At 38.9% G+C, this 72089-nt stretch overlaps 1 protein-coding gene across 1 annotated transcript; it reads left to right on the plus strand.

The window, feature by feature from the left end:
• The first annotated feature begins 5154 nt into the window (after positions 1–5154).
• ACP3 (acid phosphatase 3) lies at positions 5155–55087 on the plus strand. The gene is made up of 11 exons (XM_052000139.1): positions 5155–5300; positions 21492–21587; positions 24009–24095; positions 25509–25661; positions 30989–31087; positions 32875–32967; positions 35058–35190; positions 38207–38289; positions 39650–39753; positions 46145–46314; positions 50152–55087. Exons 1-11 carry the CDS (start codon positions 5190–5192, stop codon positions 50265–50267), a joined length of 1245 nt encoding a protein of 414 aa, XP_051856099.1. The 5' UTR covers positions 5155–5189; the 3' UTR covers positions 50268–55087.
• Positions 55088–72089: the final 17002 nt, after the last annotated feature.

Below are 72089 nucleotides of genomic sequence, written 5' to 3' on the forward strand. Positions count from 1 at the left end.
TAATAAATAAGGGTCGACAAGAGAACATTGTACACAGCAACAAGATTATACATCAGTTCTTATGGATGTGGCTTTTTTCAAAAGCAAGGTGATTCAGACCAGTTCCAATGGTCTTGTGCTGAAGAAAGCCATCTCTCCGGAGAGAGGGCTGTGGGAACTGAGTGTGGATCACAACATCGTGTTTTCATCTTTTTGTTGTTTGCTTGTATTTTGTTTTCTTTCTCATTTTTTTCCTTTTTGGTCTGATTTTTCTTGTGCAGCATGATAATTGTGGAAATAGATATAGAAGAATTGTACATGTTTAACATATATTGGATTATTTGTCATCTAGGGGAAGGTATGGAAGGAAGGGAGGGAAAATTTTGGGAACACAAGATTTTGCAAGGGTGAATGTTGAAAACTATCTATGCACATGGTTTGAAACCAGAAAGCTTTATAAAAATAAATAAATACAGGTTGACTGACTGACAAAATTCCCTACAAAAAGTCATCCATGCTTTGCATGCAGTCTTCTAAATTAGTTCTTTCTAGGGCAGCCCATTCTGCTTGAGAATCATCCTTATAAGAAGGGACAGATAGAATGTAGATCTGGAGACAATAAGTCCCGTCTTCATGAGTTTCAATCTGTCCTTAGACACTTACTAGCTTTGTAACTAACCTTAGGCAAGTCACTTAACCTTGTTTGCTCAGTTTTCTCACCTGTCACCTGATTTATAGAAGAAAATGACAAACCTCTCTAATATTTTTGCCGAAAACCCCAGATGGGTTTTCTTGGATATGACTGAACATTTGAAGAATCTCACTAGGAAATTTTTCATTTTCTTGATCATAAATTTTCTTCCTATCTAGTTACAAAGCAGCAAATAAAACAGTGCTATCCTTTTCTTTTAACTTTTCAATTTTGGAAAATAGTTATTTTTATTTGTAAAAACATGTCAATTGTGTTAATATATAATGTATTTGTGATTATTCTTCTAAATAAAATAGTAAATACATATGTCAAAAATTGACCCATTTCAATTATTGATATGATAACTATTAGTAGATATAGCCCACATAAACAAAACCTCTTTGGGATCTTCAATGGTTTTTAGCCTCGTAAAGGACTCTCAAAACTAAATGTTTGCGAATGACTAATCTAGAGAATTCAGAGTGTTCTGAGCTACTGAGAGGTTAAGTAACTTTCTTAGGATTCCAAAGCCAGTGTGTGTGAGTGGAAGGTTTGAGACCCAGCTTTCTTGTGACAGGAAAGATACCTTTCTCCACCATTAGATAAGATTGGAAAATATGAACCACAGTGAGCTTTTCTCCCCTGATCCTCAGGAATGACATGCTATCAGGTATATTATTAGTAGGCCTGGAGTTCATGAAAAATGTCCAAGCTATCGCAAATATTTCTTAGAATATACATTTTTGGTTTTTACCTTGTTCTCTTTTCATGTCAGGTCAATTAACTAGTAAATGTTGAATCTAAAAGTGGCTTTGGGGTTCTCCATTGCCTTTTAATTGAATTATTCAAGAGCAGAGATGGAATATTTGGAGTTACAGTTATCCAAGAGCCCCCAACTGTGAACAAATCTAATTCACACTCAGGGAACCTTTAGATTCTAACTTATACTTTGAGTAGTAAAGCCTTGTGTTAAACTTTTATTTTTTTTTTTAAGGCTAATGCTTAATTCAAGGTTCACAGGATCTTAGATCCTGCATCTTCTGGTACAGTTTGTACAACAGAGCTGCATATCAGTGCAATCCCCTAAACTAATATTTCGAAACTCCAACAAAGGTCAGTTTGTCTGGGCCTTGAGTTTGTGTGGACATGTACTGTTAACCTGTGGCATTTCTTTTTTCCATGTGGGTAGAATGGCTAATGGGGAGATTTTTCTTGTTATTAGTGTTTAACAGACACAGGAACTTGCCAGGGGGGAACCCTCTCCTACAATTTGTTGTTTAGACAGATCTCTAGAACACTGAATAGGTTAAGTGACTCATACGGGTCACACAGAAGTGGGACTTAAACTTAGCTTTCTTGGTTTTCAGAATCGTTATACTGCCTCTCTTTCTCTTGGACTTGCCACAATCAAACCGCACTACCATTACTTCTGGGAAAGGGTATATGGATGAACTCTTCTATGTTCCCTTGTATCCTTGTGAATTTTCCAGAACAAAACACCCTTCCTTGGCTGCTGCTCTCCTATATATGGTTCCCCAACCCTGCCTCCCATTGGAGTGTAAACTTTTTGAGAGCACTGAGTCCCTTTATATTTGTATTCCCAGCACTTAACACACTGCTAAGCACTTAGTAAGTATATAATAAATGCTTTTCATTCATTCATACCCAAACTGTTCTGAGTATCTTTCTAAATGAGCTTCATATTATATTGGATTTTCATTATTATAAGAATTCCATGATCCTTCTGTCCATGTTCATATTCCCTCTACTAAGAGAGGGAAAGCTGAGATAAGAGAACAGGTTTATGGACCATTCATTGTTCCCAATCCCACACAATTTTCCTTTTTTCTTTGATAATTTCTGATTCTTGATTTCTTTCTCTTTACAAAAATGGGGATGGGGAGAGAGAGACTTATAAAGATGAAGAAGAATGACAGTGAGAAGGGGAGGAGGAAAGTCACAGCTCTATTTAACACCTACTATCACGGGGAATGATTCTTCCTTCCCCTTCTGCACTGTCAGAGAGAGGCAACACCTGTACCAAACATCACATTCCATGGCTTCCAATCATCACACGATGAGCAAGCCAATAGGTGACCCTTCATCTCTAACTGCTTACTCAACCATCAAAGCTTAGGATCAAAGCTTCTGGCTTCATATAGCCTCACCTCCAGGAAGATCTGCATAAAAATCTGCTAACATCCCCACTTTTCCAGCTAAGGAAGTATGTTTTAGCCACTTAAAATAATTATAATAACAATTCAAGGGACAAGATTCATTATTCTGGTTTCTTCCCCTTTCAAAATCTCTCTGGTATGAGATCATGGCTAGGGAAAAGAAAGCTGACACACCCAGAGTGTGAGAACTGATAACTTGATAACTAAACTTTTGGCAGCTTCAGCCTCTCCAAAATACATATTGATGAAGGAAACTGGTTCCTAATTTTGTTTCTTACAGTTGAGAGGATGTCCCCAGCTATCTCCAAAACACAAACCTGGGATCTGAGACCTTGATAATTTCATATTTCAATATATTCGCTTTCCTTTGCAATCCTATGCATTTTATTTTATGCATTTAAAAAGATGATTCTAAAAAGGGGGTTGTAGATTTTGCCAGGCTGCCAAAGGGGTCCATAATTCAAAAATGGTTAAGAACATCTGGACTATATATGTCACAACACTCTTAAAATCCAAGTAACTGAAACTCATTTGGATTTAAAAATAAATCAACAAACAGATCCATAAATAGGAATCCCAACACCTGGAGTAAATTCTTTTTGTAGGAAGTAGGGAGTATTGAAGGAAGTACTGTCCCTCACTGGGCCTTTCCAGGTTGGGCAGATAAGAGTGGTTCCTCCCAGAGCCTGGTGCCCTGCAGGTAGGAAGCAGGAGGAAGGTACTAGCCCAACTAGACTATAGACTTGTTGAGTGCATAATAGCCTAGGGGTTTGCAACACTGGATGTGGCTTTCTCTAGCACTTCACTAGGCAAAAACTGAACATTTAATAGAATAGCCTAAGAGTGGGGCCTAAAGAGCATCACTTTTATTCCCTCCAATGCTGTACTGATCCCACCAACTAATTTCTTCTGTCCTAGGAACAAAAAATAGTTCTGCTACTTGAGGCTGACGATTGTCCAAATTCCCCTTATGTAGATCACTTACTATTTGTCTTTGTTTAATGAAGGACGTCATAGTATCATCAATTGAAACTGTGTCCTTAGCATTCATCTAGTCCAATACTCTCATTTTATAGATGAAAATAAGATCCAGATAGGTTCCATACCCAGCCTGAAGTCACACATGAAGTAAGAGGAGTTAGAATTTGAACTCCGGCCCTCCAGCTGAGGCAGCCAGGTAGCACAGTGAATAAGCGCATTGGAACTGGAGCCAGAAAGACTCATCTTTGTGAACTAAAATCCAGCCACTCCCTAGTTGTGTGATCCTGGGCAAGTCCCTTAACCCGGTTTTACCTCAATTTCCTCATTTGTGAAAATGAACTGGAGAAGGAAACGGCAAACTAGTCCAGCGTCTTTGCTAAGAAAATCTCAAATGGGGTTACAAAGGCCAAAGGTTAGACACGACTGAAATAACAACAATAACCTCCAATTCCAGATAAGGCACTCTTGCCATGGCACCTTCATGCCTCTGTAAACTGGATAACTGCTGGAATCATTCAAGTGTTCATTCGATAATTATCTAGCTGAGTTCCTACTATATTCAATGCATTGTTCTAAGACCTGTGGAGGATAAAACCAATGTAAAGCACGGTGTTTGTCCTTGAAGAATTTATAATCCAGGAGAGGATTTGATTTTGTAAAACAGAGTGATACAGTGGAAGAAGAAAAGGATCGTTTGTAGGTTGAAACACTGGATCTCTCATATAATATTGGGTTTAATTCGCTAAAATAAGAGGGTTCAGCGAGAAGTCCCGTATCTATGATCCTATGAATCCAGACCCGGTTCTGTTTGACCATGGAATAGTATAAAAGTCCCTTGAGGGCAGGGCCTAGCGTTTAATTAAAACTGGTTAACTGCCTATTGGATAGGCCTTTCTTTTTTTTTGACATTAAGCCAATAACAACCGTGTCCCCATTTCCCCTCTGAGTTGAGTAAGCGCCTAATAAATAGACTGCTTGATGCACTATCACGCCCAATTCGGAAATCCCGGGATCTTTGGAAATTGTGCCAATTTTTCCACTCTTACAAATTCCAGAACGCTTAGGAGTCCTCAGCTGCGGGCTAAGGCAAGAGTTTTTTCCTCAGGCGACTATTCTTCCCGGAGGGAGAATGGAGGGATCGGGCGGGAGGGTCCTTCCGACCCCAGGTGGGCCGGCTCCGACCGAATCCCACCGCATGAAGTGGACAGGAGAGCGCCCGAGGCCGAGCGGGCCCAGCTCCTCCCCTCGCGGGCTCTCCGGGCCCCTGGCCCCGCCCCTTGCCATCCTCTGATTAAGCTGCTCCCCCGCGAAGGCGGCTGGGTGCTCGCTGGAAGCCGCCGGGCTCACAGGTGCTTTACAGGATGCGGGCGTCCGGCCCCGGCCCCTCCTCTGCGCTGCTTGCCTTCGCCTCCCTGCTGCTCAGCTGGCCCGGCCAAGCCTCGGCAGCCAAGGAGCTCAAGTTCGCCGTGGTAGTAAGTAGACTTTGCTCTCCGTTGCCTTCCCTTTGTCCCCCGCGGGAGGGAGGGCAGGGGGGGCGCGGTGTCGGGTTTCAGGTCCCCGGCGGACTGGCCCCGGGACGCCCCGACTGCCCCCGCTGCGCTCCCAGTTTGCCGCCGGTGAATAAGCGAGTTTCGCAAGTTTTTCTACCTGAAGGCCAAAACAAGTCCCGACACACCCGCGAACAGCAAGGTTTCTCTCGCTCCCTCCCCCAATTGTGCCCCCTATTTGTTCCCCGTCTCCCCCAGTGCATCAAAGCCCCCTGGGAGCTCACCTTTGACTTCAGTGACTGGATCTGAGAGGCAGCCCCGGAGGGAGGCGGAAAAGCAGTACCCTAACTTCAGAGCGGGCCAAGCCCCGCCGGCTTCTAAACTCTAGCTGGCTGAATTGGGGAGGGGGCGCGGCTCAGGTAGCTGGGGGCGGCTCAGGTAGTTAGGGGGCGGCTCAGGTAGCTGGGGGGCGGCTCAGGTAGCTGGGGGGCGGCTCAGGTAGTTAGGGGGCGGCTCAGGTAGCTGGGGGGCGGCTCAGGTAGTTAGGGGGCGGCTCAGGTAGTTAGGGGGCGGCTCAGGTAGCTGGGGGGCGGCTCAGGTAGTTAGGGGGCGGCTCAGGTAGCTAGGGGGCGGCTCAGGTAGCTAGGGGGCGGCTCAGGTAGCTGGGGGGCGGCTCAGGTAGTTAGGGGGCGGCTCAGGTAGCTGGGGGGCGGCTCAGGTAGCTGGGGGGCGGCTCAGGTAGCTAGGGGGCGGCTCAGGTAGCTGGGGGCCGTCCATAAACCAAAGATCCATTTGGAATTCACCATGGAGCCTTGAAAGTGAAATTCAGTGGTTCAAGAATGTCATTCAAAACTTGGGGATTCCTTTGCCTTTGAATAATGCACTTTTCCTTCCTGACGCCTGTGAAAATATGAGGAAAATGAGTCAGGAAATGAAAAGGGATAGGAAGTATATAACTTAAAGTATAAAATGGAGAGGGGGGCAGTTAGGTGGCGAAGTGGATAGAGCACCAGCCCTGAAGTCAGGAGGACCCGAGTTCAAATGTGGTCTCAGACACTTAACACGTTCTAGCTGTGTGACCCTGGGCAAGTCACTTAAACCCAATTGCCTCAAGGAAAAAAAAGAATACAATAAAATGGAGAAGGGAGAGGCTGAGTGATTGGGTATAGGGGATAGCTTTCTTTATATATGGATCCTAATATAATTTCTTCTTTTCTTCCTCTCTTCCTCTTCCCTACCTGTCTTAACCACTTCCTCTCTTCCCCTTCCCTATTTTAACCACTTTTTTCCTCCTCTTCGCCTCCCTTCTCTCACTTTTTTCTTCTCCAGTCTATCTTTTCTTCTCTTCTCTTATCTCGTTGGGCTCTTCCTCTCCCCACTCCACCTGCCTTTCTCCTCCTCTCTCCTTTCTGTCTCTCTCTCTTTTTCCCTCTTCCCCCTCTCCCCTCCTTTTCCCTCCTCTCCCTACTTTCCACTCTTCCCCTTCTCCTTTTACCTACCCTCTCTCTGTCACCTAGATTCATACATGATTGTCTTTTAATGGCATCTTTCTGTAAATATTCCTTATAAGTGAGATTTCTCATTTAAAGGAGCCCAAAAATTTAATTTGACTTGCAATGAAGCTCCCATTTTCTCACCTCAGTAGATCGAGGTTTAGTTCCTTCTGTATTACAATTTAGTGGCCTATTTTGATACAATGACCTTTTATGTAAATTTTGCTGCCTATTCCAGTGAGTCTCCACTAAGTTATAAGTTAACTATATAGAAGAGGCCAAAGTTCAAGTATTCAAATATGATTTATACTGAAAAGCAACTGAAGGCTTCCATTCTGTAAAACAATGATCCCCACTCCCTTTTTTGGGATGTGATGGAAGCAAGTTGGACTTTTTATTTAAAGCTTTTGAGATTTTTAATTACAGAACTTCCTCAGGGCTGGCATTTGTAGGACACGTTTTCCATATGCTTTGTTCGCAGGAGGGCCATATTTGTTAAGATTTCACGGTACTCACATCATCAAATGCATGGAATCTGCTACTAACAGAGTTACAGGCAGCTCTCAGTTAACTACATCTTAACTAAGTTAATTTCAGTTAGTGAATTATTTGTAGAAATTTTCTTATCCCAGACTAGTTTCCCCCTTATTTTTAATTTAGATTAAGATCCTTTTCCTCCACTGATCCATGTGAATATATGTTCAAGAAATGTAAAATAATGTAAATGTTACACAAATATTCAAATGGTTCACTGATCTCCTCAACATGCATATTCCCTCCATGATAATGATATCCTGCATAATTTTTAGCTATTGCCTCACTTAAGTTTGCCACAGGAAGCCCATCCAATATGCTGGGGGAAGGAAGCAAGTCTTGTGAGTTGCCCTGATCTGGCAAGGATACTGTTGAAGCACAGAGACTATCCATCAGGTTTTTCTCACATTTGCCATATAACCTAGCTCTCTTGTTTTTACAATATTCTAAAATGATATGTTGTATTGTTATTCCTCTTCTAAGAAATTCCTTTTCTTTAATGTATAGCGACATGCTTATGCCCATGCCATGCTACTCTGTTGCCCTAAGGGGAATTTTCAATTGGGATAAATATGCACAGTCACTGGATGAGGAGACAGTTATTTCTCTTGTTAGTTTTTGACTATGTTAACAAAGAGATGTTCCTGTTTGTATGTGACATGTTGCTGATTATAAATCCATTACACTCAGAAACACTCATCCAAGAGTGTTTCACTTGGATGAGATCCATAATTATTCAACAGAGCTTGATCTGAGACAAGAACAACCAAGTAAAAAAATATGCTGTGATACACAACTAGGTGGATGGACAGCCTATGTTACTCATACATGTGGATAGATACTTTTATGCATCTCTTTGTATTTATGTATCTTAGATGCTGAAAAAAGAGAATGACCTGGGTTTAGAATTGAACAGGAAGAGAATGTCCTGGTTTGCTTTTGGGAATTTGCAGAGTTTTCATGATGATGCCACTTTGGTCCCCATACTAAGTGGGGAGCCAAATAGCCAGTCAATCATGCAAATAGCAAGCATTTATTAGTTGCCTACTATATGCCAGTTTCCATGCTAGATGCTGGGATACTAAGACAAAAGTGAAATTGCCCTTCTCCTTAAGGAGTTTACTTTCTTCAGAAATCTTGGGTAGATGCAAAGAATTCCATATTATCCCATTGTGATTCTAAGATAACAAATCAAGCTGATTAATTAAGATGTATATTTCAGGTATAAGTTAGGCCAGATAATTTCTAAGGTTCCTTATAACACTTTAAGATTCTATAATTTATTCAATTCTTCAACCTCGTTAGTACAAAATTTCCATTTAAGGCACTGTGACCGTAATACCCATAGGCTGAAAAAAAACCTATAACACTTCTTGACCAGGTTTAGTCTATAGTACAGTAGTTGAGCAAAGCCCATTGATTCCAGGCCAAGAAGCAATTTCCAGAGGTAATAGATAACCCAGCACTGTTTCCCTGTTTCCAGGAAAACAAAAACCAAAAAGAGCAAAGTTTCTCCTTTAGTGATGGTCCCTAAGAATAGCCCAGTCTTGCTCTGGGCTCTGACGAGAACTCAAGAATGCTTCCAAGATGGCCTGCCATATTAATTGGAACAACTACTGAATTATTAGGAACAAAAATGGAAACTGCTTTCAGAGAAAATCTTAATTGTTACCAATTATTCTTGGTTTCTTTGAGTTTAAAAAAACTGAATTATAACACAGGTGCAATTTAAAGGGATGTAAAAAGAAGAAAGCAAAGGATTATTTGTTAAGAATTGAGGCTCATGTGACTTTAGGCTAATCAAGCAATTCTTGCATACCACCACCAGGCTGATCATGGCTCTTGTATCTAGTCCAGTGGTACCTGAAGTGTCTGCATGAAGTGCTCACATTTGAAATTTTAGGCAAAGTTTAGTGCAAGTATTCACAGGTGGAGACAACTGTCCCTGACTCTTGGAATATCATTCCTGCAGTAGAGAACAATAATTTACATTCTGTGGACTGAGATCTCTCATTCAGGGAGACATTTATGAAAAAAAAAATCCAATATGGACAATATTTTACTTAGTCGGGGACTTCATGTATTATAATCAAACCTTAAAGCACTATATGAATGCTAGTTATAAGACAACACTGTTAATAGCACTGGACTTGAAATCATGAAGACTGAATTCAAATATTGCCTCAGACACTTTCTAGCTCTGTGATTTTGGGCAAATCATTTAGCCTTCTGTGCCTCAGTTTCCTCATCTGGAAAACAGAACAAATAGGAATACGACCCAAGGTTGCTGTGAGGATCAAGGGAGAGGACATCTGAACAATGCTGTACTAACCTTTAAAGCATATATAAATGCTAATTATCATTACATTTGTAAAATAGTGAATCAAAATTTAACTTCATCATTATCCATTTCAGCCACGCTCAGCCCTGTTTGGGGCAGAAGACAAATTATAACTGATTTCTGCCTTCATAGAATGACATCTACTACCCAGATGGAATTTGGCAAGTCCTAGAGCCTTCAGCTCCATCTTTCACATGTGCAGGGTGGACAGTGGTGCCCATGAGGACTTTCAGCTGCCAGTCTATGATCTTCTAATTCCATGTGACAATAATAGCTAATAATCACAGAAACCAACATTTAAATGGCACTATGTGTCGGGTATTGTGGTAAATGCTTTGTTTGGGGTGTGCCTTTTATTATCTTTGCTGAAATATATTTATATATTTATTTATATTTATGTAGATTTTGTATACATATATATAGAGAGACAGAGACAGAGAGAGACAGAGACAGAGACAGAGAGAGAGAGAGAGAGAGAATATATAACCAGTCTAGTTTATACATAGGATATTTAACTTCTTAAGACCTCTTTTTTCCCTTCAATTTTAATGAAATTGTCTACCATACTCTGAGTCTGATTTCTTCTGTATCCAGTCCAATATATTTAGCCTTCGAGCTCCTGAGATGGAATCCCATTTGTGTGGCTATTTTACCTCTAGTCTAGGTATAGGACAGAAGAAGCTATTTTGCTATTCAGATCAATTCAACAAGCCTCTGTCGTATACCTGTATAGATGGCAAATTTGAACTCAGTCTTCCGTCCTTCAGGCCTGATGCTTTATCTACTGCACTACTTTGCTGTCTCAGACACTTAATAGACTTATGTGGATCCAGATAAATCATTTAATGCCCGTTTGATTCAGTTTGCTTATCTGTAAAATGGGATTATAATAGCATCCATCTTTCAGGGTTGCCGTGAGGATCGAATTAGATAATTGTGACATGCTAAGCCCAGTGCCTGGCACATAGGAAGCTCTATATAAATGTTTGCCATTACTGCGATTTCTACTATCAGGCACTATGCCAGAGGCTAGAACATAAAATGAAAAAGAATCATTTCTTTGTCTGGAAACAGAATGTACAATACACAGAAAGTAATTTGGAGGGTGGGGGAGAAAGCAATAGAAGTTTAGATGTTGATGCTCTTCCCTCCAAACAAGACTGACATGCTAGAAGTTCTGTTTCTGAAGGTTTGTATTAGCATTTTATTTTGAGGTGTAGTTTAATGTCAGTGTCCTTTCCAGAAAGTACAGGATATCATAAGTTTTATGGATCTATGCAAACACCAGACAAGGAAGTCAATAATAATAATAATAAGGTAGTTTGACTGGAATGGGAGTACAGAAGCCTACTCACTAGTTCAAGATGAAAAACAAGTTTGAGGGAAGATGAAGAAAGGTAAAAAAAAAATCTGCATATAAATAAGGATAAAAATAGCCATCTGTGAATTGAGAGAATGAGATAGAAAGGAAAGATGTTGGCCCAGAGAAAGTTGGCCCAGTTCAGAATGGTGTTGACTTAGGAACTTCTGAGGCTATGCATAAGAGATGCCTGAAGTGTCATTAATGACAACTGACTCTGAGACTGGGCTTTGAAGAGTGGGGAAAATGCCCAACTAGACTGATAGAACTTGTGACTCCGGTTCTGCCACAAATGGAATCTCATACTTTCATTCAGTTGTATGACTGATGAAAAAATATTGATTTTGGACTTGGGGAGAAATCCTACTTCTTCTTTGAAATGTTGCTTTTTCTACTTATTACCTGGGTGATTGTTGGTAAGCCACTTTACCTCTGGGTCTCAGTTTCCTTATCTGTAAAACAAGAGATTGGACTGCATAGCCTCCGAGTCTTCTTCCAACTCTGTAGCTGTGATCCTATAATCTTTACAAAGCCACTGGTTCCCAGTTCATGACGGTAGCTTAGTTTGTATTCATTAAGTACTTTATAAAAATGGCACAGTATGTTCAAGAGTTGCCCTTAAAAATCCTTCTACCTCATCAAATTATGGGGCAAGTCATTAAATATGGCCACTGTTACATCTATATAAAGCCTTATATTTGTATAGTGCTTTATAATTTATTTCTGGATAATGTCTTATTGTTCACAGAGTTTAACATAGTGCCTGGCATAATTGGAGCTTAAATATTTATTGGGGCAGCTAGGGAGAGCAATGAATAGAACACTGAGCTTGGAATGAGAAGAACTCGTCTACCTAAATGCAAATCTAACCTCAGATACTTATAGACATCTGTGTGATCCTGGACAAACCACTTAATTCTGTTTGCCTCAATTCCTCATCTGTAAAATGAGCTAGAGGAAATGGCAAACCACTCCAACTATTTTTTGCTAAGAAAACCCCCAAAATGGGACCATGGAAAGTTGGATATAACTGAAATAACTGAACAAACATAATATTGACTAAACAAAGCACTCAGCATACATTATGGTGTTGTTGTGTATGTTATGTCCTGTGCAATAACCTGGAAAACAGGTGGGAAAACTATTACAATCCCCACTTTACAGGTAAGGAAATAGAGGCTCCACAAGGTAAGTTAATTTATTAAAATGATCCAGTTAAGTAAGGTTTCTGATTCTCAAGCTAATACTCCTTTTTTTCCCCGGAGGCATTGGGATTAAATGACTTGCCCAGGGTCACACAGCTAGTAAGTTTCTGAGGCTAGATTTGATCTCAGGTCCTCCTGACTTCAGCCATTCTGCCACCTGGCTGCCCCCGCTAATACTCTTTTTTATGCTATCTCATTGTCTTTCTGATGACAGGGAGAAGTGGATTCTCCAGAATTCCATGGCAGAACTTTAGCCCCCCCCCCCCTTAGCTACTGAGCTCTTTTTATCCCAGGGACTTCTGTATATTATAAAACCAGGTCTTTTGCTTATGTACTTGTTTTCATTCATTTTGGGAACTTGTTCCTTATCTAAGGAGTTGAGTTATTTCCTAGGACAGAAAAGAGACAGGTGTCTTCACTGGATCTTGCCCAACTAGACTGATAGAACTCTAAAGTGATAGTTTAGCTTAGAGGAACCACGACTTTCTAAATGACTAAGAAACAATATGAGCTATTTTACTTTTATGTATATCTTAAAAATAAGTTTTAATAATGCTTTTGGTTTTTAGGTCAATAATTTCTGGAAATATCTCTCCTCTCCTGACCCTCCCCTTTAGAATGGTATCATGTCTTTTTGACAAAGAAAAACAATCAAAAATATCCAATAAACATGACAATGTCTAATAATCTATACTCCTTGCTATAGCAGTCTCCCCCCTTCTGCCATGAAGGTAGAGATAAATTTCATTATCCATTCTCTGGAATTATTACTGGATATTTTTTTTGTTTATTTGTTTATTTACTCAATTCATCTTCCTTATGGGAATTTTTTAATATTGTAGCCATTATAATATTATTCTGATTGTACCTGCTTCATTCTGCATCTGTTCATACACATTTTCCCATGTTTCTCTGGATTCCTCATAGTCATAGTTTCTTACTACATAGTAAATTATGTTTTTGCTACTATACTACAGTTAAAGTAGATTATTTTATTAAAGTTTCTTTCTTCCAACCTCTTTTCTCCTACATAGTAACCTCCTTTTTTATTACTAGAATTGTAATAATGTCAGTGAATCAAAGTGTTGGATCCAGAAAAATATGGTAGGAAATACCCTGGGGATTAAAGGAGACATTTGACCAAGTTATTAACTAACTAGTAATATGGCAAAATCTGCCCCATGCCTCAATCACTCATAACAGTAAGTATTTGGGGAAGGACATATGTTCACTCACCCAAGTCAATAGGGGATCATTTAATGCCCTGTGGTATCATTCACTACATCCCCTTGGTAATCTAGAAAGGTTCATTCCAGCTCAATGATTTCTGTCTAATTGCATTATCTACTGAGATGTAAATTTTGCATAACACTTGGAAAATAAACAGACAGAAGTTTTATTTTACAAAGGAGAAACTAGCACAGATATCCTAGGCCTCTTCTGCTACCCTTGTCACTTTCTTGAGCAGCCATGGGAACATAGCCTCCAGTTGACAAATGAAAACTGTAATCCCTTTATTCATGATTATAGTGACTTTTATGAACTAGATCAAGGCACTTTACTTTTCTCAGCCGTTTTTCTCTAATCCCTGAAATAAGGAGGCTGAAGGAGATTTCCTCCCATGTGCTAAATCTAGGATTCTCTGAGGTCAAGGAGAAGCTGCATGGTACAGTGGTTAGAGGGCTGGCCATAAAGTTCATAAATTTTGGGTTCAGGTCCTGTCTCTGATACGTACTAGCTGTGATCCTGGCTAAATTGCTTGAAACTTAGAGCCCCAGGCTACTCTTTCCTTGGTCCACATGAAGGAAGAGCATTTCTACACCAATAATTACTTAAGTTAACAAAAAAATTCTATATCATCTTGTAGTAACTTTTAAGAACTTTCCTCATTACAAGTCTGTGAGATAAATGATATAAAGATCTCCATTTTACTGATGTCCTTTGACCCAGAGAAAGGATGAATCAGTATGAACATAATCAAAGGCTCTAATGGAGGTCCCTAGAAAAATCTGTTCTTGGCCTTATGTCATTCAGCATTGTAATCAAGGATGCTGTTGCCTCCAGAGATGTCCTGTTTATCAAACTGGCAGATTGCACAAAGCTGAGAGGGCTTTTCAGAATGCACTGGGTGACAGAATTATGAAAGATCTGGAAGGATTAGGCTAAATCTAATCAGAAGAAATTTAACAGGAACAAATTTAAAGTTTTACATTTAGGCTTCAAAAATGAAGTATAAAAGTATGAGAGAGAGAGAGAGAAGGAAGAGAAGGAAGAATAGGAAAAAATTGGCAAAACATTGAAAAAGTCTGAAAGTATGTGCAACGGCAGGTGCTATAATAATCATTTTGTAGATGGAGTCACAGATAGACACAGCTAGTAAGTATCTGGGATAGGAGTGGTACTTAAGTCTTTCTGACTCCAAGCCAACTCTACTACTAAAATGCCTGAGAAAGAAAATAGTTCATGAGAAAAGATCTGACTGAGTAAGTAGACAGAAAGTTCTATATAAGCTAATCATGTTAAAAAACCAGTCAAAATAAGGTCATGCGCAATCAGTCTGTATAAATACTAATGCAGTTTACTTAGCACCAGCATGGTACCATGGAGAGCAGAACTGTGGCTTCTTAGCAGGGAGAGCTTCAGGATGGAGCCTCAGTCTACTTACCACTATCCAGAGTACTTTTGAGAAGACTAACCTAGAGGCCACTTTTAAGCAAGCTCCTGAGGAGATGTCATTTTAAGAGGGAGGCAACAAGATTATGGAGCAACTTGGAAATGATCCCAGAAGAGGGTCAGCTGCAGGATACTTAGCCCTAGAGAAGCAAAGTTGTGAAGGAGGAATATAAATATCTGAAGAACTATTAAATGGGAAAAGTATTTGATCTGTTTTATTGACTCTGTAAAAAACAAATACCCATGAGTGGAACAGTACCAAGATAGTTTTATGCTCTCTATAAAAGCAAACTTCCTAGCAATTTGTTGTTGTATTGGAAGTCGTCCAGTCCTTTTGGCCATATCCAACTGTTTGTGACCCGATTTGGGGTTTTCTTGGCAGATACTGAAGTGGTTTGCTATTTCCTTCTCCAGTTTATTTGACAGATGAGGAAACTGAGGTAAATAGGGCTGAGTGACTGACCCAGGTCAGCTAGGAAGGATCTGAGGCTGGATTTGAATTCAGGAAGATGAGTCTTCCTAATTGCAGGCTGGGCACTCTATCCACTGCTCCACATAGCTGCCTGACCTAGGAACTAGAGATGCCCTCAAATCAAGTCAACACTTATTTATTAAGCAGCTACTGTGTGCCAGGAACTCTTCTAAGAACTGAGGATGTAAAAGGCAAAAACTGTCCCTGATCTCAAGGAATTTACTTTCTACTAAGTGTGACAATATGTCAACAAGTATCCAAACAAGGGATAAATTTGGAGCTTAAAGAAGACACTGGCATTCAGGGGCACTGGGAAAGGCTTCTCGCAGAAGGTCAGATTTTAGGAAAAAAGCCAAGCAATAGAGATGAGGATAAAGACAATGCCAGGCATAAAATGAAAAGCAAAACGGATTACGTAAAGAGATTCCGAACTCCCCAACACAGAATAGGAAACTCAAGGAAGATTGACAAGGTTTTGTGTAAGTAATTCCTAACCAGGAATTAGTTGGGCCAGATGACTCCTTATGTCTTCTCCTGCTCTTTTCATTTTATTTTTTTTATTATTTTATTAATTTTAATATTCATTATTAATTTTCTTTAATATTTCTTTCATTTATTTATTAAGTTTATTAATTTTATGAACTGACTTCTATGATTGAACTAAGCACTATAACCTAGTGCTTAATACAGTGCCTGGCACACAACACTCAGATGCTTGTTGACTGACTAATTAATGAACTTTCCCATTGTCATATAGCTAATGAGTGACTAAGCTGGCCTCAGACCCAAATCCCCAGTGTTCTGATTCAGAGTCTGGTGTTTGTTCTTTTATATCACGCTCTCTCCCTCAGCCACCGTCCTGTCATTTTGCATGATTTCATAAGTATAGGTGTTTGACACTTGTCAAATGGGGCTTATTCACACATGTAATTGAAACAGCAGTTGGAGAAAACATCTGCCTTGATAATGTACTAGATATCTGGCTTTCTCTTATCAATTATGTTTCCTTTCACCAGTGTAGACTTCAGCTAATTGTCCCTTACTGTCGTCTACTGCTTAAGCAATATATTCTTCCTCATTTTTGATCATTTTAAGTCTTTATGCCTCATTTGTGGAGTATACTATGGAATCATAAAGGCATGGGACTATACATAAAGACTGAAATATTCCCCACAAACATTAATCTCTTTCCTGACAATGTTAGCCAGGAGCAACAATCCACTCTGACTTTTAGTGTTTGTAGGTTCTTCAATAACAGCTAAATTTATTTTGATAGTCTTGAAAAGATCAGTACAACTTGCCAAAGTATCTGACTTATTTGCAGAATAATAATAATTTTCATTAAGATTATCCATTAAGGTCATCAAAATGTTTTCCTCAAAATAGATACTATAGAATAGATATTATAAGGATTTATTCCCATTTTATAGATGGGAAAACTGAGGCTCAGAGATATTCATCAACTTGCCCCAATCACGGAGTTAGTAATTGTTAGAGTTGGGATTTGATATTTCCAAAACCAACACTGTTACCATTGTGCCAGACTGATTCTCAGTGTAACTAGTACATGGAAGGAATCTGACACAATATATTCTCATGGTTACAAGTGTCTGTCTCTTATAGGATAGCATCAGAGATAGCTGAGGCTAAGTGGGGAACAGGAGAACAAGAGAGATGAACTAACTATATTTGGTGTTCCTTTTCCCCAGGGTTTACAAAAGCCCTAAATAAATTTCTGAGTTAACAAACCTAAAACGTGACCTTTGACATACTGGCAATAAGACCTGGCAAGCTACTTAATTTTTCTGGGTCTCAGTTTCCCCTTCTGCAAACTGAGGGTATTGGGCAGGAAGACATTTAAAGTCCAACTTTGAGTCTCTGATGCTCTGGCTGTAACCTTCATTCCTCATCAGGGTCTATCTTGGTGAGACCACAGACCCATCAAAGTGATGGAGAATTAGGGAGCTGAACGAGCTCCACCTCTCTCTGATGGAGAGACCCCAAAACTCCTGCTTTACTTTATGGGGCCAAATGGCACAAGCCCAATTCTTCTTCTACACAAGGACCTTTTGAAGAGCTGTTGTCACTTCATAATGACCTCAGTCTCCTCCCGTTTAAATGCTTCCAGTCCCTTTGACGTTCCAGGATTCTGGAGCCTCTCAGCACCTTGTTTCCTCCCTCTGAACAAGGTCCAGCTTTTCAGTGTCCTTATAAAAGGCACACTCAGAATTGAACACAATATCCCAGCTCTGACCTGACCAGGGCTCAAGTACTGAATATTGGGTCTTTACTAATATAAGAGTGAATGTGAGAGTGAGGGGTGAAGGAGGGAATCCAAAGCTGGGCTTGAAGTCAGAAAGGTAACAAATCTTATGTTCTGGACCCACTACTTAACCTGTCTATGTCTTTACTACTGTTTATACAATTCTATAAACTGAAGGGATTGTGCTCACTATTGTGTACGATCCCTTCCAGACCCAGATCTATTATCCTGTGATAATGCAGTGGTGGACATCGTGGGCAATGTGGAATGGTACACATAGGGATGGCATAGGGGTCAAGAAGACCTGATTTCATATGCTGTCTCTGCTACATCCTAGCTGAGTGACCACAGACAGTCACTTATCCTGCAAGATGGGTGACCTTGTCCACAGACAATCACTTATCCTGCAGTGTGGGTTGTTAGGGGGCAGGTTAATTCTCCAAGAGCCTCCACAGCTGTGGATCATAGCATCTGAAGGAGTTGCAAGGCAGCTTTTGCTGACACAGGTGCTGCGGACTGGGAATGAGATAAATTGGAGGCAGAGGGAAGAGGAGAGAGATCAGATAATGCAACAGCGTCTCAGTCAGACAGGTCAGAGAACAGCAACGGTCTCTCAGTATCCTCGTATCATCCTCTCACAAGAGGAGATCCATTCTGGGTTGGATCTCCAGCAGCCACTGTCAGGTGGCTCCCATACAGTATTCCAACAGCTCCTGGTAGCACAACAATGGGTGGTCTTGTCCACTTATCTTGAAGGATGGGTGACTTTGTCCACAATCACTTAACCTACAGGATGGGTGACTTTGTCTATATACAATCACTTATTCTGTCCAGGTGACTTTGCACTCTTGTAGATCAGTAGAGCTGGTCTACACTGATGAAGGGAATTTCCACTGTAGAATTTATCTCACCAAATATCAAATGAAATCACAGATCCAGACTCCCTCCTACCACCTAACCACTCCCAATCCACCCCCCAAAAAATGCTTACATCAGCTTTTTCAGTGTATGTCACTCCGGGTGACATACAAAGCTTGTAGTTCACTGGTTTTCAGGCCAACTGAGAACAGATCTGTTGCTCTGGACAGAGTATCAGGGCCAGAGGCAAAAGGATTTGAATTCCGTTCTGGCCTCAGACATTTATTGACTGTATGACCCTGAGCAAATAACTTAACCTGTTTGCTTCAGTTCTTCCTGTATAAAATGGGGACGTGCTGAAGAAGGAAGTGGCAAACTACTACAGTGTCTTTGCCAGGAAAATGCCATGGACAGAAATGCCAGGGACAATGTCCACAGGGTCATGATCGATGACTGAACAGCCACCGAATCTTTTTCTTTCCTTTCAAAGTACTGTGCGCTTAAACAGAGGATGTGGCTTCTTCATTGTTTTTTAATTATAAAGACTTTGGCAGGGAAATGTCACTGAAACAGGGGACATTCCAGTGAAGCCTGGTTTTGGCAGACCAGAACCAGCTTGTTATTGTGACTTCTGCTAACCTTAGCTGATTGGTAGGGACTAATTGGCCCTCTGCAATTTTATGGAGAGGGAGTGGGGAAGACCTTCATTGTTTGGCAGCAAATGGGAAACATTTAGAGGATTCAGATTTCAAGCAGGATCCTCTGAGATATGGATAAAAACTTTTTTTTCTTTGATAATTTCTTTTTTTTTAATTAAAGCTTTTTATTTACAAAACATATGCATGGGTAATTTTTCAACATTGACCCTTGCAAAACTTTTTGTTCCTAATTTTCCCCTCCTTCCCCACCCCATCCCCTCCCCTAGCTGGCAGGTTCTCCAATATATGTTAAATATGTTAAAATATATGTTGAATCCAATATATGTATACATATTTATATAATTATCATGCTGTAAAAGAAAAATAAGATCAAGAAGGAAAAAAAAAACAAGAGAAAACAAAATGCAAGCAAACAACAACAGAAAGAGTGGGAATGCTATGCTGTGATCCACACTCAGTTCCCACAACTCTCTCTCTGGGTGTAGATGGCTCTTTATCATCACAGGATTATTGGAATTAATCTGAATCATCTCATTGTTGGAAAGAGCCACATTGTGGATAAAAACTTACTGGCACATCATCCATTCTCAGCAGGGTATGCAAAGCACTATACAAATGTAAACTACTCTTTTTATTATATAAAGAATTTTCTGACATTATACATTTGTCTAAGGCTTTGTCTCTGGAAGAAACCAACTATTCAGCTACTAAGCCTAATACTACAAGGTATATGGCAACGCATCCTAAAAGGCAGTGAACCTGGAAATATTTTATTAATGATAGCAAGGTCTTTTACCTATGAACAGATAATGCAAGTTTGCAAATATGAAAATATTTCATTCTCAATGATTCTCTGAGATGGATGTTTATATAAAACAAACCCAGAATGTAAATGATATATAAAACTCAATGTTACTCAAATCAGTATTAAATGTATTCTAGATAAATCAATAATTTCTCATAATTTTAGGTTTTCAACAAAGTGATTTAAAAATCTCTTTAATTATTTATTAATGGTGAGTCTTTCTAGGAAAGCCATAGTCCCTCATTAGTGCTACAAGTCTGAAGAAGACCTGACCCCTGAAAGTTCTATACTTTTAGGGATCAGCCTCATAGGACAATTGAACTCCAGTCCTTGTTCATTTCTGAGACCATGAATATTTGTTGAATGAATGACTAAACATAAAAAAGAAGGAATGGATGAACCCAAATCTCCTCCTCAAAGCTAGGAGGTAGCAGAGAGAGGATATGAAACCAAGTTTCTTGACTCCAGCATCATCCTTTTGTATTCCTTTGTTTACACTCAAAAGAGAAGAATGCCCTTTCAGACACCGTGTCTTTAGCCCAGCCAATGGCATGTTTCATGGAGGCTCACAGGAGCAGTGTTGATTGCTTCACAGTGGTAGTTATCCATTTTCTAAGGAGATGGGGCAAGGGGAGATCCAAACCTGTTGTTTCATCAGTGATAAACTCTGGAAAACTGCCACCATTTCTGAACCAGAGCTGACCTGAAGCTTTAGGGTTGCCTGGGGAACTGAGAAATTAAGTGATTTGATGAGGTTTTGATCAGAGGCAAATCTTGACTCCTGGTCTTGCTATCCCTACTCCCAATTTCCTCTCCATCTATGATGCTATGCTGTGTGTGTGTGTATGTGTATGTGTATATGTGTATGTGTATTTTTAATTTCTTATGATAAAATCTTAGGACATTCCAGGAAACCTGGAAAAATCCAAGTTACTCATGCATGACAACTTGTGACAGATTTTGGAGAGCAAGGAAATTGAAACTAAAGTTATTTGCTTTGAAATCAAACCAAGTCACATCTAGCATTGATTAAGTATTTGCTATACTTATATGCAAATACTATGCTTATAAGCACATTCTGTGACTGTGTGTGACTGCACAGTTCCTGAGCTAAGACAAATAAAAGGGAACTGGGATATAAAAGAGTAGGACTTGGATCAGAACCAATGAGCAAAGGTAACAGAGAGGCAGGTAGCTTCTTGAAGTGAAGAAAAATTTGCTAAAAGTTGGAGCTGTCCAAAAGATGAATGGACTGCCCCAAGAGAGAATGCATCTTCCTTACTAGAGACCTCCAAGCAAGGGGATTGTTGAATGTTCCAAGTCTGTGATTAGAAACTTCAGTTCTAGTGATCCATCCTTAAATATTAATTGTGTTATCCAACCATGCTTTCTGATACCTGAAGAACTGCGAAGAGGATGAGAGAGTAGCTGGATTTATAGTGAAACATCAAGACAAGTAAATGAGAAGCACCAAGTGAAATAAACACCATTTATTTCCCATTTGTTTTTCCAGTTATTTCGGCATGGAGACCGGAGTCCCATTGAAACCTTTCCTAATGATCCCTATCAAGAATCTGCTTGGCCTCAGGGATTTGGACAACTGAGTCAGGTTGGTCAGCTTTTCAGATAAGTATGATGGGTGAAGTACAAGAGGAGGTGTTCAGTAATTGTTCTAATCTTTTTTTTCCCTGATGGGCATATTAAAATTGGAAGGTTGTACAATATAAATCAATTATTAAGGTTTAAAAAATAAAAAAGATGTACAAAACAGCAGAATAATCCATACCTAAATATTAGATTCAAAAGAATTTAATAACTATTCTTCTAATTTATGAAATGAGTCAATTGGGCTGGAAATACATGATCTAAGACTCACTGTTAATATTCTAAAGTGCAAAGAACACTGGCTGTGGAATGAACCAAAGGACATGATTTCAGATGCTGATTCTGCTGCTTATTATCTGTGTGGCTTAGGCAAGTCATTTATCTCAGTTTCCTCATCTGTCAAATGGGGAAATTGGGTTCAATGGCCTGAGGTCCTTGTCAGCCTTAGGAGAGAGATCAGACAACGCAACAGCCTCTCAATCAGAGAGGTCAGAGAACAGCAACTGCTTCTCAGTCTCCTTGTATCATCCTCTCACAAGAGGAAGCAACTCCTAAGAGTTGCTTACCTTCTCTAAGCCTCAGTTTCCTTATCTGTAAAATCTCTAAGGTGGTTCTTCTGTCCTGCAGCATCTCTTCCTTTACATTTGAATCAGCTTAGAAAACCTCATCCCTACTTGTTAGTGCCTGTGTCTCCCCAGAGACTCCATGCTTCTGACCCCCCTGGTTAGACCTTCCCCCAGAGGAGTCTTCAGGCTGTTCGAGCTCAGAAGCATCTCCTGTGAATGACTCTGATGTGGTCTAAGGGTGCTCAAGGTCACCTCCCAGCCATGGACCGTGGGTCTTATTTGAAATCTTCAAAAGAGAGCGGGTTGCCTGACCAGTTCCGCAGCGAAGATAAAAAGCCACGACGATCCAAAGCCACAGACTTGGAGGGGGCGTAACAACAACAAACATTTTTCTGTGTTACTTCAAAGATTGCTAGCTCCTTCTTTAAAACAAACGCATGAATGGTTGGTGGGCCAATAGCACGACCTCCGTTTCACAGATGAGAAAGCAGATTCAGAGAGTGTAGGTGACCCGACTGTTACAGTTAAGTAAATAACTCTCACAGCCTGAATGTAAGCCCAGAGCTCCTAATCCCGGATCCAGCGCCCTTTCCATTACTGTCAGAAAGCGGCTGAGAGCCCCAGATTTTCCAAGGCACGGGTTGGTGAAACACTCTTCCCTTTTCACTAACTCCCAGGTAGAGAGCCCTTTACTTTCCAATTTCTCAGGTTAGGCAGGTGGCAGGGGAGGGTGGGCGTGGAATGAGTGACACTATCCAGGACAATGTCCCCTCTGTTTCGGGCCTGTCCTGGATGACTACCAGGATCATCTGATCCTCTGAACAGTCCTTCTCTGCTTTAAAATCCATTTGCAATGCTTTATTTATATATCCTCCAGCTTCCTCTCGCATCATTCTGCACCAAGGAAAGGTGCAGATAAAATAAACAAATTCTGCCTGAGTGCCCATCCTGTCACTCCTTCAGCTACCAGTGAAGGGCCCGGGAGACTTTACGCTTCTGCGCCATCCTGGCTCCTCTCTTAGACAATTCAGTTCTAGTCCTTTCAGTGTCTCCATCCACACTGCCATCCCCGGAGCAGGCCATCATTATCTCAAGTCACGGCTATTGCAGCAGCCTGCAGGTTGATCTCTCTGCCTCCGATCTCCTCATTCCAACCCATCCTTTGTTCAGCCGCCAAAGAGATTTTCCTAAAGCTCGAGTCTGACCGGGTCTCCTTCACCCTACTCCATATCTTTGAGTGGCTCTATCGCCTTCAGAACATCCTCTGTTCTGCATGGAAAGCCCTTCAGTTTCTAGTCTCCTTCTTTCCAGTCTTCTTATACCTTTCTTCCTTCTACTTTAATCCTCCAGGAATGGCCCTTGTGCTATTCCTCGGGCAGAGAACTCTGTCTCATGGCTCCCTGCGTGTTCAATGTCTGCTTTCCTCACCCAAAATGCTTTTTCCCCATCACCCCAACCTCTGGTTTCCCTGGCTGCCTTCAAGACTCAGCTTAATTGCCACCTTCTAAAGGAAGCCTTTCCCAGTACCTCCTGTTCTTAGTATCTTCCCAGTGAGATTCCCTCTCATTTATACCACCTATATGATGAATAACCAATTTTTTCCATGTTGTTTCCCTCATTAAAATGGAAGTTCCTTGAAGACTTTGCTTGAATCCCCAAATGCTTAGCCCAGTATTTAGCACATAGTGGGTACTTACTAAATGCTCATTGAGTCTGACTCAGAGCTCAAGTTTCTTCTTCTTTGCTCATTGTCATTGAAGTCTGTGGTACTGGACTGTGCCAGAACTACCATTATTTATAAAGAGCTGGATGATTTATCCAGATCATTTGTCTTGACCTCTGTCTTTGTGTTCCCACAGCTTGGAATGGAGGAGCACTATGAGCTTGGAACCTATCTAAGGAAAAGATATTCCAAATTCTTGAATTCTACTTACCACCCACATAAGGCAAGTAAGACAAGTGGAGGGAGGGAAGAGGAAAGAATTTCCCTGCCCCAAGGTAAAAACCAAGTTGAACATTACATTCATGGGAGAGCCTGTTTTCTTTTTGTTGTTATTTTAGTCATTTCAATAGTGTCTCATTCTCTGTGACCCAATTTGGGGTTTTCTTGACAGAGATACTTGCCATTTCCTTCTCCACCTCAAATGACAGGTGAGAAAACCAAGACAAACAGGGTTATGTGACTTGTATAGAGTCACACAACTAGTAAGTGAATTTGGAAAAATGAGTCTATCTGATTTTAAGTACAGCTTTCTATTCACTTTGCCATCTGTTTCCCTTTATAGGAGATCAAATACTGCTAAAATGCACTATTTTTAGAGTCATTTCCCTTTCTTCACTGAACCATTCAATAGTAACAGCAATAATGTCAATAATGACAATAGTCATTCTTTACTCAGTAAGATTATTCAAGAAAAAATGTATCTGCAAACTTCATTTTTAAAAAATGAATTGCCTTTGTATCCCCAGTGGCTAGAACAGTACCTCGTCTAGGTAGGTGCTTCATGAATGCTTGTTGATGGATTAACTTCCTCAGTGGAAAGAGTTCCCTGCACTGCTGAAATTAAAATCAGAATCAAAAATTCATTCAATCATCAAACACTGACTATGGATTTACTGAGTATCTGTCTGCCAGGCTCTGTGCTAAACGCTGGGAATGCAAAGAATGGGGAGACAGCATGTAAATAACACCAGGTACATATAAAATAGAGACAGAACAGATGGGAAGTCACGTCAATGAAAAAAAAAAAACACCAGCAGTTGGTTAAGCACCCTGCAAAAGGCCTCCTGCAGAAAATGAGACTTGAACTAAGATTTGAAGGGAACCAGGGAAGCCTGCAAGTGAAGGGAGGGGCAAAACATCCCAAGCACATGGGTCAGCCAGTGCTACAGCAAGAAAACACTGAATAATCTGTTCAGGAACTTAAAGGAATCTGTTTGAATTGCAATGGAGAGAGGAGAATAAAATGTAAGGGGACTAGAAAGGAGGAGGAAAAAACTAATTAAAACTTGTGGAGAGAGTCTTTTGAAATGTACATAGTCACCCCTTAATTTATTGATAAATTCACACTTGTACAGATAATGTATACAATAGCACACATTTGTGCTATTGCCTCTTTCTGTAAAAGAGCAAAGTAAGTCCAATAACTGAGGATATCCTACTCTTGCGTAAGCTTCCTGTGTGGCCACATCTGGCCCTTTCCCTAATGCTTTGTTAGTTCTTTAGCAAACCCACAGTTCCTATAAATTGGTCTCTGCTCTATTTTTTTTGGGTACTATATGTCCTAGTAGTATTTGGGGAAAGACCTTGTACTGATGACTGGTTCTACCGATGGGGATTGATTTTTTTTGTCTGTTAGGTTTACGTCCAAAGCACAGATATTGACCGGACCCTGATGAGTGCCATGACAAACCTCGCTGCTCTGTTTCCACCAGAAGGTTCAAGTATTTGGAACCCCCAAATCCTCTGGCAGCCTATTCCAGTTCATACAGTCCCACTTTCCCAAGACCAGGTCAGTATGACGAGAGAGCCACAAGTGTCTCAGTTGAGGATTACAGAGAAATCTGAAGAAGCCAGGACAAACTACACATTAATTTCAAGTCATTTTAAAAGTTCAGAAAAATCACTGTTTACTGTGTTCAGAGGTATGCTAGGTGTTGAGGAAAATAAGCCACAATTCCTGCCTTCACAAAGTTTACAGCCTCGTACACAGAATACAAGTATACACTATAATATGCAGAAGAGTATGTATAGAATATCTGAGGTATACTAATATACAGAATAATATTTGATGTTAATATCATGTAAACTAATGCACAAAATAATAGTGTACAGAATGATAGCTGATAAGTGCTGGTTCAGAGATGTAGGTACCAAGTGCTGTGTGAGGTCAGAGCAGAGAAAGATTGTTATTTACAGGGAGAGTCACAAAGGCTTCATGAAAGAGTGAGCACCTGGGCTTCCAAAGCTAAATAACAACTCACTAAGTGAAGAAGTTAAGGGGACATGTCAGGTAAAGGAGTGCAGATTGCACAGGGCAAATTGTGTTCTGAGCCCAGCAGGCATTGTACCAGCATTATGTTGGTTAGTTGACGCTTTGTGATCCTATTTGGGGTTTTCTTGGCAAAGATACTGGAGTGGGTGGCTATTTTACAGATTAGGAAACTGAGGCAAACAGGGTTAAGTGAGTTGCCCAGGGTCACACAGCTAGTAAGTATCTGAGGCTGGATTTGAACTCAGGAAGATGAATCATCCTAATTCCAAGCCCAGCACTCTATGCACTGTGGCCATCACCCAGTGGTCCATGTGAGAGGGAGATAAGCAGGGTAAATGTTACCCAAGAGGAGCTCCTGCTTCCTGTATTTTCTCCTGGACATGAGGTGAATTTTCTCTGTTCTTGGTACTTGTTGCTCCACTAACACCACCCAGTTCGGAAGTTCATGACTAGTACATGTAACCCGAACTGCTTCCTTGGGTTTGGCTCTTAAAAGCAGGCCGTGTGTAATGTCCAGGGCTGGAGGGCTAGGAAGTGGGAGAGCCTGGGCAAGGAAGAGAAAGGAGCTCCACACAGACGTGTTCTCCCCTCTCGGGGATCATTCAGCCTCAGGCAGGGCAGCAGCTGGAGGCAGAAGGAGAATGGTGAGCCACTGAACCCAATGGGAGATGTAGGTACCAGAGCCAAGGTACCTGGCAGCAACAGAATGAAAGGAGTTTAAGAAGTTCCAAGACCAGGTGAAGGAATTCCTGGACCACACCACAGATCTAGTTCAAATCAAGAGTTTAAGTTGAAACCAAGGAGCCACACAACCAAGAGCCATAACTAGAAAGAGCGAGCTTAAACCTTGCCATCACTGGGACCGTGAGTAATGTGGATTGTAAAGTGGGAATGAGACTCTCTAATGACTCTGCAGGGTCCCTCTATAACTGTGGAGTGACTGTGTAAGACCCTAGGAAAGGTGGGGCTCAATATGAGGATGGCGTCCAGCCATCCCAAGTCCTTGCTCCTCACAGGGCACCTCATCCAGAGTAACACTGTAAGTCTGGAGACCTAGATAAGTCCTTAGGGAAGGCATGAATTCATCAAAGCCTTTAATGGCTTTATGTTCAAATCTCCTGCATTTTTTGTGAACTTAACTAGATCCTGACCGGAATTCAGTGTCTTCGTAGCATGAATAATCATTCACAGCGCTGGATTTGAAGTCCCATTTCCGTTTTTGTGATCAGTTAGACATAAGACAAATCCTTCTGTTCCCAGGAGAAATACTGGATGAGAGCTAAGGAGATTTCCCCAAGATTGAACTTAATCCACAGGAATTCCGAATCTTGATATGACACGTGGGTTATATTAATTTTGGAAAGTTGAATGCTAACAATTATTAAGATCCTTGAAGGCCAGACAAATAAATGTGAACTATATTTGATGGCCAATAGTCATTGAAAGTCTCCAAGAAATAGTACCATATCCCCCAGATCTATGTAGGAAAATGATTAATCTGGCTGTGGTTTAAAGAAAAGAAAGGAAAGGGAGAGAGAAAAGATGGTAAACATAAACAGTCAAAACTATTATAACAACCAAAATAGATGGTAATGAGGATCTTTATAGAGTTCTAGCAGCGTGAATAAAGAGAAGATGATGAATGCAAGAAGAACATCCTAAGGAGCAGCTAGGTGACACAGTGGATAGAACACCAGCCCTGAAGTCAGAAGGACCTGAGTTCAACTATGACTTCAGACACTTAACACTTCCTAGCTGTGTGACCCTGGGCAAGTCACTTAACTCCAATTGCCTCAGGGGAAAAAGGAGAAGAAGAAGAAGAGCTTTCCAAGAAGGTGATACTAGGCTCTATCCTTATTTGACTGTGTCTATCCAATTCTAGACACCATCTGTTAAAGTTCTTGATAATATGGCGGATCTCTAGAAGGAGATTAACCAGGGTATTAAAAGAGATTATGAGGAAAGGACTGGGGGTCTTTACCACAGAGAAAAGACTCAAGGGAGTTATAATGACTGTCTTCAAATATATGAAGTGACATTTTGCAGAAAGGAAATTGTTCTGTAGGACAGAAGTAGAAACAAAGAGATTGCAAAGAGGTTGATTTGGGCTTAATATAAGAAAAGCTTTCCTAGCAATCAGAATCAGCCCGGGGGTATTGGACTACCTCAAGAAGCCTTGGGTTCCTCCTCATAAATAGCTTCAAGCAAAGCTGGATGGGCCACGTATCACAGACACTATCGAGGGCCAAAGTGGGGTCTTTGGTTTCTGAGGTCTCCAATACCGGGCAGCTCTGGCTCTGGGATATCAAAAATGACACCAACAAAACTCAGTAACCAATTTCTGGTAAGAGGTGAGAAGCAGGAGTGAGTCAGAGATAACGGATAATAGAAGCATCAAGAAAAAGGAAATGGTCCCATGTGACTTCTGAGCTGCGGAAACTCCAAGGTTTTCTTTTTTCTCAGTTCATACATACAGAGGATGTTTCAAGATGTAAATTTCCAGGCTAATCCTAGACAATATAAGGAAGCTAACAAATTTTGCTGGGGGCCAGTTTATTAATGTATTTTTTTCTACTTAGCCTTTTCTTCTTCCCTCCTAGTCTTCTCTTCCATCTTTTCCCTTTACTCAATGTTTACTAACTTCCAGCTGTCCAAATCTTTTCTACTTCAGTCTAGCCTCTTCTGGTTATTCCATGCTTCAGAATTACTTCTCCCTTCTTCCTTAATCTTCTATCAGAATTTCCATAGTTTGATTTTTGAAATTTTCAGTGGACATATAAGAAGAAAGTAATTGGGTTGAACTAATTCACATTTGGTTGTGAATAGCTAATATAGCCTTTCAAAGCGTATTTGCAGAGAGGTGAGAAAGGAAGGGACAAGAATTCCTAATTCTAAATGTTAGAATTTCAAGAACTATGGGAAGATATTGTGTGGGTAGAGTGTTCTTGTTTAAATTATATCAGAGAGAGCAGCAGAGCAAAGGGTAGATGAGCTCTTCGGCAGAACTCCATGGAGACCTAAAAAATGCCCAGACCAAGTCTTGCTTGGGAAATGCAAGGGGAAAAAAAGCACCGTGAGTCATTTTTTCCAGGCCAGGTCATCATAGGAAGACAGACAGTAATATTTCTGGACACTGGGCTCACCATGGAAAGATTTCTAGTGTTGATTGTCAATGAGGGTCTGTTCACCACCGTGCATCAGGACAAGAAGTCCCAAACCCACAGGGATTTTGTTCAGGGACAGGTAAAAACTGGTGGCTCCCTCATTCCAGGTCACAGATTCAGACTGAGGACCTGGTCCTATAATGAGGAGCCATGAGCTGTGTCCTAAACAAGAAGCAATACAAAATCAAGCACCAACTCTGACCCCAGGAATGAAGCAGAATCTCTGTTCCAGCCTCCACCTTAGTGAGAAACAGGCTGACCCAGAGGTCCCTCCCAACTGTGAAATGCTATGATTCTCTGCTCCCCGAGCTCATGTTTTAGAGAGCTTGGACTTATAGAAATGGGTTATAGAAGTACAGTCAGGACTTCAGATAAAAACTTCAATACGGAGAATCTTCAAAACAGAGGTGAAAACAGAATCAAGCAGAGAAAAAATGATCTGTAAACCTTTAAACTCTTTGGATAGCCACAAAGCTGTTAAGGCAAGTTGTGATAGATGTACTGGAGAGAAAGTGCCTACGTTAGCACTTATGTTACAAAGAGAATAGAATTCTTCAAATTTCCAGGAACTCAAATCTCCTCTGTCTCTATTAAGAAATATCCAGTTCCATAATCCTATGAGAAAAGCATCCACGTGTTACTGCAGAGTTGCCACATGGGAGAAAAGAGTATTTCATACCTCAGAAGTCATTGCAGCTCTGGCTTCAGTATATGTACAAGAAACAGACAGAAAATAACTTAAGATTGATATATGGGATATAGATACCATTAGCTGGGAAGCATCTTAACAATTACTCTCCACCAAGATTTTTCATCCATCATCATGGCTTAGTCATTCACCCTGATTAGTTAGGGAAGAATCAAGAGAACAGGACCAACTTTTTTTACTTCTGTTAAGGTTTCTGAACAAAGACTCCTAGAACTAGAGCAGGAAAGGGGGACCCCACAGCTCACCTGAACTACCTCCTGCATTTTACAGACTTGCCCAAATCCACATGGGTAAATATCAAAGGCAGAATTTAAACCCATATTTCTTGGCTAAGATATTGCAGTGGTTGGCCATTTCCTTCTCCAACTCATTTTACAGATGAGGAAACTGAGGCAGATGAAGTTATTGACTTGCCCGGGGTCTAAGGGTGGATTTAAAGTCAAAAAGATGAGTTTTCCTGACCCCGGGCCTGATGCTCTATTCACCCTAGAGCCACCTAACTGCCCTGTTCTACTATTTGTACCAGTGCCAGAACTTAAAATATAAATTTCTGATCTGTGTAAAATATGGGAGTTGGAAGGACTGCCTATATATATATAATCTATTTTGTAATTGAGAGGGGGAGAGGGAATAGAAGGATTTATGTCTCATTTCAGTTGAAGAAAGAGGAAATGACCTAGTATTTCATCACAGGCCTTTCATCTCTTCCTGAGAAGAATGAGATATTGTGCAGCTTTATTCTCTTCCTATGTCCCTGTTTAAAACTCTCAAATACATTGATTCCTTTAAAAAAAAACTAATTTCAAAGATTCAGTTCAATTAAATATTAGTTTTTTTATGTCAGTTTCCCTAATTGGTTTAAAATGTGCCTATACCTTTTCTAATATTTCTATATAATAATTATAATTTAGAAATGGAATTTGTCCCAATATTTCTGCCTAATGGATTTTTTTTGGTTCTTGTTTTTTCAGTTGCTGTATTTTCCTAATACAAAATGCCCTCGATTTAAAAAGCTTCAGGAAGAAACTTTGATGTCAAAGGAATATCAAAACTTGATTTCTCCATATGAGGTTTTTAAAAAAACAACTTGGCTTTATTCTTCTATATGTCGTTGTAGAATGGGTTCAGATTGCAAACAGGAAAGGACTCCTTCCCAGCAAGATCACTTCTTGGGTTAGATTGGGAGTGTTTGGGACTTAACACAATTGAAAAGGTCAAGATCAGAATTGTAATGACAGTTTGATCAGCTAGCTTGATATCATGCCACAACCACAGACTATATCCCCAAATCTAATCTGCTTTCTTAAAAAATGGACCTATTTAGAAATGTTCTTCAGGTGTTTCATTTGTGTCCAATTCTCGTGACCTTATTTGGAGTTTTCTTGGCAAAGATACTGGAGTGGTTTGTACAAGAGAAAACTCCCTAACGTGCTTTAGAAACTTTAAGATGTTCTATAAATGTTACTATTAAGATATGCACATAAGTCCATGTAAATGAGGTATATTTAAGAAAATACAATCTCAAGACGTAAGTCTTACTGAGAACAGTAAATGGAGGTTATCACCTTTGTACATAAAGCAAAACTCATTATTATCTTTCCACTTTATGAGTCTCACATCCTGTGTTCAGATTGTGGGCAGAGACAACTTTTTGGACAAAGATTCTATACTCCAGTCACAGGATCGTGTGATCATGTTTGTCCTAGCTTCTCTCCAAGTTATAATTGGAAACCTTACAAGTACACATTCATGTGTTCCTCCTATTCCTACCATACTGCTTTTCTAGGTTTAACTCAGGACTATTTACCATGAGCACAGCCCCACTCACCCCCTTCTCTAGCTCTCACTACTGCTGCCCTTGTGCCCTACATTCACCATCCTCAGAGTCTATAGTTGATACTGCTCTTGTCTGAGATGCAAGCAACCACAACTCTTGTTTCCCTCCCTCAGCATTAGAAGGAGAATTTTCGATTAGAAAAGTTGTGCTTTTTGAATAGTGAATCCAAACTGCTTCCTTGTCCTTTGGGCAGCCCAGAATCTAGAAAGATTTTCTCTTTCTGAATTAAAGATAAGGTTCTCCCATATTTTACAAATCATGGGACCTTTAGCCCTGCATCAAACCCAACAGTAAGGAGGAAGAACCAGCCTTCCCCAGATTCATGTTTGCATTTATTCAGTATTTATGCAGTATTCCAGAAACACCTGAAGAAACTATGATGTCATCCACACAGGTAATTCCCAGTATGGGAATTTCTTCTCTGCCACGGTAGAGAAGTCCTAGCTAGTTGCCTGCAGTGCCTCAGTATAATTGAAAGAATATGGGATTTGGAATTGAGTAAAATTGGTTCAGAGCTCCTTTGGACACCATGGTGCTTAATAGATCGACCACATGATTGATCTACAATCAGAAAGACCTGATTTGAATCTAACCTCTCACATTTAATAATTTGGCTCTAGGCAAGTCACCCAAGCCCCAGCAATGTCATCTATAAAGTCAAAGTAATAACAGCCTCCATGTTACAGGGTGGTTGTGAGGATCCAATGAGATTGTACACTAAGACTTCCATAAACCTCAAAGTGCTATATACGTGTCAATTATTATTTTACTAATTAACTATCATCAAGATTAAAATGATTCAACCCAAAATCAGATCAGACCTCTAATAAACATCAGAGACAGGATCTTTGTCTGACCCCAAGCTGCCCCTTTACTTGTAGAATCCCAAGAATTAATCTTTACTGAAAAATTCGTTAGGTTAATCTTATTAAAGTTATCATAGTCATTATAACCCAATGTGCTTTACTATAGAACTAATTCACCATAATTTTTCTTTGTGTCAATTTGTATGTTTTTCAGGATTTTATAAATACTTTACCAGAGCTTTCAGGACTCCATATCAAGGACGTTTCTAGAATCTGGACTCAGATTTATGATCCTTTATTTTGTGAGGTACAAGAAAAAAAAAGACTAACTTCCTAAAATCTGATTTTCTGAAATATGCTTATGTAGACTCCTATAACACAGTCTTCATTTTTTTTCTTTCTAGATGAATTGCTCTTGCTTCCTTTAACAGTAAAACATAATTTAGGTTCCTTCTGTTATTAACTTTGAAAATTCTCCCATCTTTCTTTTTCTGTCTTGTTATTAATATTCTCACCCTTTAGAAAATCACAAGCAAAATTGCTTTTTGTCCATCTTCTACCACTTAGTGATTTTTCATTCACTCAGGAATACTGGGCTTCTGGTATGTGTTTTAATTTAAAAAAGAAATGCCTTTCTACTGGAGAAAAAAATTACTTCAATTTTATAAATATAAGGAAGCAAGAAAATGTAGGCCACATGTATCAGCTCTGACTTATCACTAAAGAGCCTCATCAAACATTTTTCTATATAAAATAAATTATTACTAGTTTTTCAAGAAGGTATTTGTTTTATTTAGTGAGGAACTTCTATCAGCTTTCTTATGTATATTTCTGAGTCACTGTGTTCCACCTCCTAGCTAGGAGAAAAGGAATAATACTGTGTGTGCCTCTTTTCCATCAGGTTCATTCAGTGAAATAAGACAATTAGTGAGCATTTATTTATTAAATTCTTCCTCTTTGTCAGGCAATATATTACATCCTGAAGAGAGAAAAATAAAAATAAAAGTCACTACCCTCAAGGAGAAATAACCTACATATACACTAGTGTATTCAAAATATATTCAGAGAAATTTTCAAATTCCAGTTCTGCTGCTTACTTATGAGAACAGACGTGAAGAAATTACATGATCTCTCTAGACTTCAGACTTCTCCATACAATGAGGAAGTCTGACTAGTTAATTGAATTCTAGCACTTTCCCTCTGTTAATTATTTCTTATTTATTCTATATATAACTTGCTTTGCATATGATTGTTTATATATTGTCTCCCCCAATAGATTGTAAACTTTTCAAAGATAGGGAGTGTCTTTTGCCTCTTTTTTGTTCCCAGTTTAGCATAGTGCCTGACGCTTAACAAATGTTTATTAATTGATTGATTGAAGTTCCTCCCAGTTTTAGACCCTGTGATCCGGGAGCATAAATGGCCACTATAATTTTTGCCCTAGTATCAGATGAATGTCTTCTTTGGGTAGAAGTGCTTAGTTCATTTGTGTTATGGCTCTATTTCTCTTTGTCACGATCATCTACTTCACCAAATATATTCAGCCACTCAGTTCTGTAAAAAATTCTTCCGTGAAGATTTAACTCATTTTATGCTATTTTTGTTCTACTGCCTTGGCCCCCATTGAGATCTTCTTGCTAATGTCCGTTTTCCTGGGGCCATTCGGCCACATGAGGACACGGACTGGCTATCTCTCACCTGTCCCTTTTTCATTGCTTTGTAGGTCTTTGCTTTTGATCTCCACTTTTACCAATTCAATTGGGCTGTTGCTTCTTGGGGAATTATTGGTCTCCTCCGACTTCAGGGTAATCCTAGCATGGGGTCTCTGCCTGCTTTACTTTGAAGGCTGAAATGTTTTCCCCTTGGCAATAGTTGGACTAATTTTAAGAAACCTTTTAAGGACTTATTTCCAAAGACTTCAGAGCATCATCTCTTTATCTTCCTACCTTTCAGGCCACAAAGGTGCTTGGGTTCGTTTTTTTTTTTAAGCCATTTAACTCATCTTTTTCAAATGGAATTTCTCAGCCAGTGCCTTTGCCTTTCCTATTAAATGCAGAGAGAGATTCCTTAGCCTCCTTCAGGTTGGGTAGACTTTATCCTAATAGTTCCTACTTTGTTGGCTATAAAATTTCCATTTGCCCCAAGAATTTTAAATCAAAAGCCCTGGTCACACACAAAGCAGGAGAGAACTCAACTTCAACATTTTTATAGCTGCTTATCAGAATGTGAACTGTTCCTAGAAAAAAACCTATTTCTTATATTTTGTGCACTAAGACCAGTGAGGTCTAAACACAATAGTATTTCTGAGATGATTAGGGAAGAGAGATTGAAAACAAACAAGTAGGACAGTCAAAAAGAAAAAGAAAACTCATTTCCTGTTTTTTTCCGTCATTACAGAAAACTCACAATTTTACTCTACCCCCCTGGGCCACCGCAGAAACCCTCTCAAAGCTGGAGGAGCTGTCTAAATTATCTCTCTTGTCAATCTTTGGAGTATATAAACAGAAAGAGAAAGCTCGACTTCAAGGAGGTATGTGGATAAAATACAGTCACACCCATGTACATGTATCTGCACATACATACACAAAGGCAGCTAGGTGGCCCAATAGATAGAGCACTGGGTCTAGAGTGAGGAGAACCCGTGTTCAAATCCAGCCTCAGACACTTACTAGTGTAGTAGTGTACTAGAATCACTGGGTGATTCTGGGCAACTCACTTAGTCCTGTTTGCCAGGCACATAGTAAAATGTGTTAAAAAAAAAAAGTGTAAAAATGTAAAATGAGCTGGAGAAGGAATTGGCAAACCAGTCAAGTATCTTTGCCAAGTAAACCCCAAATAGGGTCAGAACGAGTCGGACGTGACTGAAAAAAAATGACTCAACAACATATATGTTCATGTATGTACATTTTATAAGATTAGGTAGAGCTTTATGCTTTGAGAGACCCAGCCCTGCTCCTGTAAACTGCAGTCATCCCAGAATTCTGAGCAATGAATTTGTTGTCTATTCTGGACTAACCAGAGGGCACTTGAATATAGTTCATGGAATGAAATTTAGTTTTTGCACATTTCCAGGGAAAACTGATTAAAGTGACCTACTGCTGTAGAAACCCTGGGAAGGAGCCTGATGTTAATGGAATTTGCCCAATGATAAGCTCAAGAGTTTTAGATTTGAGAGAGGAAATGAGAGTAGTTGACAATCACCCCATCTAATAAAGCTAATAATATTTGTATGGCTCATCTCATAGGGTTGTGATAAGAGTGAAATAATGTACAGAGAGCACCTGGCCACCTTAAAGTACCATGTAAATGTCAGTTATCAGTATTCTGTCTGATATTTTTGCCACAGAGATATTCAATACATCATAACATAACCTCAGGACATAATCAGCACAGCAGATATACTCATCACTCCATAGAAAATAGGAGAGAATTCAGACCACACTGTATTCACTTACTACACCAAAACACAGCTCAGTTACCCTGATCCAGAGCTGAGGCAGTTGACATTCAGGAACAGGAAGGCAGCTCCTGCTGCCATCAGAGCTAATGGATGATGGATGTGTTCTCGTTCTCTCTCTCTCTCTCTCTCTCTCTCTCTCTCTCTCTCTCTTCTCCTCTCCTCTTCTCTTCTCTTCTCTTCTCTTCTCTTTTCTTTTCTTTTCTTTTCTTTTCTCTCTCTCTCTCTCTCTCTCTCTCTCTCTCTCTCTCTCTCTCTTTCTCCTCTCCTCTTCTCTTCTCTTCTCTTTTCTTTTCTCTCTCTCTCTCTCTCTCTCTCTCTCTCTCTCTCTCTATTTCTCTTCTCCTCTTCTCTTTCTCTCTCTCCTTTCTTCTTCTCTCTCTTTCTCTCTCTCTTTCTCCTCTCTTCTCTCTCTTTCTCTCTCTATTTCTCTTCTCCTCTTCTCTCTCTCTCTCTCTCTCTCTATTTCTCCTCTCCTCTCTCTCTCTCTCTCTCTCTTTCTCCTTTCTTCTTCTCTCTCTTTCTCTCTCTCTTCTTCTCTCTTCTCTCTCTCTCTTTCTCTCTCTCTCTCTCTCTCTCTCTCTCTCTCTCTCTCTCTCTCCTCTCTTCTTCTCTCTCTTTCTCTCTCTCTCACTCTCTCTCTGTCTTTCACTTTCTCTCTCTCTTTCTCTCCTCTCTTTCTCTTTCTCTCATTCTGAGGCTGCCTTTAAGTGGCAACTACCAGTAGAGGAGCCAGCTCTTAGCAAATTGTGCATCATTTCCTTCTGAAAAGCCAGATCCAGAAAACAACAGCTGTTTGGCAAGACACAGTTCTTCACAGGGACTTTGGGGAGAAGTCTCTAATTTTTCACACAGGAGCCAGACCATTGTGTTTCCTTAATGGATGGATAATAGGGAGTAGAAGGAAGGAATAAATATTTATTAAGCACCTACTATGTGCCTGACCCTGGGCTGCTAAGCACTTTGCAAAATTTTGTTTCCTGATCATCACAACAACAATTAAATGCTATTACTATCTTCATTTTACAACTGAGAAAACTGAGGTAAAAGAGGTTAATGATTTGCCTGAGATCACACAGCTAAAAGTATCTGAAGTTGGATTTGAACTTGAACAACTGGTTCTCCCCTCAAAATGTGCCATGATATACTTTTAAGTTTTTATTAACATTTTTCCTTCACTTAAGTCTAGCCATTCAACAAAATAATAAGTCAAGTCTTGATTTACAGTGTTTGCTCATTTCCATGGCATAACTGGTCACAGTGAAAATTTAATAATCAACTCTCATAAGGCAGGTAGAGATGACTCCAACACACCCCTGGATAGTAGAATCACTAAATTGAATATGCAGAAAGGACCTTAGATTTCTTTTAATCCAAATTCTTCTATCTTCAGAAGAGAAAACTATAGCCCCGAGAAGCCTTGGTTTACCCAAAGACCCATGGTGAAGTAGTCATAGATCAGAATCCAAACCAAATCTTATTCTTTCTATCACACCACTAAGGACCATGAGAATCATAAGAATTACAATTAGAGGTGATTAAAAATTATCTGAAAAAAATCTCTATTACATCTGAATCCTAAAGCAGCTTATTCTCTTGGGCTGCTCTAAGAATATGAATATATTTGGGGGCACTTAGGTAGCACAGTGGATAGAGCACCAGCCCTGAAGTCAGGAGGACCTGAGTTCAAATCTGACCTCAGACACTTAATACTTCCTAGCTGTGTGACCCTGGGCAAGTTACTTAACCCCAATTGCCTCAGCAAAAAAATAAAAAATAAAAAAAATAAATAATATGAATATATGTGAGCATGGAAAGAAGAAATAAAGTATGGAGAGATGGAGGCAGATAGACATTCAGCATTCAGCAATCTCCTAAATTTGGGTTTTAAAACATATCTCTTTCTCTCTCTCTTTCTCTCTCTCTCTCTCTCTCTCTCTCTCTCTCTCTCTCTCTCTCTCTCTCTCTCTCTCTCCCTCTTTCCCCCCCGCCCACTGAATTTGTCACACAATGACCTAATTGTGAACTGAGCATTTGGCTGTACCCAGATGTTTGATTCATCTCCATCATTTTGTAATTCTTCCTTAAGGTGTTCTTGTGAAAAACATTGTCGATCATTTCAAGAATGTTGCCAATAAAACTAATGAGAAAAAACTCATCATCTATTCTGGAGTAAGTATTTTAGTTTTCTCTGAGTTGGTGCAAAAATAAAATACAAAAGAAAATAACTCTGTCTCCCAAATAGAATGTTTTCTATAACAAGTGAAGTCCAAAAGCATGGACTCTACAATTGTCTAACAATAAGGACATCCCTGATAGGATTGAAGCATTTTAATCTTTATAAACACTTTGTAAACCTTAGTTTATAAGTGAAAGACAGCCTGGAATATCCATTCATTTCACTCAACATTTCAACAGACATTTATTAATCACCTGTTAAGTGGCAAGTCATCTATTGACTTCCTTCGAGTCTTAGCTAAAATCTCACCTTCTCTACAAGTAGCCTTTTCCAATTTTCCTTAATGCTAGTGCCATGCCTCTCTTAAGTGCTTCCAATTTATCCTACATATGTCTTGTTTATACGTAGTTATTTAGACCATGAGCTGCTGAAGAGCAGGAATTTTTGCCTTCCTTTGTAACTGCAGTTTCTGCCACATGGTAGGCATTTTTAAAAGCTTGTCAACTTGACCTGACTAGGCCCTGAGGATAGAAAGGCAAAAATGAAAAAGGTCCTGCCCTCAAGGAGTTTCACCTTCCTGTTAGAGGAAAATAGCAGGTAAACAGAAAAGTAATGACAAAATCCTTTCCTAGGATGGAGAAAAAGGGCATGGTGCTAGAGGATTGATTGATCTTGAAATGAGGAAAACCTATGTTTAAGTCCCCTCTCTTATACTATATGATCCTAAGAAAGTCATTAACTTCTCAAGTGACCCAGGCAGTGCTCTAAAAATGAGTCACCAGATTTGTAGCCCTGGAAGGAGATCCCACACCTGGAGTTCTCTATGCCAATGAAATCAGTGAACCAAAAGGAGGTAGGAGAAGGGGATGGGAAAAGGAGGAAGGAGAAGGATATCCGGCTACCACAGGGCTGTGAGCATAGGGATATAAAGCTAAGTCTTTGGACTTATAAAATGCACATGCATCCAGTTTTCTGTGTGATTTTTAGTAAGTCACTTACCCATCATTTTCTCCCATTTGTTCATTCAAAAAGGGAACAGAATATTCTTCTAAATCCTAGCAGCGTATGAAGCCAAACCAATAACTTCTACACATTCTGATATATATATGTCCCTCTATTTCAATAATTATATAAGTAACCCACTCTAATTTTCATGGAATTTTATCCCCAAGTTTCTCAAGAAATTTTATCTTCAAATTCGTGACTCGGATAGTACAAAACCATCCAAAAACTTTGTTATTACTCTTCAATTGTCATATCCATGGATCCCCAAAAAGTCTATGATTATTCATTAAAATAATGGAAAAGGGTAAAACACAGCTAAACCTGGAAAGTGTCTTTTCTTTCTTTCAGCATGATACTACTATTGGTGCCCTGCAGATGGCACTTGATGTTTTTAATGGACTACTCCCCCCTTATGCTGCTTGCCACATAATGGAACTACACCTTGAAAATGGGTGAGTATTTTTGAATCCTTTTCAAAATCAAAATCACTATCTATATCAATTTATTTGCCTTCTCAAGAAAGAGGGAAGAAAGGGAGAGGAGAGAATTTAGAACTCAAAAATTGTTTAAATGAATGGTAAGAACTGTTTTTCTATGTAATTGGAAAAAATATATAAAAATTTTCCAAAATCAAAATCAATGCCCAGCTAAGTTTGTAGAAGAAGAAGAAAAAAAAATCATATATGATATCTTCTAAAAATTTTTTTGTTTCTTTTCTGAACTTAAATGCAAAAAGGAAAATATTTCCATACACACAACAAAGCAAAAAGAGAAGCTGATATGAAACCATGACTTTCCACCAGCCATGATTCTTAAAACATTCCTGGGTAGTGATATATAAAATCATGAGTTGATTCCATTAGCCATTTAGGAAGAGTGTAGTAAAAGAAGATAATCATCGATTAATATAATGTTGGAGCTGGAAGAAAACCTTAAAAAACTAATGGACTCACTCTTTTATGAGAACTGCTTGCAGGAAAAACTAGAAAATGGGGAAAGAGTTGACTAGAGAAGCAATAGAACAGAAGACAAAATGAATAGTTTTTATTAAAGAATGGGAGAGGGCATCTTTGTAGAAAATCTTTCTGATAGAAACCTCATATCAAAAATATATAAGGAACTAATTTAAAATCATAACACTGAGAGCCATTCTCAAATAAATAAGTGGTCAAAGGATGTGAAGAAGAAGTTTTCAAAAGAGGAAATCCAAGCTGTCAAAAACCATATAGAAAAATGTTTCAAATCATTAATAATTAGGGAAATGCAAATTGAAGAAATTCTGAGGCTCTATTCACCAGATTGGCAAAGTTGACAAAACAGAAAAATAACAAGAGATGGAAAGATTGAAGAAAAAAAGGCACACTGATACACTATTGATGAAGTTCTAAATTGGTCCAATTATCCTGGAAAATCAAAAAAAAAAGAATTCTGTATTGTTCATACATGCTCTTTGACTCAATAATAACATGACTGGGCTTATACCCTTATGAGATCAAAGAAAGAAAAAAAAGCCCTACATGTATCAATATATTTTCAGCAACTCTTTTTGTAGTAACCCAAAAACAGGGAACTAAGGGAGTACCCTCCTATTGAAAAATGGCTAAACAAACTGAAGTACAGAATATTATTATACCATAAGAAGCAAAAAAATGAAAAGTTTCAGAGAAAACCAGGAAAAAGATCTCTCTCAAGAAAGTCAGAGTGAAATGTGGAAAACTAAAAAAACAACTGATACACAGTCAACAGCATAGAGAAAGCCAACTTGGAAAGATTTTAGAACTCTAATCAATGAAATGATAAATCACACGTCCAGAGGACTGAAAATACAACCTACCATCTTCTTCATGCCAGACAAATAATGTCCTTACAATGCCGGGCACAACACACGTTTCTGAAAATGGTCAATGTGGGAGTTTGTCTTACTGGACTATGCACACATGAGTGTTTTACATGGGTGTTTTTAATTGTTCTTGAAAAATTAATGGTCAAAAACCAATTTCCTTTTCCTCAAATTAATCCGGCCCTCCATTGTCATTTTATGCCCCAGTCAGACCTCATGTGATTAGTAGGAGTCAATATTGTGTTCAGTTCAAGGCATCCAGGAAGCATATTAACAACCAGACTGAATACAAATTATAGAAGAAAGAAATAGGATACTAATGCAGCCATTTGGGGAATGGGGATCATAAAAGGGTCTGCAGACCAAATATATCAAGTATTTTAAGGATGGTCATAAGGATTCAGTTGGTGCTGCCTTGCTCTATGTAATTGGGAAAAATATATAAAAACTTTCCAAAATCAAAATCAATGGCAAGCTAAGGTTGTAGAAGTAAAAATTGTATACTAATCCATTCATTGGCTAAATGACCATTTATCTACCATATAGAAAGGAGACAATCTAGTGGATATTAGACTAGGTGGTTTCTGATTTCATTCTCACCCACTAACTATACTAAGATCATTCCAGGAATTGTTTCTCACTGGAGGAGGCTGCTAGACTTCCGGCATGGAGGAAGAAGGGCAGTGCTAAATATACATTCAGGCATTTAGTCAAGGGTCTTATATCTCCTGAGATCCAAGGATCACAGATAGGATTGCAGGAAGACAAGAAAGAGAAGAATCAACCCATTTCAGAGAGAAGGAACTTAGACCAGATATCTGTTTTGTCATCCCTAAAAGTATCTGGGCAATAAGAAGTACCTTACTCCAGAGCATTCTCTTAGTACTACCAAAACTACATGCTCCTGACTATGTTCCTTCCAGTGGGATGAAGAAGAACTGGTGGTCATTGAGGAAGTTCATCCCCTGCCTTGATGTCTCCTTGCCACTGCTCAAGCAGGAAGTCAAACACAGTCCAAAAAAGATGATATCTGACAGTGTTCAAGGAATTGACCTGTATTAATTACTCAATTATATAGGTAAAGCACTGTCCCAGCCGGGGGATAGTGGAATGAGAAATAAATGGGGAACACCCCATCACTGAAATCATAGAATGTTAGAATCTTGAACTAAAAGATATTCTTCCTCTGACAGAGAAGTCACGTAATATGGTCATAAAGTCAATGGCAACCCAAGGCAAATACAAAACTGGTACATTACTCAGTACATAGAGATGCCCCTGGAAATCTTTTCTTCAAAATAAATTTCTATTTAAATCTTTTTTTCAAAAGATCACCTACAGTACCGTTAGTTACCCTCCCCACCTAGAAAGTTCTCATATAGCAAAGAATATTTTAAAGAAATATTAGAAAGAAGATAAAAATCCAGCAAAACCAATCAATATATCAAAAAAATCTCAAAACATATGCAGTATTACATCCTAGAGAACCTTCACCTCTGCAAATGAGTGAGGGGAGGTGTCTTCCCCTACCTCTTCTTTGGGGTCATGCGTCTTTGTAACCCTACAACATTCATTTTCAGTTATTTTGTCAGTGTTGGGTTTTCCATTGACATTGCGTAGTCACTATGCATATCAATTTCTTGGTTCTGCCGACTTCACTCTGTATCAATTCATGAAAGACTTTTGATGTTTCTTTGTTTTCATAATAATCGGTGTTTCTTAAACTAAGGTGATATTCTATTATATTCACATACTACAGTTTGTTTGGCCATTTCCCAGTTGATGAGCATCTTCTCTGATCCCCTTGAATATCCCAAAGAAAAATATATCCATGTGAGAGAGAAGAGTCTGCTAGAATGGGAAGCCATATACTTCAAGGGAAAGAGGACTGTCTCTTGACTCAAAAAATATGGGTGGTCTTAGTCAAATCATCTAATCTCTTTACGCAAAATGAAACCATTGGACGGAAGATATAACATATCACCCACTTCCCACCAGAGAGATAATACACTTAAAATGCAAAACACAACATACATTTTTGAAAATGGCCACTGTGGGAATTTTAAGGATTTTATATTGTGTTTTTTTTTAATTGTTCAAAAAATTAATGGGTACAAGCCAAGTTATATTTTCTCAAATTAGTCTAATTCTCTAGCTAGGTGATAAAGTAAATAAAGCACTGAGTCTAGAGTCAGAAGACCCAAGTTCAAATCCAACCTCTATAAGATACTTACCAGCTGTGTGACCTTGGCAAGTTCATAATCTTTATTTGCTTAGTTAAAAATAGCATCTCCTCCCAGGGATGTTGTGAGGACCAAAAGGGATATTTGTAAAATGCTTAGCACAATGCCTGGTACATAGTAAATGCTTCATAAAAGTTATTATTATCTGTAAAATGGGAATAATAATAGCATCTACTTCCCAGGGCTGATGGAAGGATCAAATGACACAATAATTGTAAAGTACTTAGTATAAAGCCTGGCACACAGTAGGCACTCTATAAATGTTAGATATTATTAGTTATAATCACTGAGGCCTCTTCCGTTTCTATGAACCTATGGAGTTCCCAGAGATTGCTGATGATAAGAATACTAGAGCCCATCTGACACAGGAGGTGAATAATAAATATTAAGTTGAATTTCATCAACATGGGGGTTTATAGTTACACACTACATTACATATCAATATCCTGAATTTTGGAACATGGATTTTTGTTGTTGTTAAAGGATTTGGTTTCAAACTCCAGCTTTTCCACCTAGCCCTTGTGGGACCTTGGACAGCTCTTGTCCTTGGTCCAAGCCTGAGCTTGCTTATTTTTAAAATCAGGGGTTGAATTCAAGGTAGCCAATCTAGGCAGTTGGAACTCGACATCAGCTTGAGTATCAGGTGTAGACAAGGAGTGAGGATGCAATGGGGTATTCTCCAAGCTCTTCAGGATTTGGTTTCAGCTCATTCCCTTCTGCTCCAGAGACATGCTGCCTCCTTTTCCCCTTTCAATAACCTGAATAAATGTTAAAAATAGGGATGGGGAACATTTTTCTACTCAGAAGCAATGACTCAAGGGAAAATATTAACCAAGGACCACAAACATGGGGAAAATCTTATTTTTTGGTTGTTTGTTTCTGATTAAAGAAAAATCAGCATGAGATGCTACATTCTTCTACTTAAGACAAAAGAACCAGGACAAAAGCAATATACTCTAATGGACACAGGTCTGATTGCTAGATCATGGATTCAAAGCTAGCTTTGCTGCTGTTCCCTGGGCAAATCTCGTCACTCTTGGGGCTTCAGTTTCCTCATCTATAAAATGACATGAATGGACTAGAAGGTCTCAAGTTCATTCCAACCCTCAACTGCCACCCTATTAACCTATATAATGTTTATATATTAGTTATATGTATTACATATTTACATGGATGTGTGTATATTAACCCAGACATTGGCTTTGACAAATATATAACATTTCAAGCAGTGATGGACAGCAAGTACCTTTAGGGAGATATGCAGGCCAAGTTGGCAGTTTCTCACAGAGCCTCTAAGTTTATTGAGCAAGTTCAGATTGCTCCCCACATCCCCCAGTGCTCCTGTAGATGGATGGAGCTTCCCTATCAACTCAGTGCCCTTCGGGGGCATGGCTTTCACTTTCCACATAATTCATTATTCCCCTTTCTCCATAGAATGCATCTGACTTTTCAAAGCCTAGAATGACAACCAATCAGACCCAGGAAATAGGAGAAGAAAAGAATGAGGAAATGTCCTCATTTTGCCCCCTAGCAGCTTACTGTCCTTATCATATCCTGATATAGAAATATATGAACTTTGAATTTATGTCAGGCTGGTCCTAGATTGATATTATTCTCCCGCTTTGTCCCACTGTTCTAAATTATCCCCCATGCCAACCTGAACCAACTGTTTTGGTCACTCCAGGATGAAGAATTCATTGTCTCTGTTTCTCTGTTTATAAACACACACACACACACACACACACACGTGTGCCCATATCTCAGAATTTCTCACAATCAAAAGCTTTATCACATTTGCTTCAGAAACAAACTTTCAAAATAAAGTTAAAGCCTCCCAATTTTAGAGGGAAGCATTAAGTTCAAAGAAAGTGAGTGACCTCCCACAGGATGCCTTAATCTAGAGAAAATGAAGAACTTTGGGGAAGTTCTAGTAGTCAACAAATAAAACTTTAAAAAGACATCTAAGGGAGAAAAAACCAAAGAACAGAGTAGAGGAAGGGAAAGGAAGAAACATCCAGATAAATAAATGACAGAAACATGGTGATTGGGGCACGAGTTCATAAATTTAGAGCTGGCAGGAAACATAATGATCAACTCCAACCCTCCTCATTTGAGAGATGAAGCTGAAGTTCACAAGTTAAGTATCTTGCTCTAGTTCACATATGCTGCTGACCAACTCCATCACAGAATCTAGGAAACATGCAAGATATTGCCATCTGCATTCAACCTTCTGGATTACAGCAACTTTGAAAAAACAATGTTGTATAATGGAAAGAGAACTAGATTTGGAGTCAGAGAAACTGAGTTAATCCCATCTCTATTAGGTATTTGACCTTGAGCTAGTCACAGAAGAAATAAGTGAAATCTGAGACTAAGGGATAGGGAAAGACCAGCTCCTTGCCCACTCTATCTCGACATTCAGCAACCTCTTATTCTGACAACTCCAAAAATCGCTCCTTCCTCCCACCCAGCTTCCCTGCCAATGCAGACTTTCTTCATTGAGACATCCCCAATTCCCCCCACTCCATTAATGGCCAACATCTTCTACCCATTCCCTCCCCCTCCGAAACGTTCTCTTTGGGTCTGCCCTCCCATCAAGGCCACAGCATAGACTTCTCCCATCCCTTTAACGCCAAGGTAGGCCAGTCCTCAAAATAATTATCTTTCACTTCCTGGGTTGCAGTCATCTAGAGAAGAATTTAGAGGCACTTGAGCTATGCAGAAATTAAAAGTTGCTCTCTTTTATGTCCCACAAACCAGGCAATACAACGTTGAAATGTTCTACCGGAATGACAGCCGGCAGGCTCCTTATCCCCTCACCCTGCCAGGCTGCACATCCAGCTGTCCGCTGAAGCAATTTGTGGAACTGGTCTCCCCTGTAATGACAGAAGATTGGTCGAAGGAGTGTTTCAGCCTTAGTAAAGACCAAGGTACCAAGGAAGCTAATCAGAGATATCAAGGAAGTTAATTCCTGCTCAAGAAGCAACAACAAGAAAGCCTAGCAATTATTCCGCAGCTTTGGGACCGTCCTTTTAGCCATCACTCTCAGTGGCTAAGGGGAAATGGATTTTTTTTTGGGGGGTGGGGTTCAGAGAACTCCCATTCTGTATGAAGGCTAGACGCCTCTATCTACTACTACCTTCGTTCACAACAAAGGTGATGTAACGTCTGTTGGGCAGGTTCAGAATCAAGTTGGGCACAAAGCTGGAGAGAATGTTACAAGTTTCACGAGACTCCTCTTAGCGTGTGTGTGCTAGATTTTGACCTCATCAGTATTCATTTATTCTGAGAATATCCTGAATTCACCTTAACAGCTCTAGGTGTGGATAGCCCTTTAAGCCCAGGTAGAAGAATATGTCTTAGATGCAAACCCACAGTCTTCAATTCTCAAGGGTCCGAGGGGAATGAATGATCAGAAGCCAGTGAGGGAATGGACTTCTCAAACAGAACTGGCAGCAACAGGCAAGAATGCCAGTCCCACCTTCCTAGCAGAAAATGCCAAGATGGCAGCTTTGGAAAGGAAGAGCTGATAAAATGGGTGAGATAGGGGTGGGGTAGCAATATTTATATAAGGTCGGTGCATAAGAAAAGTATGCTGCTAAGGTACTAACAAGTAGGACTGCGTGATGGGACTCAGTCCTGAAACAGGTTATGTCTTATTTTGTATTTAGTTATGGGTTTGTGGGTTGTTTCTAAAATCCTAAATAACAGAGCTTGAAAAAATAAAAAGATTCATCCATCCATCTGGCTTCTGAAAACCAATGAAAAAGCAACTTTTCTTGTTGATCCTGATCAGTGAAAACAATCTGTCAGAGTACATCGGGTGCACATCATATGTATAGATAGATAAGATGAATATAAGGGGATTAGATGGCTGGAGAAAAAATGGATAGGAATAGATCATTACAGAGGAGAGGTCAGGTGAGGAAGTGGCTGGCACAGGAATTATGCCCCAAAGAGATGAGAAACGTGCTTTTTCGAGAAGTCACCAACTTAAGGGATATAAAAACTGAAATAGGTGTGGGAAAGGAGGCCTCTTCATGTTTGGTGAGCTTGATAAAGTCAGAAAAGATAAGACCTTTCCACATAAAAATTGGAAATTTTTGCAAAATAAAAATCTCTTGGTGTATAGACAGTAAATTCTCAGGTTATGGTGATGTCTAGAGCATGGGAACCAAACTCTGTGCTTGCATGTCTCAAGTCAAAAACTAAGTAGGGGCATGATAAAATCTAAGAGAGCAGCCAAGTAAGATGGGTCTCCAATGTCCCTTCTTTAATTGGAGGATCTAGGAAGAGTTTCCTGATATATACCCCCCACTTTTCCAATCAGAGGGAGGTAGAGGCTCCAAGGACACAGGGTACTGAGGAGCCATAGATTTCAGAGTAGATGTGATCTTGCAGGAGGAGTTTCCAGAGACCTTAATTAAGCTTAGGGGACCAGCAAGGTGGGCTATGATTAGATGGGTGCTGTGGGCAGATTTCTGCACCTAAGGAGTAACTAAAGAAACTATTCCAGTGAGCAAGTGTTTCCCCATAGGAGTCAGAGAATAAAAGCTGATGTGAATTTGACATAGGAATGACACTAAGATGCCTACAGGATATCGCTCTGCAGACAGAACGGCTGAAGGCAAAAGGGAAAGGCTTCTAAGAGATGGTTTCCCCTGGATGCTAAAGTCACAAGTAGAGCTTCTCCAAATTAGGATGGCTTAAGGTGGGGAGAAGTGGACAGCACCTTCCAAAGGACACCTCTTCAGCCCTCTCTTACCAAAGAAACAACAACTATGATGATGATTAATTATATCAACATAATTTGGGGCATAAAGCATCAGACTCAAACCTAGATCCTAGCTTTCAATGACAAACATAATTTTTCCCAGTCCCTCAATGAGTCGTGAATAAAATAAGAGGAAGGGGAAAGGAAAGAGCTAGTATTAAGAAATTCAAAAAGTGGCTTTAAAATGGGTCTTTTCAAAGTAGTCTATTATATACAGAAGTGTATTTTTAATAGTATTAAGGTCCTCTAATATGGATTCCAGAGAGCCCAGATCTCATAATATGAGAGGGAAAATAAATAATGCCATAAAGGTTTTTAAAAGATCCATTTTTACCAAGGGAAAGCATTTAATTTGGACTTCACTAATACTTTGTGATCACTCTGACAGGATCTGAGATTAAGTTGATTTAAAGTGACATCATCTACTCAAAATAAATAAAAGAGGGGAAATGAGCAGGGAAAGATTTGCAAGGCAAATACATAGTCTAAGTAATATTAGAAAGGTTACTCGAGGACAAATTATTCTGAAGCATTTTAAAAATACAATGACAAGTATTTAATTGGCATCTAATCCAAGTTAATGCTACTGTAGGTTAGTATGTATATTACAAACTGCCCTTATCTTTTCATTAAAGTAGGCCTTCTAACAATGAACATTTGGCAAAACCTATTTTCTTGCTATAATATTTGACAACAATAAAGCTTGATTTCCTTCAAAATATTCTGTAATTCAGAATTTTCAGAGTCTTAGTAGGATTCTCCATTATCCTTCTTGTCCCTAAATTGTTCTACTGTTTGTGTAAAGATTTTTTTGTTTGCCATTTTTTAAACTATAGACCACTGGACATAGTAGTCATTCATTCAATTGGGTCTAATTCTTTGTAATACCATGGACCATTAGCACACCAGACCCTTCTATCCTCCACTATCTCCCAGATTCTGTCTAAGCTCATGTCTAATTTGGTATAGACGTAAAGCAAATGCTCACGTGATTCTGGACACTAGTGGGGCAACATGGAATACTGACAATCTAAAAAATGGACTATCTGCATGTAGTACTCTAATTTGTCTCCTGCTATAACTTGAATCTTTAATCAAAATATTAATGGTAATGGCAATATCTTCCTTTCTTACTAATAACCCCTATATTACTCCATTTGACAAACATAAAATATCTAATGAAACTAAATGGAAAAAAGTCATAAATTAGCCAGGAAAATAGATTTTTAAAGTTATTACCTTCCCTTTCTCTCCAATTCTATATAGCCTTTAAAAAGACCCACCTTCTCTGTCTAAGGTCACCCTCGCAGAACTAGGACTTCAGCCCTGGACTTCTGATTTCCAATCCACTATGTCCTCAACCTTGACAGATCTATGAGTCAAACATCCTTCTTATAGCAAATATGTTTATCCTTTATCTCCATAAGAAAATATGTGGATATATATACATATATATATATATATATAAATATATTTCAGACAGGAATAAATGGTTATATATAAGTATTTTTCTTTATTTTTGGAGATTTATAGGCCAAAAACAATTAATTAGCAGTTAAGAAAGATATTCCCTTACTTAATATCTATTTCTTGATTGCCCAGCTATCAAAGGACTAGATGGAAATGAGAGGACAGATTAGAAATCAAACTGTTTGGTTGGAATTGCTTACCTTTATATAACAAGGATTATTTAAGAGTTTCTTCAGGAATACAAATTCATAAAAATGAAAACTACCTCCTATAAAACCCCACCCAATTCAAAGAGATAGGAGGAAGAGGCAGGAGATACTCATTTCTTTTAGATCTGCTGCCTACGTCATGAGTGTCTCTTTATTATTTCTTTCATGCCTAGAATTCATGGGTCATTGTCCATTGCAAGGCTAACAATTTCAGGATCTAAAATTTCAAGGGATAGAAGAAAATGAATTCTGTTGCATAGCTCTAGGATCTTCTTAATAAAAACTGCTTATCTGCCTTTTTCTGTTTTTCCTAGTTCTGAAGATAGCACTGACTGCCTTTTGCCTCTCATCTGGTATTTTGATGGTGTTGCTGTTTATCCTCTTCCATTATGGACCCTGCAGAAAGAGGAACCCCTATCATTCTATTTAAAAGGATGGTTAAAGAATAGAGGAGCTATACTAGTTTCCTGGTATGACAGATCTGTTTTTGATGCAACTTCAAAGAAATGGCATTCATCTCATGGGGATATTTCTGCCTAGACTAATCTGTTCAATTCTGTTTAGAGCTTGAAATGAAATCACAGCAGTTCAATATCTGCCACCAGATTGACAGCTAAAGGCAAACACAACTTGGTATTCACCCGTCACCTCAGAGCCATCAACTGAGACTGACAATTTTATCTGGCTAGGTAGGAAGGTGGTTCCCTGATAAAGAACTGTTGTGTTTCATACAGGTAATATTATTATGCCATCTCACCAAGAGATCAAAATGATCGGTGTAGGGCATATTAAAAATCCAACTTTAGATCACCTATTTCTCAAAGAGAGTGGAAAAATGAGTAGCTGGACAAAGAATAAGGGTAAAGAAAGCTAGATATAGAGGAATAGAGGAAAGATGAAAGACTAAAAGATAGTTTTCAAGAACTAAAGAGCAACTATAATTTGTAGATGATCTTTAAAAAAAAAAGTTAAGATGCGGCTAGGATATAGAAACAGAAAATATAGTTTGAGTTATAGCAACAGATTTCTATTTAGAATGTTTTCAAATCTCCAAGAAGAGACTCAACTTCCTTAACTTGGAATATTAATCTTTTAGTTCTAGTTTCATCCAGTGTGATGCTAGAAAAGAAAAGGTAGAAGAATTGGAAATGTCTGCAATGAGAAAACAACTAGAAAATTCATGTATCATGATTCTGTTTGCAAGACTAATATTTAGATTTTTAGTTTTATCTGGTTTTAACATAAGGGATCATGCCATAACAAGAGTTAAGGATAACTATGGTTAAATGGAAATATATTTCAACCTTTGCAAATTTCATATCTTGCATTTTATTATTCTGTATCTAAGCTCAGCTCTTATTTTCTTAGTGGTACTTTACCGGCACATATTTCTTCATCTTTAAAATGAGGGGATTGGATTCAATGACCACCAAGGTCCCTGCTAGTTCTAAATTTTATGATCCTCTGATTTCATGTTAATAAAAGATTAGCTTTGAACTATTAATAGAATAGCCAATTCATGAATTGGCTAATGATTTTTCTGTGGTGGACATTAAGATGGTTAGATATAGTATCCTTCTTACCTCAAGGATAGTAGTTGAAATATTTTTATGAGACAGTGATATAGATAAAAGAGTGTTGGATTTAAAGTCTAAAGACATGAGTTCACATTTTGCTTTGGAAATCTACTGGCTAGGTAGCCAACCTCTCAGTTTCCTAGGCAAATCTCTAAGATTATAATAGGAAGGGCTGGTGTGCCTTGTTCATAAAAGCACCTCCCTGGGAGCTCCCAACACTGATGAAATCACAGGTTTTATCCACCAAAAAGGAAAAAAAAATCTATACCAATTTATCACAATTAAAGATGAAAAAGGAAAAGATACCTTGGGAAAATCTGCATTCAATTTTTTAACCAAAGAAATATCAGAAGTCTAAGGGATGTGTAGTACTCAGTTTTAGACTTACTAAGCTGTGTGACTTTGAGCAAACCACTTAACTTCTGTGTGCCTTAACCCTAAAATAAGTATAATAATCATTTCCTCACATGTTCTCGTGAGGATCAAATGAGAAAATATTTGAAAAGTGCTTAACACAGAGTACATAGTAGGAACTTTGATAAATGCCTGTTTTCTTCCTATCCTATTTTTCTGCCTCTGTCTATGTCTCTCTCTATTTCTCCTTGTCTCTCTGTTTCTCTCTTTTTCTCTCCCTTTTTTCTTCTTTCCCTTTCTCCCTTCCCCACTTTCTCTTGTTAATTTTTTCAATTGTCAAATTTTTTTCCTTCCTCACATCTCTCCCCACCACTAGAAAAAAAAAGAAACAAAGAAAGCTCAAAAGGCATTTAGATCTGAAAGGGCCCTTAGAGTTTGTTTAGCACAATCCCATCATTTTGCAGTGGAGGAAACAGGAACCCTAAGAGGTTAATTAAGTGACTTAGCCTAAAACCTTAAATCAGTGGCAGCTTTGCAATTTGGAGCAGCTATATGGCCCAGTGAATAGAATGTTAAACCTGGAATCAGGAAGATCTGAGTTCAAATTCGTCCTCAGATGCTCACTAGTTGAGTGACCTTGGGCAAATCTTTTAACCTGTTTCAATTTCTTCCCTTGGAAGAAATGGACGTCTTGATAGCACCTCCCTGCTAGGGTTTTTGTGAGGTTCAAATGAGATAATGTTGTAGAGTACTTCATAAAACTTAAAGCCCGATGTTAGCTTTTGTAATTCTTAGATACTGAGAGTGTGGGAGAGGTAATGTCTTTTTCTCTCCTCTCTCATTTCATGATAAAAAGAATTCTATTTACCATTTCCCCCTCCCCCAAAATCCAATTGAGCCTCCCATGGATGAAAATTAGGTCTGCCCAGAGTCAGTTCATGGAGCTACAATGTTGACAAATGCTATAATTATTTTTTAAGCTTCATGGCAGAATGAAAAACCGATGGTGACAAATGATCCATAACAATAAACCAAAGAGAACAAATGCATCCTCTAACATTTGTCAGAACACAAACTGATCACATGGCTTCCAGATCCAATTTCTCAGAGATGATCTAAATTGGCTACACTCACAAAAGTGACTTTTTTCAGATGCAGCCAAAATGATAAGGTTCTTAGGATATTAATCATCTATCTTTGCATCATAATAAATGCTGCCCACAATACAATCCTCAGAACTTCAGCAAGCACAATTGCTCATTTTATGGACAGTCCAGATAGGTGATTGAATAAGATTAGCAACCAGTGTCAAGAGGGACATAGTGAGATTTTATAAGAGGCTAGATTGCCTAAAGTAGAAATATTAGGGCATTTTTGAGGAGAAAAAGAATTAAGTGAGACCATTAGACAATTAGTCTATTTAAGACCAGAATGATTACTGATGGGAAAGTAAGCCTTTTGTCCCCTCAGGGTCATTGGGATATTTCAGGTGTTCTAGGAAAAAATCTTATCACACCTAATCATGTTTTCCCTTTTATACTAGCACCTGCTTTCCCTCCTTTTAGAGACAGCTAGGTAATATAGTGAATAGAGCACTGGATCTAAAATCAGGATAGTCCTGAGTTCAAATCCAATCTCAGATGCTTATGAGTTTTATCTATTTCCCTAGATAGGAAAGATCATGCTGTCTTAGTTTTTTTCTTTCTTTCCTTTTATTTATTTTTTTTTGGTTGTTTTTGTTGTTTTTTTTTAATTAAAGCTTTTTATTGACAAAACATATGCATGGGTAATTTTTCAACATTGACCCTTGCAGGTAGCCTAATACATGTTAAATATATTAAAGTATATGTTAAATCCAATATATGTATACATATTTATACAGTTATCTTGCTGCACAAGAAAAATTAGATCAAGAAGGAAGGAAAAAATACTATGAAAGAAAACAAAATGCAAGCAAATAACAATACAGAGAGTGAGAATGCTATGTTGTGGTCCACATTCAGTTCCCATAGTCTTTTCTCTGAGTGTAGATGGCTCTCTGCATCACTGAACAAGTGGAATTGGTTTGAGTCATCTCATTGTTGAAGAGAGCCATGTCCATCAGAATTGATCATCCTATAGTCTTGTGGTTACATGTACAATGATCTCCTGGTCCTGCTCATTTCGCTCAGCATCAGTTCGTGTCAGTCTCTCCAGGACTCTCTGAAATCCTCCTGCTGATCATTTCTTATAGAACAATAATATTCCATAACATTCATATTACATTATTTATTCAGCCATTCCTCAACTGATGGGCATCCACTCAGTTTTCAGTTTCTTGCCTAATCTACAAAAAGGGATGCCACAAACATTCTTGCACATATGGGTCCCTTTCCCTTCTTTAAGATCTCCTTGGGATATAATCCCAGTTGTCTCAGTTTTTTCCACTTGTAAAATGGGGAGCAAAACATGTGGCGAATACTAGCACCTACTCATCTCTCTCTCAAGATTTGTTTTGAGGATCAAATGAGATCATATTTTTAAAGCTCAGCACAGTGATGGGCACATAGGGGCTTGATAAAAACTTCTTTCCTTCCTCTCTTTAAAAAACAATTTTTTTCAATCATCATGCATTTTTTTCTCCTTCTCATATTTTCCCCCCATTAGAAAAAAGAAAAGGAAAAGGAAACGTTTATAACAAATAAAAGCTGTTGAGGCAGATAGGTGGCACAGTGGATAGAGCACCAGCCCTGAAGTCAGGAGGACGTGAGTTCAAATTTGACCTCAGACACTTAACACTTCCTGGCTGTGTGACCCTGAGTAAGTCACTTATAATAATAATAAAGCTGTTGAACAAAATTATTCCCTCCTCTCTCCAAGCTTTCTGCCCCGTCTTTGTCTTTTTTCCTAGTCCTACCTTTGCTTGTGTTTTGGGAAATTTCCAAGTAATAATAACTCAAATGTATTTAGCACTTGAAGGTTTGAAAATTTCTATATGTTATCTCGTTTGATCTTCCTCACAACCTTGGGGAGATAAGTGTTACAGCCCCATATAGCCAATGAGGAAAGGGAGATCCAGAGATGTTAAGAGCTTTTTCTGGGGTCCCATACTTGTAAGTATCCAAAAAAGGCCTCCCTACCCAATTCCTAGACTCCCCACTGTACACCTCACTGCTCTCCAAACAAATAAACCATTTGTGCCATAGAATCAAAGCATCTTTTAGACCGAGTTTGCTCTTTGTAAAGAAATAAACTTAATTAAGTAAAATGTTTTGTTACATGTAAAATGACATTTCAATTTATAGAATTGAAGAAATAAAATGGTCCATTTCTTTTATAATGTATGTGTATCTTTTTTGCTGAATGATAAATATTTCCTTGAAATATCTCACTTGAACACAGGTGCCTAATCTAAAACTCCTCATCGGCCACCAGCCTTTTGCTTTACTTTATCAAGGCCTATCAAGTCCACTGAAGGCAGCCACGATATGGGATAAGAAGGGAAAAGGCCCCCATGATTGCCAAGAGGGAATGACATGATTTCATCCCTAAGGGATGGGATGAAAGTGCTAAAGGTGAAAGACAAGAACGGAATGATGGCCAACTCATCCTCTGCCAAATTTGTGACCATTGAGCCTTTAAGTTTTTTTACTTACAGCTGGAGACGTAGATGGAGAAGCTAACACTGAGTGGATCAGATCTGTAAAAGCAAGTGGTAACTAGGAGGAGAGTTCAGTGCCAGGTATAATCTGCCTGCAAATGCTGTGAGAGGGAAGAATCTATACCCTCTGTAACATTTAATTTCTGTGTGTGTGTGTGTGTGTGTGTGAACATAAACTGATTCTCTGGGCTGGTTATTTTCACAATGATATTTACCTGTAGGAAGATCACCACCACAGTGTAACACTTAAATTATTTTAGGGTCCTAGGAGTAATCCAGTTAACTTCCCTTAGTCTCTGCACTAGCTCTTGAATTCCCAGTCCTGTGTTTCTGTTTATACAGCCAACAACTCACAATAATGATATTTTTAGATCTTAAAATCACCATTTATTTAATAAGGCAAAGAAATTCTGAACTATATCACACACACACACACACACACACACACACACCCCTGTGACCTGAGTTTACAATCCCACCAATATACTCAATATTTATAGGGAAAAATGAACATACATTAATAGAAGAAATCTGTCAAGGAGGCACCTGAATATTCAGAATAACTCACAACTCTGGAAGGATAAACTTTGATATCCTCCTTCTGTCCTGGAAACTATCCTTAAAGTTCCCTGATGAATGTGCCTTCCATGTTGAACAGATTCTTCCGCTGCTTTGGTAAGATGAGCCACACTGGGACTGACTAACCCTGAACTGGGCAGGAACTTCTCAGCAAAACTAACTGATCTGCTGAGTAACTTCTCTGGTTCTCTGCAATCTATAACTTTCCTCCAATAGCCTTACTCATCAATACCAACTATAATACCTATCATTTCTAACTTAAAACTGAATTTATGCCATTCTGAAATATGACTCTTTTTATTCTCTCCTCTATTTTCTCTATCTTTTCTATCCTTTCTCTGGGTTTAGATTCTGGGTCCTCTCTACATAGGACTATGGTTAATCATCAAATTCTCATTTTTCCATAATCCATAATCATGCAGTAGTTCTTTAAGTTCTTTATAGCTTCTTGGTCTGAAGTTGATTATGTAAGTGAGTTAACTTGTATTAAGTGCATGATTATTGCCTAATTTATCTAGTCCTAACATTCTAATTAAAGTTTTATATAATATTCCACATAATGAATCAATGAAGCACACAGTGGCATAATGAATAGCAGAAGCCAGGAAGATGGGGGCTGAGCTAACAATTTAATTAAGTAATCTGACCCATCCCTTAGACCAAAGTATCAAATGCCTGCATATGATTTACAATATTTTAGAGTGCCACTAGATCCAGATGAAAATATAGAAAATACTTAACCAAATAAATAAAAAAACAACAAAACAGATAGTTGTTTTCTAAATTAATAGTCACCTGCAGGAATCTTTAATCCCCCACTCCTTCTGATTTGAGTTTAACATCACTGCTTTTGATTAGGGAGATAAGCACTAACTAGCAAAAAGGGGACAAAGCTTAGGAAGGACAGCCAGTTTTCTGAAGCCAAGAGTTTGACAGTTAACCCAGAATTCCTCCTGGTGATAGATGGTCCTCTAGCAGTATGATATATAGTACTTAATTCACACTATACCATTGGATACCTTTGTGGCTACACTAAGTCTTTCTTCTAAATTAACCTAAAAAATTTAAGTCAGATCTTCTTTGTATATAATTTATTTGACAATAGAGATGCCAGAGTATCTGGGCCCAATGTGGTACCTGTGCACCTGAGCAAGGAGAAGTTCATTTTATGCCCCCAGAAAGAGACCTTATCTTAGCCAGAACCTTGGTAAGACAAAAGTTCATTTCCTATTGCCTGGGACTGACTGCTCCCTCCATTGAGATTCCTCCATGCTAGCCCTCCACCCCTGCTTGCAGTTTTGTATTATTGATCTGACCTCCTTTTATGAAGAGCCTCCACCAGAAATAAGCTAGTTACTCTTTTAGACTTTAGACTACATCAGTTTTATATTATTGAGATGATCTCATCCAAGAGAAATATGCCAGTTACTCTTAGATGATAACTTGGACCATACCCATGCCTACTCCTGATGTGTTTGTCCCCTCCATTCCTGTTAATTATGTTTAATCACAAGTGCCATTATTAATTACCGTTTTCATAAGGGCAGAGTTAAGGCAATGTTGTTTCAAAACCAAAACTAACCCTCTACCCACTCCCAGGCTATGGTCAAGTGGGAACGCATCAGGAAATACTCAGCCTGAATAATTCTAGTTCTCTTTCCCAAGTGTGTGTGAGTGCACACACACACACACACACACACACACACACACACACACTCTCACACACACACACACACACACACACACACACTCACACACACACTCACACACACTCACACACACTCACTCACACACACACTCACACACACTCACACACACTCACTCACACACTCACACTCACACACACACACTCACACACTCACACACACACTCACACACACACACTCACACACTCACTCACACACTCACACACACACACTCACACACACACTCACACACTCACACACACACACTCACACACACACACACTCACACTCACACACTCACACTCACACACACACTCACACACACACACACACACACAATTCCCACGGGTTTTTAGGATTCCTTGATTGTTGTGGTTTTTATTCACTCATTTTTTCAAGAATGCCGAACCGTTGCTGACCCCTCTTGGGTTTTCTTGTCAAAGACTCTGAAATGGTTTTGCCGTTTCCTTCTCAGTTTGTTATTGTGATTGTTCATCCTTTGTTTCTGAGAAGGACCGATGACATCACCAGTGAGGTCTTGCCTTGTGCATCAATTGGATTTAAGGGCATTCTTCAGCCTCGCTCTCTCTTCCAGGCGTCAGAGTGCAGCGGCAGGACAAAAGCCAGTGGCCGGTGATGGCCCGGGATCCCATCCTCATGTCTTCTAACAGCTCCCTAGCTTCTGCCGCAGCCACCTTTATGGCCATTGGAACAAATCCTTCTCATCCGCCCAAGTCTTCCCACGCTTAGGGCAGACATCCCCCTAGCTCCCTGATGGGCTTGAAGCCTGTCAGTTATCCTCCGCCCGGGGCAGCCCATCTGCAAGAAGCTACGGCTTCTTGGAGCGCCATTCACACCTGTGCTTGTAGCTCTTTGCAGATGAGGAAGAGGAGGCAAACGGGACTGCATAATTAACCATTTAAGCCACAGTCCAGTCTCCACAGCACTCGGGGGCCCTGTCCTGGGTATGGCTTGTATACCCCTCTATGGCGTGCCCTTTAAATAGCTTTACAAATATTTTCTTGCTGATAGATAAGTATTGTGATTTACACCACATTTTATAGATGGGGAAATTGAAAGAGACAGAAGTTGAGTGGCTGGACTATAGTCATATTGCTAGTAAGTCTGAGGTTGGATTTGTACTCAGGGCCTCCTGACTCTAAGCCTTGTGCCACCTAGCTGCCTGCTTTTTAAATCTCCTTTTGCAGATGAAATATTTGTAAATCAATGAAATTTCTCCTTCCTTGTGATTAATTCTATTCCTTCATATAACTAAATACAAATCCTTGTTGCTGTAATCTATCAGCTCCAAGGTGTTCTTCATTGCTCTAGGAGTGCAATGCCTGGTTCACAGTCTGCTCTTACACTGTTCTCATGCTTAGGGGCATTAATAAATGGGTTATTTATTATTAAATTATTAAATTAAATTAAATGTCTCTAAAAATTAAGGACATCATTAAATGAGTTATTATTACTAAATGGGCAAATCACTTCAGTTTGTTTGCCTCAGTTTCTTCATATGTAAAATGAATTAGAGAAGGAAATGGCAAAAACTCCAGCGTCTTTGCCAAGAAAATCCCAGAACGGGAGATCATGAAGTGTCAGACAATCCTCTCAGGCATTTTGTCTTTCTTCCCCATTAATTAGCCTTTTAACTCGCACAGCCTTCCTTCACCTTCATGCTACCTCAGCCACTCATATGCAAAGGGTATCCCTTGGAGCTCCCCACGACCTAGAACTGCCACTTTCATAATCTTCAGCTCTGCCTCCTTCCTCCTGTCATAGGGAGGGGGTTGTGTGCTCAGTACCTGGACCCATTCCCCAGTCAGGACTCAGCCACTGGAGTACTTTGTTCTCCCCCTTACTTAGTGGGATCTTCTCCGGTCTAGGAATTTGATTTCATTAATCCCTTAGGCTCAGCCCCTTTCTTTCCCCTCATGTGCTGTGTGGATCTGCCTCTACCAGGGACCTTAGTAAGCCATTTAAGTGGATTAGGAAGAAGATAATACCCCTCATTTCCTCCCACACTTAACCATACCGAAGCTCACTCTCAATGGCTCTTTGGGATGAAAAAACCACCAGTTCATGTGTATCATGTAAACCTGTGAATGATCAGCAGGTGCAAGAGAAGTACTCTGAGTCATTCACAGGGTTCACACTGCCTGGAAGCTACAGATCTCATTCATGAGTTAACAGCTGCACCTGGGCTCCCTCATCCTGTCTCTATACGCTGCTGTTCATTAGCTCAGGTAGACAACAATTCACTCACCCCACTACACACATCAAGGTTTGGCTCACCTTCTAGGGAGAGGAATAGCTGTCATGGGGGCCAAGCTGGTTTTAGTTTTTCCTCTAAAAGGTATAAAAAGCTATCTCTAAGAGGGATCTCAAGGGCTTCCTGGGCATATGAGGAATCACTGCAGTGCTCCCCTCCAATCCAATGGATGTCCCTCTACCATAGGATTCACCATACCCAACCCATCCTGCTGAGAGGACACAGTTTTGGATAGAGATGGGAAAGAGTTTATCTATTAATCCTGTAGCCTAGCCAAATATCCTTCCTATGCTATGGCTACATAAGCCACCTGTTTTAAGTGTTAGTCTACAAATTTGCTTCCATTGCAAACCCAAACTTGGAACATTAGGAAATCCTAAAAAGGAAGCTTGAAAAAGTTTCTTTGCCAGGCACAAAAGCAAGCCAAGACATAACGAAAAACTCTCTCTGCCATTCTCATTCTCTCTCTGTCTCTCTCTGTCTCTGTCTCTGTCTCTGTGTCTGTCTCTGTCTCTATCTCTCTGTCTCTCTCTCTTTCTCCTCTGTCTTTCTCTCTCTCTTTCTTCTCTCACTCTCTCTCTTTCTCTTTCTCTCTCTCTTGGGCGCACACACACACACACACACACACACACACACACACACACACTTAGGTTCTCTATCTTTCTTCCCTTGAAAATTTACAAGCGAATGACATCCATGTGTTCTCTCACAAAACCCACTTAGGGGAGCCTTCAGCATCCCAAGCTGTACTAAGTACTTTATAATTATTATTTCCTCTGATCCTCTCAACAATCCTGAGGTAAATGCTGTTATAATCCCCATTTTACAGATGATGAAACTCAAACAAATAGTTTAAGTGACTCTGTCATGGTCACAGAACAAGCACATAAGTTCCAAAGGCACAGTTCAAACTTGGGTCTATCCTACCTCTAAGGTCCATAATTCTTTTTATTGTTGTTGTTCAATCATTTCAGCTGTATCTGATTTTTCATGACCGCACTTGAAGTTCTCTTGGCAAAGACAGTGGAGTACTTTGACACTTCCTTTTCCAGTTCATTTTACAGATGAGGAAACTAAAGCACAGTCTTCCTGACTCCAGGTGCTCTAACCACTGCACATCTCACTATGTTGCCAATACGAAATTAGGGAAACAACTGAGAGAAAGATGATATTTTTTTCATTAGTACTCTGTGGTGAAAGGTTATTTTTCCTATTCCCTAGCATCTTTGTATACTCCATCTTGAAATGACTACTGCAAAAATGATAGGAATTTAATTTGGCCAAGAAACAAAGTCTAGAGAGCTTATTAAAAAATGTGACTTTGATTGAGAATTTCTTTCAGCCACCAAATATTGATTGAGAATATTGAACTAAAATGACTTGATTTGAGAAAAACAATGGGATCTATAAATTAAAAGTCAACTATAATCACAAATATGATACTAAAATTAATTACATATCACTCAAAATGTATGAAGAGAGATTTCCCATATGAAGTCAATGTAAGGTGACAGAGTTATTAGTAATTAAATGTGAGGATGGATCTAATGCCAAAAAGCAAGTCAGTTTAATTTAATGAAGATAGATGGTAACAATAAAAAGTCTTTCATACAGAATAATGATGTTGAATTTAAGTGGTAGCAAGGGTTATTGAGCTTGTCACTGATAGTGTCCTTCTTGATATTGTATAGTCCAATTACTCTCACTGTAACTAAGTGGGCAGATGGTCACTCTTCATAAAATTGGTACCCATTTGCCCATGATACCAAGGCAGAAGTATAAAGGAGATCTGTACCCCAAAGGAGAAAATGTAGGCGGCCTTACAAGCATCAATCTGGTTGTACTCCCTTCCTGAACATCTGGTTCTTAAAAATGGTGGTCTCAGCAATCTTGGCCCACTTCCTCCAAGACTCCCAACTCTAATGGAGACAATAGAATGGCATGAAGACTCCACCCAAGGCATGATTCTTCCCCCTTCAGAAGCATCACGTATACTTTCTGTCATCCCAGACAGGGCTTCCTCTCCCATTGGCTGTCTTTCCAAGCCTACCCATGCTCCTTCTGTTTGCCACAGGTGCAAAAATCATTAGTTATAATTCTATGCCAGGCAAGTTTGTAGAGTTTGTAGGATTCATAGGCCAGCAATGATTCCTCTGCTCTGTCTAATGCCTCACTCCTCACTGATTTCCAAAAGCAAAGGTCTTCAATTTATTATTAAAGTTCAAGTCTTATTCTAGCAGCATCAATTCTGTGTACTAATTAAGATCTTCTTGGATCTTGGTCCTGACATCCAATATATTATCTATTTCTAGTTTCATGTCATTCTAAAAATTGATTTATTATTCAGACATATCTGATTTTTTATGACCCCATTTGGAGTTTTCTTAGCAAAGATACTATAGAAAGGATGCTGTCATTTCCTTCTCTTGCTCATTATACAGATAAACAAACTGAGGCAAATAGGATAAAGTGATTTGCCCAGGGTCACACAGCTAGGAAATGTCTGAGGCCAGATTTGAACTCATGAACGTAAATCTTCCTGACTTCTGGTACTCTTATCTACTATAGCATATAGATGTTTTTAATATTAGTAGTTCCTCAAAGCTTAATTCCATCTGGAAATCTGAGAAGCAAATCATATATTTCTCTCTTTTTTAACCAAAATAAGATATCCAACATAGGTAAAATTAGATTTATAGCAAAATTAGTTTTACATTAATTATATTACAATTACATTAATTAGGTTAGGAGAATTTGTTTTGACAATAGAAACTTTTAAACAAGCAGACACCTTTACAAAAAGCAAATGTACACATAACCTTTCAGGATATCTACTAAGAAAAGTGAAGTGCCTAACTAAGTGCCTTAAAAGTAGTATTGGGTTTCTGCTGATTCATTCCTACTATCAGCCCTGAGGTCCTGATGACAATAGCCCTGGATCTGCTTGTGAGACAGCTGCTCCAATGACCACAAAGCTGCTTTCCTCTTCCAAATTAATGCTGAATATCCAAGCTTGGGCTCATCTGCCACTGCTGCCAGCTGGTGGGTGAGGCAGGGTGTGTCAAGAGTTCAGGGTAAGCACCATAAGGCCTATTCTCCAAAAAGATCAAAGAAAGAGGAAAAGGACTCATATATAAAAATATTTATAGCACCATTTTGTGGTGGAAAAAAAAGGAAATTAAGAAGGTGCCCATCAATTGCAATGTAGCTAAACAAATTATGATATAGGAAGGTAATATAATAGTATTGTTCCATATGAAATAAAAATAGGGATAATTTCCAAGAAACCCAGGAATAATTATATGAAATGATGCAGAGTAAGCTGAATAGATTCAGGAGAACAATTTATATAAGAACAACATTGCAAAGACAAACTTTGAAAGACTTTTAAGTCTCCTGATCAATGCGATTACCAATCATAATTCCAGAAGATTCATGATCTTGCATTCAACTCACCTCTTGATGGAGAGATGAAGGACTAAGGATGAAAATTTACATAACACATATACACAGGCAGGGGGGGGAAGGGGGGGAGGGCAATCAAAATTTGTTTCTCTTTACTATTTGTTAAATAGTTTTTTTTTTCCTTTTTTTCCTAATGGGATGGTGAGAGAAGATGAAAGGAAAAGAAAATACTCATTAATTTTTTAAAAATACCATTTTTAGAAATGGTATAAATATCAAAAGGTGAGAAAATAGGTGCCAGCATAAAAAAGAACTAAGGAAGGAGACTGAGTGCTTACCAAGTTCAGTAGGAGATCATTACAGGAGAAGGAGAGAACAAGGGGGGAATAAAGCTAAAAGAGGAGCTAATCAGGGACATTACTGATGAGCTAAATAAATAAGGGCTTTGGAAACACATGAATTCAGAGAGATTAGAACGGGCTCTGCAGATGCAGTAGCAAGAAAAGGAAGCTTTGAATGTTTCTCAGAATGCTCTGAGCCACCTCCTCTTTAAGTCTACCCCCAGATAAGTATGACAGATCGGGACAGAGTATCCCCTAGACTTTTCATCTTTGACACAGCTTGAGGCACTGAATTTCAGTGAATTTATATTGCAAAAAGACAGTATTGTTACACTTTTAAATTATTAGGAATTTTTTCATACAGATAATTCTTAGGAAATTAATTCTTTGTAAGAAAAAAGAAAGAAAGAAAAAAAGTAATGCTATTTTAGCAAGCATTCATATAGTACTTTAAGTTTTGCAAGGTATTTTATAAATATTAAATCATTTTATCCTCATAACAACCCTGGGAAATTGATGTTATAATTATGTCCATTTTACATATAAGAAAATTTAGGCAGAGGTTAAGTGACACACTTAGGGTCACAGACCTCGTTAAGTGTCTAAGATTGGGTTTGGATGTAGGTCTTTCTAACTCCAGAGTCAGTGCTCTAGCCAATGTACCACTTAGTCGATTAAAATATATATTTAATATTTAGTCTTGAGACAGTAGGACCTGGGTTCATACCACATCTATCTCTCTTAAGCAAGTGACGTACCCACCCAGGGCTCCATTTCCTGATCTAAAAAATGATCCGATGGTTTCCACATCCTTTCTATTCTATGTCATGAGGAAACAACATTAGGACAGAATCGTTGTCATAGGAAGGAATCTCAGAAGCCCAACCATACCTGAGAGAAATCCTCCCTATAAATGTCTCTGAGCTAGCCTCAGTTTCCCCTAGGCAGCCTGATTGATTACATTGTTTACATTTGCTGGATACTGGGAAAATTGAGAGCGGGGTCTAGCACATGCAGTGGTAATAGTGGTCATGGTTATGATGATGGCCATTATCCTCATTGCATCAATTCATGGATCTGGAGATAAAAGGAATTTCAGAGGTCTTCCTAGGTCCACCTTCTCATTTTCTTTTCAGTATATGAGGAAACTCGAATTCAAGGAATTGAAGAAATTGGCCGCAAGGTCACAAGGCAGGACCTGGGTCCCACCAAGTATTGGAGGTAGGTTTTGAATCATTATGATGGTGGCATCTATGACAGTCACAGAAGTCAGGCACCACAGTCAAGTTCATCCTGCTTTTATTTATAACCTTTTCATTTGTGGCCAAAAGGTGCCCCAGAGCCCCCAAAGCTGGCTTCACACGCTCCCATGCATAGTTATCCTAATGAAGTTATATTCGTCCTTCAAGCAGACATAGGTCATGTCTATTTGGCCATGACATAGTAAAATATAACCAAAATCTTGGCTTTTAAGATGGCTCTCACTGCTTATAAGTCAATGAAGAAAGATTCTGGAGCAACTGAATATCTGAGCAAAATCAAATTCTGCCCCAACATGCCAAGATGTGATCTCAGATGCTATCTGAAGTAAAATGGAGACTTGGTAATATGTGGCACGTGACAAATGTGGCTTTTTGTTTTGTTTTTCTTTTTTGTATTGAATTATCCAGTCTGGTTAACTAGATTAATTAGCATTGACAAATCTCCCTTCCCTGAACCTCATGTTGTGTAGTCACTGCCATAATATTTCTCTGTAAATGATACTGAAGGCCTAGGAATTTTTTAAGAGTACAAAAAGCATAAGGACAAATCTTAGTTTGTTCCAGAAACCAAAGCACATGGCAGTGAAATTAATCAAGCTAAATGAGTTCAATCTGAATAGGAGAACTCATATTTCCAAATTAAAATGAGACATAGTTTTACATACTATTTAATTTTAATTATTATTTTCCAGAGAAAGAAAAATGTTAGTAACCTTCTTTGTCAGATATTCAAACACATCAATGGATCTTTGATTTTATCAATATAGATGTTCCTTCCAATGAAACAGATCCTAACTCATCTATATCTGTCCATATTTTTCTTTATTTTAAATATTATTTTTAAGTTTATTAATATTAAGTATTATGTATCCACAGAATTGATCACCAAAGACCAGCCTATTAATGATGAGCACCTCTGTATTTAACTAAGCTAGTCTTCAAAAAATAGACACAGTCTGTTGCCAAGAACTTTCTCAAAGCCTTTCTATATGGTTGAACTTATGTTCCACTAGCAGGGCATGGAAGAACTCAACATCCCCTCCACAATATCATGAGGTGCATGTTAATTTGTTTGGTGGTCTAAATATTACATAGGACAAAGTCAGACATAAAAAGGCAAGAAACTACTAGATCTATGAAACTCAGTCTCCATTTCTGACCTCTTTTCTGAACTCCAAATCTACATTTGCAACTATCTATAGGGTGTCTCCATCATTATGTCCCATCAGTAGTTCAAATCTGGCATGTTCAAAACCAAGCTCATTATTTTCCCCCCTAAATCTGTCAATCCTTCAGACTATATAAATTTCTGGTCTCCAATGTCATCATTAATAGATTTCTTGGGTTTAATCTTTGGTTCTTTCTGCTACTTTACTTCTCTTACTTAATTAGCTACCAATTGCTCGTCCTTCAACCACTCTCATGTTGAGAATTTGTGAGTTCACGACATATGTTTGGGGCCCATAGTAACATAACCTCAAAATCTGAACCAAGTGGGCTATATAGAAGAAGCTATAGAATTGCAAAGAAAGAAAGAAAGAAGATATGGGAGTGGATGGGGGAACGGTAATAATGTAGCCTCCTTATTCATGATGGCATGCAGACTGGTTCATGGGCAGACATGGTCTAAACCTGTTTCTTCTAACTGAAGATACTTTCCATTGTGTCAAGGCTGAACCCAACTCTGTTCCCAACCCATCATAACTCTGACTCTGACTGAAGATGAGACACAATCCACATATATTACAATATAAACCACATTCATTCTAATCTTGAATGAACACAACCAATACCTCTGAAGCTAGATCTACTAGAGTAGGACTTTACATGCTAAAGTAAGGTGTAGAAGGAAAATAACACATCTTGCCATTCTTGCCCCTATTGGAACTGGTGAATTCATTAATTGCAATCTCAGATATTAAATTGATGCCAAAAGTCTCCTTCACTTTCACAGAAAATCTATGCCATACAATAGAAGGCCTATTATATAATGGCACATTATATAATGTGTAGTATTGAGCCCACACCACTCATTAAGGTGCAGGGAAGTCTCCTTGGCGTAGGCAGGGGCTCTCAACATTTTCTTACATCATAGATGCCTGTGGCTATTTGGAGAAATTTATGGACCCCTTCTCAGAATGTCTTTAAATAGAATACATAAATAAATAGGATTACAAAAGAAATCAGTTACACTTAAATAAAGTTTACAAACTACTTTAAAAAAAAAGTTGGCTGCTGCCTCTCACTATAGACTGGAAAAAGATGCATAATAGCGGGGCTCAAATAGCTTTTGTCAAGTGTTACTTTGAATTAAGCCTAACTTGTTCAGAATAATATCCAAATGACTGAAATTCTTCTGTTCTTTCTCTAAAATGAAACCAAGTTTAAATATTAAAAGACAGACTTGAGAACAAAACTTTCAAGTGGATGTAATGTCTTTTTTCCCAAGGAACTCCAAAAGCATCTTTTCATTTATAATTCAGCAAGCATATGGAATTTTATCTTTTCAGAGTGCTTCATCATGATGATTGTGTGACTTCTCAAGACAGCTTTTACAGCAGAATGTCACAGGTGTCTCCATTTTAAAGATGAGCAAATTGAAAAACAAAGTCATATACTGCACTCTAAAGTGGTGCTTTTCTGATTACATGATACTTAAATGAAGGTCTAAGACATTTGCCAATTTGGCATAACTTACAACCTGGAATGAATACTCCCATGTGCCCAGATTCAGAAGTAGCTCTAGAGAGTCCCCAAGGAGTATTCAAAGCAGCACTAGAAGGGACACTAGGAGCTTTGTGGCTAGAGACTTAACTAGTATGAAGCACATGGAGCTTTTCTCCTGGGCATCATATTTAGAGAGAACTGGTAATATTTACAATCCTTCATCAGCATCAAAGTAAAATATTAGCACCTAAATACCACATATGAGCTTCTCTTACAACTCTTTCCCCCACTCACCCCCAGTCTGCCTTTCTGCCTCTCTCTATCACATATAACCCAATTTTCTTGGCCCAGACAGGGTCTGTGCTACTTGTGTCAACTGCAAAAATTCCTAGTATAACCCTGCCTGTATTTGCCTTCAATCTATCAATTAATCAGTCAACCTTTATTGAGGGCCCACAGGCATAGTGCTAAGCTTCTGTGCCCAAATTATTTTCATGTATAGTCCAGTTTCAAGTTGAGAAGAATCTCAGGGCACCGGCTACTGCCAGGGATTCTAAGAAGGCACAGAGGAGAAGAGATGCTAAGAGCCATCCCACTGCATTTGAAGGAATGCAAAAGAGGCCCAGGGAAGTGATACGATTTATACACAGTGACACAGGTGATATGAAGCGGAAGCAAAATCTGAACCCTTACACTGATGGGTTATTCTCAAAGCCTGTCAAATCTCTTCTGAGTAGAGCAGGACCCCCAAGAATACTACAGAACCAATATACCAGTCATTCTGAAGCATCCCCAATCAGAGCAACAGTAGAGCTCCTAAGCCAAAGGCTAGGAATGGACATTGGATGCGTTTTGGCTGGGAAACTTACTCTGAACAGTACATTATGGCTTCTAGATGCCTTTCACCCAGCAGTTTGTTATCTCTAGAATACTGGCACACTTTTCAGCCCCTGAACACGTGCAATGTGTCCAGAACTGTGGAGGATAGAAATTTACTTCAGTCCTTCAAGAACCTATGATTTAATCTGTATGAATACGTCTTCCACTGAAACAGATTTTTATTTCATTTTTATCTTAGTAGATGTTCAGCAAAAGTTTCTATGGTCAAAAAAAGAAAAAGAAAAAGAAGGTGGGATTAGATACATGACCATCTATAAAATGGGAATAATAATGGCAACTTCTGGAAGTTGTTGTAAGGATGAAATGAGACAATATAAAGAGCCTTGCAAACCTTAAAAATTCTAGCTGTTACTATCATTATTATTTATTTTAAGGATATCCTTTCAATTCATTCATGCTTCTGCCATCGGTGGAATTAGGGTGGCAGAGTGAATAACAAAACCTGGATTCAAATACCACCTCTGACACACACTGGCTACATAATCCTGGACAAATCATTTCTCCTATCAATGACAACTACTTAAGTTGCAAAGACATCACTGATGTTCATTGATGGAGAGACTTTCCTTACTTGGGAGTTTCTTATAACTAGGAAATCATAGATTCAGCATTAGAATGTGCCAATCATGAAACAAAATGGTGGCTAATAAATGTTTCTACCATATGTGTTCTACAGTTTTTAAATATTACATTGGAATTTGGTTAATAATAGAACTGGCAGGAACTCGATGGCACAACGTAAGATCACATGAACATTTTTTATTCCCACCGCACTGCTACCTAATACTGAGCTTTCAGTATGCTGAAACCCTGAATCATCCCCTTCCCTCACTACTTTTCTGCAGCTGATATTATTATTTTTTAACTTAAATATCTACTTCACAGAAAGGAACTTTTCTGGGTGCTAGGAATGCAAAAGATTAAAAAAATTCAGTTTCCACTTAAAGAAGTGTTCTTCTTTATGGACTTCAGAGATTGGGTTTGAGCATCTGGGTATGGGGGTTGAGTCAGATGCCCATGACAGGTACTCCCTTCCTGCCCTAAACTCTGATGCTGTTAATTGCTTCCCTTTGCCTGGTTGTCAGTTTCAAATTCACTGACTCTCTCTTTGATGTTCTTCACAAATGACTGAAGCCTTTCCTAATAAGCTACCCTTAATCCTTCACACTTGCATAATAAGCATCTTCTGTCGGTGATTTTAAAAAAATATCTCCAGGACACCTAGGAGCCTGTTCTGGAGCCTCTGTGGGATTAGTTAGTTCAGACAGACCCTGGATAAGCCGCCATGCTTCCGCCTGCTTTTCCAGTCCCAGTCTAAGTTCCCATTTCACACATACACACAAAGCTCAATCAGGAGGGTCATGCTGCTTACAGTAATCCTGAATCATCAAGGTCAGAGAAATGTTTTCATCCAAAACTGTTCAGCACCAAGAACAGCTTCCAGCTTTCAGGATGCCCACCAGTTATCTGCAAGACTTCAATGTCTCTGAGCTCTGTTTACTTCCAGGCGTAAATCAGAGGATAAATCATTCTTACCAAGACACTAGATTGATCTAAATATTTTCATACAACAAGGGTCTGGGCCCCCTTTCCTCCAAGTGAATTTCAGCTACTAGGTGGGATAAGAGATAGATTTCTCTGCTAGTTCCTGGGTACAGGCCGCCATCTACTGACCATATTTGCTTGCAAGCTTTTAGACAATGGTTTTTAATCTATCGAAAAAAGACTCTGGACCTGTGATTTCATTGGTATAGGCCAAGGAATTACCTGTTTAGGAAACTTTCTCTGCCAATGCAGGCTCACACTTTCTAGGCAATGTGTAGTTGGAGAGAATTGCCTACAGCACTGAAGAGAATTTTTTAAAATCTTTTTTCTTTTAAAAAAATATTTAAACTCAAAAACAAAATAGAAAAAGAAAGACAGAAAAGGAAATTTAAAAAGAAAATTGTCATGTGTCCAACAGAACATCAGGGAGGATTTGAAATATGTAATAATAAATTTCCATTTCAAAAAAGCATGTATAATAATAGACCTTATATTCATGTATTCATCTGTTCTTTGCTTCCTTGTGGGTTATTCTTTTGTTGTCTGCTGTGCATTTTTTACTTTATTCTTTTTTCCTCTTTCACCTCCCTACCTTTCCCAAGCAGACTACAGTTAAGCACAAATATGATTTTATATATATATATATAAAATGTGTGTACATATGTATACACACTCCCATATTGTGGGCATATACATATACACACCTATGTATACATATTTATGTGTGTACATACATATACACCCCACGTAAACATATATTATATATACATACAAATATCTACATACATACACATGTACACATACATAGATATGCATCTAATATTAATATGTCTGACATATAATGTAGATTTCTCTCTTGACTGAATCTTTAACTTTGACTTTGAGATTAGTGATTACTAACTCTATTTTCCCCCCTAATTTCTACTCCTGATCCTTGTGATTGTGTTTGTATACATCTCTTATTTCCTAGCCCTGCTACTTCTATTTTAATTCTACTTTTAACTTGCCTTGCTATTAGTCCACCCTCTCTTATCTTCTCCTCCCATCCTGTTCCTCCCACTTTATTTCATTCCCATTAATCTACACACCTTATTCCACTCCTGTTGATTTACACACCTTTCTATCCCCCCTCACTTTATTCCCTTCTCCACTTTTAAAATAGATTTTAGAGGACATTATAATCCTTTGTTTTATATATATAACACCCATTCCCAATGTGAATAGGTTTTCAGAACTATCAGTTCTCTTCCCTTATCTGGTACAGAGGTACCTCATTTGTATAGCATAATTACTATTTTTACCTTTTTCTAGGCAGTTTTGCTTTTTAGAGTCAAATCATACTCAGCTCTGACCCTATCTTTCTTTTGGACTACCCAATTAATGATATCAGTCTTAGACATAGGGTTTACATTTCCACATATAAAATTTAAAATTGTAATGCTGGAGAAACTGAGCAAGATAGAGATTAGAGAGTATTTAATAGTTTATTAAATGGGAGAGATTTACTGGGATCAAATGGATCCATGGTTTGGTCCCAGGGCTGAATGAGACTATGGTCTCAAAGAATCCAGCCATGAATGTCAGGTACAAGATGCTTTTACAGGTATCTCATCAAACATTAAGAGGGAATGATTATAGTCTAAGATATAAGACCTTTATGCTAACATTAAGAGGGACCGGTTATAACTTGAGGCAGAATAACTGAATAGGATAATTAGGGAAACTGGGTCAGGATATTAAAAGAGAACTGTGGCACAATATTCTACACACTCTCTCTTCTAACTATTCAAATCATTGAATTATCTTTCTCTAGAAGGTCTTAGCACCATATTTTTGACCTACCCTATCTTAAGTAAATAAACCAAATAAAAACCAAATAAAGCTAGAACAATGCAAGGACTTATGGCAAGGACAAGTCTCTCCCTGATAACCCCAGAGTTAATCAGCAATACACAAAGCTCCTCCTTGCAATCATGTCAGGTCCTCTGCAGTTGGAGAGCATATGGACAGTTCACTGTGAAT

Source organism: Antechinus flavipes, chromosome 5 (assembly GCF_016432865.1).
Source record: "Antechinus flavipes isolate AdamAnt ecotype Samford, QLD, Australia chromosome 5, AdamAnt_v2, whole genome shotgun sequence".
Lineage (NCBI taxonomy): Eukaryota > Metazoa > Chordata > Mammalia > Dasyuromorphia > Dasyuridae > Antechinus > Antechinus flavipes.

Bases quoted from the DNA above. Each gene is read 5' to 3' on its own strand.
- ACP3 (XM_052000139.1), top strand. From the start codon at position 5,190: ATGCGGGCGTCCGGCCCCGGCCCCTCCTCTGCGCTGCTTGCCTTCGCC. The intron at 24,096-25,508 runs GCAAGTAAGACA...TTTGTCTGTTAG, and splicing joins CTACTTACCACCCACATAAG to GTTTACGTCCAAAGCACAGA. The intron at 32,968-35,057 runs GTACAAGAAAAA...CCGTCATTACAG, and splicing joins ATGATCCTTTATTTTGTGAG to AAAACTCACAATTTTACTCT.